The 72089-nt window shown below is 40.6% G+C and overlaps 1 protein-coding gene and 1 long non-coding RNA gene across 2 annotated transcripts; one reads left to right on the top strand and one right to left on the bottom strand.

The window, feature by feature from the left end:
• Positions 1–44434: 44434 nt before the first annotated feature.
• LOC125324092 lies at positions 44435–51346 on the bottom strand. The gene is made up of 2 exons (XR_007202798.1): positions 50455–51346; positions 44435–50204 (listed from the first exon to the last, which is right to left on the bottom strand). It is a non-coding gene; the product is annotated as an uncharacterized LOC125324092 (long non-coding RNA).
• A 15058-nt stretch (positions 51347–66404) lies between these two features.
• LOC125324088 (sal-like protein 1) lies at positions 66405–71583 on the top strand. The gene is made up of 3 exons (XM_048299636.1): positions 66405–66420; positions 68510–69036; positions 71500–71583. Exons 1-3 carry the CDS (start codon positions 66405–66407, stop codon positions 71581–71583), a joined length of 627 nt encoding a protein of 208 aa, XP_048155593.1.
• Positions 71584–72089: the final 506 nt, after the last annotated feature.

Below are 72089 nucleotides of genomic sequence, written 5' to 3'. Positions count from 1 at the left end.
CCATGTGAATTATTGACTGAGAACAAATGACAGCCACTGAAATCTAGGGAAACCTATTAAAAATTCATCAGTCACTGCTAACCTTTCTTTCCTAGTACATGGACTGCAGCAAGACCTTGTGCAAGAATATAATAGAAATGTTATTCCTTAGCTCTCCTATTTTTTTCTGTTGACCTCTAATATGGTCATCATACTTGAATGAAAACCAGAAGGTATTTACAGTAAACAGAAAGATACATCTTTTTGGGCATTTGATGCAGGAAGGTTGGTTCATCATACAAAATTAGAGTTATTACAACATCTTCACCCTCAGTGTTTAGGGGACCATGAAATCCTGCTTTAGTTCCATTATTTAAGGAATGGAAGAGAAAAATTATTTCATGTCTTACTGTAAGGCAGAAAAAACCAATACTGCTTAGTTTGTAAAGAAGGCCTTTCCTCATATTTCTATCTAAATGCAGATTTTCAGTTTTCATCTCTGTACAATCTACGTAAGAAATCCCTCAAGACAAAGATGCTGAAAGAAATGAATATTTAAATTGAAAAGTTTTTTTCTAGAAGGAAGATACATTTCTCAAGTAAGTTCTGCATCACTTTAGCAATGAGTTGAGTTTTCTTTATCTCTGTGTAGCACAGAAAATGTGCAAAAGATGAAATAGGTAAAAAAAGACGAGCCTAGGATTGTGTTTGAAATGTGATTCTTCATTCTTGCTGTGTCTACTTCTGCAAGCACAGAAGCAGGGAACTCATTCCAGCATTTAAACGAGACAGACTTATTTTCCCTGGGGTTAGTATTTCTTTCAGTTATGGGATAGCTAGTATTAGTAACTGTTTAAATTGCTCTCCGTTTGTGTAAGGGTTTGGAAAGTAGTTTTACTCTTCAACAAGAGAAAAAATTAAAGACACTTGTAGGGTGTAGGGAACTCAAGCAGGAAGAAGTTGTTTCCAATATAGTGGACTTGACACAGTGTTCAGGATGTCTGGAATTGTGCTTTATGATTGTGGTGAAAAGAGACTTCCTTCAAGAAAAAGCCAAACCAAACCCATTAGCTAAGTAGAGAATTATTTTGTTTTATTGATTGGTGGGTTGACCCTGGCTGGCCACCGGGTGCCCACTAAAGCCATTCTCTCCCTTTCTTCCTCAGCTGGACAGAGGGAGAGAAAATGTAATGAAAGGCTCCTGGGTCAAGATAAGGACAGGGAGAGATGACTCAGCATCAGTTTCAGTTACATCATTCAGTTACTGTCATGGGCAAAACAGACTTGACTTGGGGAAATTAGTTTTGTTTATTACCAATTAAATCAGACTAGAAAATGAAAAATAAACCCAAATCTTAAAAACAGCTACCACTAACCAATCCCTTCTTCTCGGGCTCAACTTCACTCTCAGTGTCTCTCCCACTACCATGTGAGAGGCAGAGGGGAATGGGGCTGCAGTCACTGCATCACATGTTGCTGCTCCTTCCTCCTCAGAGGCAGAACTCCTCACACTCTTCCTCTGCTCCAGTGTGGGGTCCTTCCCATGGCAGATTGTCCTCCACTAATTTATTCAGTGTGAGTCCTTCCCACAAGCTGCAGTTCTTCACAAACTGCTCCATTGTCCCTTCTGCAAGGCGCTGTCCTTCAAGGACAGGCTGTTCCAGCATGGGTCCCCTGTGGGGCCACAAATTCTACCAAAAAACCTGCTTCAGTGTGGGCTCCCCTCTCCATGAAGCCACAGAGCCTGCCAGGAGCCTGTTCCACCACAGGCTTACCATGTGATCACAGCCTTCTTTGGGCATCCACCTGGTTTGGTGTGGGCTCCTTCAGGGGCTGCAGGTGGATCTCTGTTCCCCCATGGACCTCCATGGGTTGCAGATACACAGCTGCCTCACTGTGGCATCCCCCACAGGCTGTATGGTAATCTTTGCTCCAGTGCCTGGAGCACATCTTCCCTCCCTTTCTTCACTGACCTTGGTGTCTGCAGAACTGTTTCTCCCACTCTTCTCTGGCTGCAATTTGTTTCTGCAAAGTAACATTTTCCCCTTCTTAAATCTGTCATCCCAGAGGTGCTACCACCTTTGCTGATGGGATCTGGACAGCATCTCAGACTGAATCCATTGAAAAAAATGAGGAGCACCTCCACATCCTAGCAGAATATTACCATGGAGGCAGGGACTGTTGTAAAGCAGGTATGGTTATGGGAAGAAGAAAGTGCCACTTAAGTTCTGCTTTGCTTGCAAAGACAGAATGTTTTTCTTGACAAAAACAGCAAATTGCTGAAGGATTAAGCAATTCATTGAGATGTGCAGTACCGAGATGCACAGATGGTGCAAAATGACAGCTGAAGTTATCACTCTTTTGTAATGTTTGCAACTCTAGTTCTTCCTCTCTGTATTTGAGAATCCAGAGAACACAAAGAGTGAATATTACAAGCTTAAGATGAGACACTAGGATATTACTTCCACCAAGATTGATTTCCAAGATAAAACCAGATTTTTTTTTTTTTTAAGTGAAGGTGAGGTACTTAAAATTTTCTATATGAAATCTGCAAGCTATAATCCTAAAGGGTTCATAAGAATTTAGTACTCAGAATAGTTTTTCCTTTTTTACACCCAGCATCAGTTAACCTAAAAGATCGACAGTTCCTCATAGTTTTGCAGCATTTTCTTGTTTGCTCCTGATGTCTTTGCCTTGGGTGCCGGGCTGAGAAGAATGACAAAACCTTCTCCTTTCTATAACACCACTGCTTTTCTCAGTCCTACAGGTACTTGCTTTTTTAGGACTAAGGAAAGTTACAAAGCAAGAAGAGACAAAAATATTCCTCAAGACGGAACAAGATGCATCTCTCTCCTTTAACATGTAGCATCATCTGTATTATTGATTACATGGGCGCTTTCTCTGAGCAGAGCACAGCTTTAAAAATTCGAAGATGCAATATCCTTACCATGGAAATACATATATATTTCTCTGGCTACGGGCATTTCTACCCTGTTATTTTTCAATCAATTAGTAGAAGTAGCATGCACTCAGAACAAGCTGCTGATGAGAGTATCTGTTTAATTATTAAAGAAGGTGAGAGTGAAACTCATGGATTGTCTATCTTGAGGAATTACCAGGCACTACTTTAAAAGAATTAATCTGGAAGTTCCTGGCTTATAGCTATCACATTAATACCTCAGGCTGAATAGTTTATTAAAGTATATGCATGCGAATAAGAATACAATGCAGTCTGCACCCCTGAACATTTGTCATCACAACTCAATGTTTATAGAGGCAGGAGTAGAATGTTTATATACTTATGGTGGGATTACATACCTGAAAAGATTCAACATAAAATGAGCAATATTTGGCACAACTGTGTTTTGGAGATGTCCTTAGCTACTCTAAACCATACAGATTTTTCTCATCTTAATACCCTCACACTGCACATACTTCACTTTGTTAAAATGAATAAACTGAGCTCCAAGCATCTGAAAATTGTCTCTTAAAGGATCTAAGTTGTGCCACTGCTAGCTGACAGATGTTTCCTGGTCTATTTGTATCTGCTCCACTAGGGTTTCTGTGAAGAGATTAAAGCCAATGGTTTAGAAGCCTAAAAAAATGCAGTCTTCAAAAATCTTCTTCTGCTGTTCCTAATTAAGGAGTTTCATGACTTTGTAACTTTCTCAGTATTTGACATTTTAGCACCTGCATGAGCACCAGTTGTTCTAAATTTTAAACAACTTGAAATCAGCCTTTACACTTTATCTGGCTGTGGATCCAAGCGAGTAAGTGCTCTTTCCCTGAAAGCAGTGGACTGGCAGCTTCCTTGTGTCCATCTCCCAGAGCAAGCCTGGCTGCAGTCACCATGGCAGCCTTGCTATCCCATAAAGCAGCCTTCCTGTTACCTTTGTCACTCTGCCATGTGATAGCTCAGTGGGAGAGCTTATGTCTGAACTGCAGGGATTCATAGTCATGCTTGCCGTCTTTCAGGGGCATGCCCTCAACCCACTCCAGTGCTCTCTGCTCCAGACCCCTCCACTCATGCTCTCTCCTTCCTTTCCATCAGTATGTTCTGCCCAGAAGATGGCAATACATCATGTCAGAGAGAAATATGTGGAACAGGGTTTTTTTCCTGAGAATTTTTCCAGGTTGTTTACATTGCAGTACTAAAGTTCACATTTTACATTAGGGCATTCTCAGAATGATATTATCTTGTGCTACTAGAAAGAATAACATAACCTCCCTTGCAAAGGGGTATTTTGATGTAATAATGAATCGTAGGAATTCTTACCTACTACTTGGATGTCTGAAAGTATAGTAAAAAGATCATAGAAATTATCTATAAAAGAAGTACTGATCACTAGCACCATGCAATTTAAATACTGCTTTGTTTTTCCTGTGTTCTCTGTAGGTTCCCTATATCAATAACTTCTAGTGCTGTAACACCAGCATGCAGCTGTCCTAAAATTATTGAATGTGCTGATTCCAGTGTGCCCAAGGTACAGGAGCTGTCTTTTATTTTATGACAGAGCATTTAAACTTTACACCATCTCTGTAGCAAAACAAATAGTTTCTGCATGAGTTTCCTTTTCAAAATTGGGTGTCATGCTGAAATATCAATAGAGCAGTACATATGACCTTTGTCACACATCATTTATTTCATGAAAAAACACACCCAGTAGCAGATGGCATTTGGATATAAACAGATCTTGAAGTAAAGTGCTTTTGCTTAGTCTGATATACTTAATATATGTAAAGCAATTTTCTTGAGGGAGCACAGTATGGTTCAGAATAACTTGATATTTCAGAAATTCCCAAGTGATAAGCCTCAAATAGATCCCTCGTGAATAAGAGGCAGGGTCTTTGCAGAAACCTTGCAGATATCCTGAGGCCCATAATGAAAGGAAGGAGGGACAGCTGGAGGCTTGAACAAGTGCTGGCTGGATAGTCCCAGAATGGGGAAAGATGGAGATTTCTCATTTCTGACTGACGAGCAATGTTCCTTCTGTGCTCTCAAATTTGAACTTGCAGTATTAGTAGAGTTCCCTAACAGACAGTGGAGAGGATCAAGCTCCATCAAGATAAAGTTCAGAAGCCTACTGGGGCTGAACCAAAATTCAGCACCAGAAGTGGTTGGTGAGGATGGGTGCAGGGAGACAACATCACCCTAAGCAGGCCTGTTGTCACTGGAGGTTTGGTGCTTTCACATGATGATTTGCCATGTTGCAGAGACTGCTAAGGCTTGTCCAGCCCCTTATCTCATGTTGCTCAACATGGGCACCAATCACACTGTCCAGGATCATATGGAGCAAATCAAGAGAACTTATAGTGAGCTCTGGGAGAAAAAATGACACACAACTCAGCTGATTTCCTCCTTAATCCTTCAGGCCAAGGAGAAAGGCTCAAATGGGAGTGGATGTACCTTACAAATTTAACAGCCGGGAGCATTGTCAGTGTTTCAGACACTTTCAGTTTCTTTACTTTTATGACCGTGGTGTCTCGTTTTATTCAGAAACAAAACAGCAAACTAGTTGTTAGAGGACTTTCATTACCTGAAGGGGGCTTATAAGAAGACTGGAGAGGGACTTTTTACAAGGGCATGCAGTGATAGGACAGGGGAAAGTCATCAAACATGAACAGGGCAGATTTAGATTAGCTATTGGGAAGATATTCTTTCTGTAAGGGTGGTGAGGCTCTTGAACAGGTTGCCCAGAGTAGCTGGATGCCCCATCCCTGGAAGTGTTCAAGGCCAGGGCTTGGATGGGTCTTTGAGCAACCTGGTCTAGTGGAAGGTAGGGGGGTTGGAACTAGAGGATCTTTAAGGTCCTTTCTAACCCAAAGCATTCTATGATTCCGTGAAAGTAAGAAATGAAAGAGAAGGATAAGGTGTTTGCCATTGATCATTAGACAATAACCAGGGAAATACAATAGGAGCTAACAATAGATATCAAGTTAAGAACACCGACATGTCAAAATTACCTCTTTGTTGACTGTTATATTTGTATGAACTATCACAACAAAAACCAAGCAAGCAATGGCATTACTCCAAAGCTGCCCAACAAAAAACTATCTACCTGAAAACCACATATATGAACAGCACGCTTAAAGCAGCAAAGTCTCCCCCAAAGTGTCAAGAAAAGTCCTACACTCCTCTTTGAGTGCAAAGACACTCTCCATGGTCCAAGCCTTCATCATAGAGAAATATGCCATGGTGTCACAGAGACATTTATTTTTTTCTAACTGTCTCACAATAGCTGAAATAGAAAGCTGGCATCAAATAGTTTTTGCAGAGAAATTACTTTTGTGTATGTTCTTTTTGCACTTCACACATTTTGGAAAACCTTTCTCAGAGAAAAAATGATCTTTCATAGGTGCTTCATGGCTTTTACCTGTTAATCTGTTCTATGCCACATGGGTTATTAGTAATGAAATAACCAATGTTACTGAAACAAAAGAAAAACTATTGATTTTTATATGATATGGAATATAATGTCACTCCCTGCAACAATATCTACTTCAGAGCATTAGAGAAACTGTGAGGTGTGTTTGAGAGTACTGTGACTCGAGGAAAGACTAACAAGACAGAGCTGCATTCTCCGAGTTAATGTTAGTAAGTGTCAGCTTTGTCCTATGTTAGAAATGACATTGTTTATTAGAAACAATTATAAGGAAAACAATATCAATACCATAATTAGGTTAATCAATTCTCCCCTAAAAGTGGCAGGAAAAGAAAAGGCACTTTGCTAGTGTGAATTGCCATGCCCTCAGAATTAGTATGTACAGCTCCATCTTTTGGTTCTAGCATTCGAAGATCACTGCATTTACATCTGGACAGCAAAAGAAGGAAGACTTATAAATCATACATGTTCATGGACTTGAGAACTTCCTCTTGTCAGGAATGGCAAGTTTTGTAAGCTATTTGAAAGGCATGTCGAGTTAACGAAATAACTATCATTTTTAATTAACACTCCTGCAGGCTGTAATGTTCTCTTACCTGAAGCTGAGTGACATCAAAAGATATGAAATTCTTTCTTGCCTTTGATGTTTTTTCCCACCTAGAACACTTCTCCTCTCATCCATGAAATCATTATGCCCATTTCATAAAGCAATCGAAGGACACTGATGGGGACCAATCCTTGGCAATGATGCACCTGAAGAGTCATGAGCTGAATTACTACTAAGAAAAATATTTGAGTACAGTAAATAACAATATTGCCCATGGCTCTGGCCTGGTTAAATCTCAGATGGTCTGTCATGAGGAGAACACATTTTCAACATACTTGTATTCAAAATGCCATGCATTTAAATACAGACAAGGACACAAACACTCACAATTATTTGCTGTAGTTTTTGAGGACACAACCCAAAGAATGTTTTTTGTGTGTCTAAAGGGAGAATGAAATGCAAGTTCATCCAAACATCAATGTGAAGCTACCATAAAAATTTCTGTAACAAAATTTTTCAACACTATGTGGTTTTACAGATGCTTGATGTTGCAATGGGCATGTATTTGAAAAAAAGCCCCTCAAGAATTCTAATTATATTTAGAATTCCTGATATATAGTATAATAGAAAACAATTAACTGAAATGACTTCTTGCCCATTTAAAAATAATAATAAAAAAATTAACACAGCAAGCTTACTGTAGATTGAGTGTCAGAAAAAGAAAAGAGACTCAAGGAGCTTGCTTTTATGTGTCATTTCCAGAAAATTTATTGTGATTATCAAGGAAAAAATCAAAGACTTCAGAATGCAGCATACAGGACTGGTTTTATGTTGATTTGTTTGTTTGGTTGGTTTTAGTTTTGGTTTTGTTGGGTTTTTTTGTAGTCTTATGACCTGTGAACATTTATCTTAAAAGAAGAGAAAAATAATCAGATTGAAGTTCTATCAGTCCTGCCCTGTGCTGAAGGAGTTGGTTCTGTTTTGGAGAGCGGGATGTTAGAAACCATGTTGGTTAAGCTCCTATTTTGCTATGTCTTTGGTTTCTTCTGCTACTATTCTCCTGGTCTTGTTCAAATTAAGTCTCAGTGAGTGAATTCTCATCCCAGGCAGGACCCATCTCATGAGTGTGGAGAGCCACAGGGAAATGCTCTTCTTTTTCCTAGCTCCTCCCAGAGCAAGCCAACCTGTCCCACTTTTCCTCCACAAGGCATTCACCTTGAGTGCGGTGTGTGGGTTTGGGCACCGCAATGTAAGAAAGGCATTATAGAGCGTGTTGAAAGTAGGGCAGTAAAGATGGTGAAGGGCCTTGAGGGGAAGCCATATGAGGAGCAGCTGAGGGCACTTGGTCCAGCCTGGAGAAGAGGAGACTGAGGGGAGACCTCACTGCAGTTACAACTTCCTCATGAGAGGAAGAGGAGGGACAGACACTGATCTCTTCTCTGTGGTGACCAGTGACAGGATCCAAGGGAATGGCCTGAAATTGTGTCAGGGGAGCTTTAGGCTGGATATTGGGAAAAGCTTCTTCACCCAGAGGGTGTTTGGGCACTGGAACAGGCTCCCTATGGAAGTGGGAGCAAGCACCAAGCCTGGCAGAGTTCAAGAAGCATTTGGACAATGCTCTTGGGTGTATGGTGTGACTCTTGGGGATGGTTCTGTGCAAGGCCAGGAGCTGGACTTGATGATCCTAGTTTGTCCCTTCCAACTCAGCATATTCTGTGGTTCTGTGATTTACACAGTGAGTGCTGCTCAGGAGGAGGCTGTGCCAGATTTCTAGGGAAGCAGAGAGCCAGCAGAGACATGGGGGGTGTCGAGGGCTGGAGCCATCCCCCTTTTCATGGGAAGCTTGTGGGAGTTAATCTTTGCAATCTTTAAGGAGTCTTTTAAGCAGCCATTTTGTTTGTCTCTTTCCCTTAAGAGTGGGGAGTAATCCCTATTTAAGGTTCTTTTTTAATAGAGTTTACCATTATCTTACCCATTATCTTACTTCCTTTATGGTCTTATGAAGCTGAAGTCCTTCCTCATCCATTCAGTACAAAATACTAATGAATTTATAATTCCTGGATAAATGCAGGATTTTCTCAAAGAAGCCTAAAAAATGTTTGAGATTATTCCGTATCCAAAATGATATATTAGCTTGCTCTCTTCATGAATGTGTATTGCATAAAAATATAGCATATATATTAATTATGCAAAATTCCTGACAATTCTGAAAAAATATTACCTATGGCTTTCAGTTGTTTTAGAATTACTGGTATAAAGTACCATTAATTCAGGTTCAGATGGGTTAATTATCTAACAACACACTTCTGTGCAAACAAGCTGCCATGCTTTGTTTCTTGAGTATTGCTTGCATTCAAGACAATTTAAAATATTAATCTAATGATAAATGAAAGCCTCTTGGTGTCCAATTATTAATAATCTCCTTTATTATCTAATGGATACTTTACAGCAATTATTTTGAAACTCAGTGGGCTTGACCTTGTTTTCACTGAAATCAATGGCAAATCTCTCACAGAGTTCAATGGAGTATGACTAGCCTTGCTATGTAATGAGCTATTATTAATGCCTGATTTCTCTACCATAATTATGTCCTGGCACTAAGCATATAGTTTCATATTTAAAAAAAAAGAAAAAGAAGAAGAAGGAAGGAGAAAAACCTATCAAAAGGCCCCAGTAAAATATAAAAACAAAATCAAAAATTTTAGCTTTCCCATAAGCATTTTTCCTGGAATATTAATATTAATATTTATATTTATATGGCATATTTAATAAGGTAGAGCACACAGGTTACTAAACAGGTAACAGGATTAATTACTTTCTGTGGATGATCTATATTTATGCAAACCCTTTAATGAACTCCATGAGTTATGGAAACTACACCACAAGGGACAGGAAGACTTAATAAGTTGGCATAAGTTATTTAGGTGTTTTCCCCATGAAGAGAATTAATTCACCGTCTCACTTGGAACTTTTGCATTCTATTGATACCATTTACATTTGTATTTAAGTTGTTAATTCTTATCTTTATGGTTATCTGCAGCTGGTTGAGGAGGAGAATAATAAATAGTGGATTTAAATGAAACTTGTAATTTAAATGTGGGTCTACTTAGAGCTTTGTTTCTTTATACCTGCAATTGCAAACAACAAAACTATATATAACAGTAAAATGCTCACAGATAATATTCACACATAAAAGACTAACTCAGAGCTGATACGAGCTGGACACAACCTTTTCATGGGTGGACCTATTGTTCTTGGGAATCCTCAAGTTCTTTGTTATACTGATTTATTTATTAAAAAGTACTATGGGTCAATCTCATTAAGTTACAAACATCTTGTTTTACAAGTGCTCCTTGGGGAATGTGGACATCTCAGCCAGAATGTTGAGTATTCTTTTAAAAATTTCATCATGTCAAGTAGTCTGTGGTACAGTATCTGGATGGATACCATATATTATTTCCCCTCTTGTTTAATGAAGGTGGGCAGTGTTTTAGTTTCACCTTTATTCCAAGAAATAAGTGGAAAGGGTTACTGTATTTATATAAAACTAACTAATTAACTATCTGACTAAATAAATTCCCTTAAATACTAGTTTACACAAATTCAGTGTGACTCGACATGAAGAAAACACATTCTCACTGCAAAGCTTAGGAAGTTTATGAATTCCATGCTGGCTGGAAAGGTGATGGATTTTTAACTCACTTGTGTGCTCTGCTCTGCCTCAGAAGTACCATAGAGCCTCCTCTCCCCTGACACCACCAATGTGGGTCAGCCTCACCTGATTACTGCCTTTCTTTGGCTAAAATTTTGTGCACTGGTTGCTTTTGAGCATTTACCTGTATTGTAAAAATTCAGTGCAGATTCGAAGCAGACTATTCTATTATTTGTGAAAAACAAAATCTGTCTTTATCTTTCTTGTAAGACCCCGTTAGATACTAGAAGGCTGCAATAAAGTTTCTGTGGAGACATCTCATAAGGCTGAACAACTCCAACTCTGTCTTTCCTTATAGGAGAGATGTTCCATCCCTCTAAGTATCTTCATGGCCCTCCTCTGGACCCACTCCAAAAGGCCCATGTTTTTTCTGTGCTGAAAATAGATTCTTCCCCCAGAGTTCTATTGCTTTCACTATGACTATTGATTAAATCTTAAAAAAAAAAAAACTTTAAATACTTAAATGCTGAAGCCAAACATTAGATATAAAACTGTGGTGTTCTCTATATGCTGTTGCCAGGTAGTTGCATTAGTGAGTAATAGAAAAGCAACTTTATGAGGTAGTGCACTAATTCAACTCCTTGATGATGGATTGGAGCAACACATAATCCAAAAAGAGACATTTTGAAGATCAGTTCCTCAAGAGACGGAAGAGGCTGGAAATAAAAGATCCAAGGTAGTCAATAAATAGTAATTATGAAACTTAATGGAATTTTTGAGGAGTAGTTTGGCTGACCATTAGATGGAAGAAAGAGACTAGAAACAAATGAATTGGTAAATTGTTCATCAGCCATTAACATTCTTCAATGAGATGATCTGTGGAGGTCTAAGCTTCAATAATTTTCATCCTTGTTTTTTCAGAGGTTTTAACAAAGGTCCTTAAAAGTGGTCCCAAGACTAATTGAGTGGATGTGCACTGAAGTATCTTGCTTTGCCCACTTTAACACATTCCTCTTTTATGTTACCAGAGAAGATAAACAACAACCTTCCATTACTTTGCTGTTTCTTTTCCTTGTTTTCCTGCCAATATTTTTGTAGGGACAGCAGCTCTTGGTTTAGAGCCCTTGATTTGTCAATGGCTGGCCTCACAATAACTGGACTACTAACTTCTCCACACTTAGTTTCCTTGTTTTATAAAATTACAGAATCACAGAATAGGTAAGGTTAGAAGGCACCACAGTGGGTCATCTGGCCCAACCTCCCTACTTAATTAGGGTCATCCTAAAGCAAATTGCACAGGATTGTGTCCAGACGGTTCTTTCCCATTGTGGGGGATGAAAATATTTCTGTCCTTTGTCAGGTTGTAACTTCTAGAGTTGTGTATATTGACTTACATAAGTAGTAAATGTTTAGACTAATTTCTACAATAAGGTAGTTCTGTTCAGCAAGGTCTAGAGGCACTTTTAAAATGAGGAGCTGTAAAGAGCACTCTGCTTAGCATTGTATGCAAGAGGAATTGAAGAGAGAACAAATTTTTTACTGTTAAAAGAACATAAGCAAATGATGAATGATGCTGAAATAATACTGGCACCATCTTAACATGCTGGTTTGTTGACTAAAGGTTATTCAATAAGTGGATGTGTGAACCTGGAAGTCATTGTCAAAACAATCTCCTATTCAATCCTCTGTAGCACTCAATCATGGTTATGTCTTAGACATAATGCACAAAAGTAGCGAATTCAATTCCATGTTGGCCTACCCTCTCTACTGTACCCTAAGCTTTCTTCCCACACCTAAAGGAGTGGATTTTGAAGCATGGTTATCTCTTTGTAAATCAGTGTCTGTAGGTAGGTGGTAATAGCTATTTTAGACAGGTTTCTGGTGCCAACCAAACAAACATAAAAACCTCCATGTGAAAAACTTCTGCAAACCTCTGATATGGTGGCTCAGGTGAGTACTTCCCATACTTCTTTCATTTCCTAGTCACAACAGGTTATTTTTAAATTAATAGATCCAGGACTACTGAAAATAAATTAAATTAGTCTACCAGAAAGAGCTTATGGAAAAGTCAGTCTGGCTCCAAGTCTTCACAGAACTTCTCCGAGCACAGACCAAATAGTATGTTTTCCACTCCAATTCTTTGTGCGAAAAGAAAAAGGGGATCTTTTGCCTTCTCTTGCAGCAGCACACACAGGCTGTCTCCTGGACAACAGTTTGGCTATACCCAGGATTAAGGGAAACATAATTTTGAAGAAAGAATATTTTTAAACTGGGACCTAGGCAGAATGTACAAGTCTGAAGCAAACCTGAATAAAGCTTAGATATGAGCTTGGTTCTGGACATATATCACCCCCCTAGCAATAAACCTGGGAATAGCAACCAGTGTCCCAAACTTTCTGCTTTCAACGTGCCCTAATTTCCAGGCTACCACAGCCACACCCTTCAGGCAGCCTCTCCTTGCACATCCCCATCAGGTCAATATTGATTTCAACACACTGGCATCTATTCAATAGGAAAAAAACCAGGCATTCCCCAGTGGCTTAGCCATGGTGGTGAGTGTATATTTCTGGAGAGATATATTTGAACTACTGCAGGTGGAGAGGAGCCACAGACTGTAAATACCTGAGCTTTCACTGTAAATGTACTATATTAAAGGTAACTACTGCTGTTTTAGAGAAAGAAAGCACAGTTTTCAGTCATCTGGAAATTAATGCTAGTGGTCTTTAGTCCTGGGTGAAAAATTCATGTTGCCTGTACTCTTTCCTTCCCATAGGAAAGGGACAGTCCATGCTCAACAGCTTTAACAGAACCCTCCACAACTTGCTGGTGTCTTGAAAGGACTAAGAGCCCTCCCTAGGCCCCACAGGGTGCCACAGGGTGCCATCCTTTCCATGATGTCTGCATGCTTCACTTCTCCAAGCAGTCCTACTTTGGCCAGGGGACCTGTAGTGAAGAAGTGAGATGGAGTTGTAGAACCAGTGTGGCCTCAGCACCTTGCTCCCAGCACAGCTCAACTTGTAGCTGCTTTTGAGCGAAAATCACCACAGCCTTCGGGATCACAGAGCCAGTTTCCACCTGTCCTCCCTCCTCTTGGGACCACAGTATCTCACCACAAGAAGAGAGGAGGGACCACTTGGAGCTTGGGACTTGGAACGAAGGCAGACAGAAAAGGACTGGCCCCAAAGATGCTAACTTGTAGAGAACTGGAGTGCAGACTGCCAATTTTGGGCTCTGTTCGGAAGGGGAAGGGAAATCAACCAGGCTGACATGTCTAATTTGCAGACCTAGTCTGGCTCCATCACTTTCTGAGACTTCTCAGCATGTTACTCTTAGTGAATCTTGGAGATACTCCAGGAGTATTGTTGATAGTGAATGAACTGCACTTTATTGAGCATGCATTCCTTGTTGTTGTTTTCCCAATTAATGATATATTCAGGGACTGCAAGAGGCATGGTCGACTTCAGAGAAGGAAGGTAGAGGTGGTTGAAATGCTGGAGGTAGAAAATTGACTGAGTTGGAAGTGTAACTCTAAATTAGTTTTGGAAAATATTAGGTCATGTGTGTGAATGCTTATGGAACTTCCTATTTACACTGCAAAAGTCTCTGAGAAGTACAGAAATGGCATTAACAAACTGCCAGCCCTTTGAAAATTTTAAGGAAGGGATAACAAGATTTTAGTGCTTCCATTTCTTTGGCAAAGTTTAGGCAAGATGCAAACTATTTTTATAAATATCTCTAGTACGAAAGAACCCAACATACCGTTTAGGTTTCCAGATCAGTGGTGGATAAACACATATTTAACTCCTAAAGAGCAAAATAAACAACATCTTTAAAGTAGTGATGAACTAATAAGCTGCTGACAGTGACAAAATGAGCATGTGACTTCGTTAGTTTGCGAATTCCTAAATAATACTCAATAATTCTGCTTCAAGGTACATGCCCCTCACCAATAATATTATCTATAAAAAATGACATGGTGTAAATTTTTTCCCTCTCACAATGTTGACTGCTTAATTGTCTATCCATTGTGATAAGTGCTGCCCTGTCAGCATGCTAAGTAATTGAAAATTGTTGCGTGGTGGAAGATCAATACAACTTTAACAAGAAGCAAATATCATAGAATACTGAAAGCAAGAAAATAACCAAATTTAGCAATTGTGATTATCTCCTGAAGATGCACAGGCACTGACTGGTGTTTCATGGGTCAACCAATGAGTTTTCAAATGTTCATGTTTTGAAAATACTATTTCTTCTGGCAGGACCAGATTGGAGAGATGGGTGAAGCTGTTGAATTTTTTACTTGAAAGCCATCTATTGTCTATTTTTAATTAAAATAGCTAATGGTCTGTATTGATTCCTTAAATGTGCTATCCTAGATAAATCATTTGTACTTATCCTTAGTTATTTATGTTTAAGTATTTTAGGGCTTCACTAAATGCTTTCACAGAGAATATTTGGTGAAGTGAGATCAGCAGAAGTATAATAAATTACTTACCTGCTCTGAATATTTTAAGTGTACATTCAAGTCCACAGAGATGAGCCTTTCGGTATTTTTACTTGCAAAACAATGAAGGCACCACTGTTCAGTCAACATACTTCTTCTCAGAACTCAGACTTGCATAAGAAAATGTAAACTTAAAATTAAGCTCTTAAGGTAAATTTATGCCACTATGTCCCCTAGGTTTTGAACTTTATTACAGATTCACCATATTATGAGTTTAAAGGAACATTAAGCATCAATTATATATATATATATATTTTTTTTTTCTTTTAATTTGCCAAGGATTTACGCTATCTTATGACAGAAACATCACAACCTTGTGTGATGCACTCACATAGCAGCCAGCAACTACATTTCTTGGTGAGTTAAGGCTGAAGATTTAACAGACATTCTGCCCCTCTGGAATTAAAAATAGGTACTGAAACACATATGCAGGGAAGGCGTGATGGCAAACCAGAGCTCATTTCTGTCACTTTTATGTTACATGCAAATTTCTTGACTTATTTAATTCCAAGATACTTAAAAGTCATGTAAATTGTACTATAGCAAATATATTTAGAGAAAATGTAGAAGCAAGCCCTCCCAAAAATTATTATATATATTATTATATATATTGTTTTCAAAAAGGTTTATTATATTGGTTTAACAGTCCTGTGGAAATCTTTCTGTTTAGTTTTGTTTCCCTTTGAGAACACTCAAACCAGTTAACATATTATATATTATAATGATAATTTTCACAGAGATAGTTAAAATAATTTGGTTTGCCAAAGGCAACACCAGATATCATACCAAATTCAATATGTGATTATTAAAACAGTCCATGGAAAAAAGTCAGATATATAGCTCATATTTTTGCTCCATAGCAATCATTAAATGGCATCTATTTCTTCCTAATCTGATAGGAAAGACTAGCCTCTTCATTTAAATTTCCGGTTCTTACAGTTATTGGTATGTAGAAAATCCATGTTTCTCATGTCAAAACAAGCCATCCATCTTTGCAGTAGCAAAACCAAATGAAAGACAACATATTTACAAAGACCACTGAAAGGATTTATTCTGGCTGAGCTTTTTATTTTAAATTGTCTCCCTGAAGACACAATGGAAAATAAAATTAGGAAAGTTAGCATAAATAGACTTGAAAAACAATTGGTCTATGACTATTCATATCTATTTCAGATTAAATCAATAGAATCAGAGCAGATGTAAATTGCCCATGTCTACCTCTGTCTGGGGCAGATATCACAGAACCTAATCCTGCCTTTATCTGAGTCTAAAACATCTCTTAGACTAGCTTTTATTTTCTAGGCCAAAAAAGAACTAGAGACACCCAAGTGACTGTAAAGAACTGGTTGTTATGGGCAAACACTACAGTATTATGGTGAAGATTTAAAGCAATTGTAGAAGTGTGGCAATTCCTCTTCATTAGTCAGGGAACCATGTTTCCATATTTCACAGAGTAACGGGGCAGCATTATGTAGTACAAAGGAAGAAAAAGCCTGCTCTTATACGTCTTCATTGAAATTGTACTGACATTTATTTAAGTTGTTGTAGAGCCAGAGCCAGATGGAGTCTTCCACCTGCCGCTGAAGCAGGCCTTGGGGTGGGAGAGAGGAGATGAACTCAGAGCTCAGATCTCTGCCTCTTCTACTATGCAGCAAGGATTCCTTGGGGTGGGTGACTTACCATTTGTCCCATGAAATTCCCAGCCACACTGTGCATTAGCCAGCAAGTCCTCACCCATGCTGATCTGTTTTGGTCTTGCTCCAGGATGCACTGTAAGCATGGCAGGCACAGGTCATGGGTTTGCTGCTGTGGCATGACTGCATTTTCAGCTGCCACCAGCAGTACAGTCTAGCACAGAACTTTGTGAAGCTCGAGACTTCATTGGAGGCTTTATCTACAGTGAAGAAACAAGGAGGAAGTACAGTATAAAGGAGGGAAGAAAGAAGAATATGTGTCTGGAAATATGCCTCCATCCACAAGTGTGTTGTACAATTAACATAAAGCAGCAGGAGTTAGCTTCTTGGGAGCCTGTTAGGTTGTACTCCTCACATTTATATACAGTCAGATTTTTGTAATATAGTGGAGTGGTTTGACCTTAGCTGGCTGCCAAGCGCCCATTAAGCCACTCTGTCCCTCCTCTTCCCAGTGGGACAGGGGAGAGAATAAGATGGAAAACAACTAGTAGGTTGAGATAAGGCAGCTTACTAAAGCAAAAGAAAAAAACAAGCAAAAGTTTGCACACACATAAGCAAAGGGAAAAAAATTAATGTCTACTTCCCATCAGTGAGAAATGTTCAGACACATCCCAGGAAGCAAGGCCTCAGCACACGGAGCTGTTGCTCTGGAAGACAAACATTGTAGAATAATGAATGCCCCCCTGTTCCTCCTCTCTCCGTTTTCCTTTATATCTGAGCTGATGTCATACGGTATGGAATATCCCTTTGGTTAATTTGGGTCAGCTGGCCTGATTGTGAGCCCTCTCAGGATCTTGCGCACTCCCAGTCCCTTGATGGGGGTAAGGAAAGTTAGGGGGAGAGCACTGCTCAGCAGCAGCCAAAACACTGGTGTGTTATCAACACCCTTCCAGCTACCAGAGCAAAGCACAGCATTGCGAGGGCTGCTAAGGCAAAAATGAACTCTATCTCAGTCAGACCCAATTCATATATTCACAGAATCACAGAATATGCTGAGTTGGAAGGGACCAACAAAGATCATCGACTCCAACTCCTGGCCCTGAACGGCACCATCCCCAAGAGTCACACCATGTGCCCTAGAGTATTGTCCAAATGCTTCTTGAACTCTGTCAGGCTGGTGCTGTGACCACTTCCCTGGGGAGCCTGTTCTAGTGTCCAAACACCCTCTGGGTGAAGAAGCTTTTCCCAATATCCAACCTAAACCTCCCCTGACACAACTTCAGGCCATTCTCTCAGTCCTGTCACTGGTCATCACAGAGAAGAGATCAGTGTCTGTCCCTCCTCTTCCCCTCATGAGGAAGTTGTAACTGCAGTGAGGTCTCCCCTCAGTCTCCTCCAGGCTGAACAGACCAAGTGCCCTCAGCTGCTCCTCACACGGCTTCCCCTCGAGGCTCTTCACCATCTTTGTTGCCCTCCTTTGGACACTCTCTAACAGTTTAATGTCTTTCTTACATTGTGGCACCCAAAACTGCTGCCAGCACTCGAGGTGAGGCCACCCCAGTGCAGAGCAGAGCAGAGCAGGACAATCCCCTCCCTTGCCCGGCTGATGATGCTGTGCCTGATGCCCCCCAAGACAGGGTTGGCTCTCCTGGTTGCCAGGGCACTGCTGACTCATGTTCAACTTGCCATCCAACAGGACCCCCAGATGTCTGAGGCACTGCTCTCCAGCATCTCATTCTCCAGTCTGTCCATACATGCAGGTTTGTCCCATATCTGCAGACTGTGTGTGTATATGTGGATCTGTTACTCTAAGGAGTGAAAAACAAGAAAACCAACTCTGTTAACAGTAGTGTTGTATCCATCACATATTCCTGTTTCCTCAAGGATGGTGTAAGGGTCTCTAATCAAAAAGAGGTTAGAAACTGCAAGGGACATTTTGCACTTCTGTAAATGCTGTAATACTTGCTGTGACTCCCTCTACTGCAAATCTATACCCTGAACAGCAATGTGTACTCAATATTTCACCAAGGTTTAGGAAAAGAGTTCTTTTTCAAATCTGTATCATGTGGCTAATTTTCAAGTAAGGGCGAAGGAGAACATACAAATAATGATCTACAATATCATATGAGGCAAGCTGCATCTCATTTCACACCTAGTTTTGTTGAATGAAATATTTAATTACTACTTCAAGGACCTCCAAGGAACGGATAGAACTGAAATGTGTTTTGCTTAATGTTCATTAAATCTAATCAACATGAGCTCATGATCTTCTAACTGCAAAAAGGTTTCAATTAAAAATTAAAATTCTAATTAAAATTAAAAATTAAAAATCTAATTAAAATAGAAATCTTGTTATTAATTAATTTTTTTCGAAAGTGAAGTGTCATAATTTTGATTAGGATGATGACCTGTTGTCATATTTTGAACTGAAACATTGACTAAAAATATATGCCATAGTTAATTTGATGACCTCTCTAACTTAGCATGCATCTACTGATTTTTTGCATTTCACTATTTCTAAATCAGTAGGAGTATAAAATATTTTGGTGTTAGTCTTACCCTATCACACTTTGAAATGTTCAGTCAAGCAGTCCGATACAACATTTTAGGAGAAGACTAGAAGTATATATTTCTCCTATTTAAATGATCAGAAGTGATAAACATGACTATTTCTTATCCATTAAAAATTACTTAGTGTCACTGACATTGCATTTTTCTGAGTACAAATTTTCTGGATAAACATCAGGTGGTCTTCTTTCTCTATGCTTTCTTTCCATTCTGCCAGGTTTTATCTGACCATTTTTTCTCTCAGTTTCAGCTGTCTGAAAAGGGGCTCTTTTTCAATGCAGAAGGCTGATACATGTTGTATGAAGAGTTCTTAAAATGTTAGATAATAGCAGCTGGAAGTTTTCAATAAAGGTCTAAAAGGATTTTTAATGGTGACTGGATAAGAAAGGATGCCTTGAGCCTTCTCCTGAAGAGTAATTAATTACTTGGAAAGTATTTAATGAAATATTTTTTACTCCATTTCACTGTAGCTTGAATTATGAAGCTTTGAAACATGAATTCAGTTTTCCAGACTGTATCGATATGAAAGAATCATCACATTTAAGAGGTTGTAGCAATAATAAACATGAATGCAGTGTACAAAGTATTAATCACTATGACAGGCATCTTGTTTAACTAGGTCTGTTACACACAGGAATATGCAGAAAGCAAGCCACTGCTGAACTTCCCCAGTATATAGCACTGACTTTAAGCATGGCCATCAGATTGGCAATTGACACTTGATTCTAGTCATAACATTAAAATACAATTTTTCTTGCAGCTTTCAAGAAGCTTTCCTAGCTAAAACAATGTAATCATTTATTCTTACAACTCAACCATTGTCTTTCTTAGCCTTAACCAAAACTTGTCTCTGTGTTAGCTCCCTTCCAAAAGCATTAGTTTCTCTAAGGATTGCACTTTTCCTTCGTTGCTTATCTGGTATTAAGTAATATCCAGCAAGCCACACCAATCAAGTCAAAATGTGAGCAAGCATCCCATGACTGGATTTAAAAGCTATAGATATTATGGAACAAACCTGGGGCTGACAGGAAAGGAAGAAATTTGTGAAAACCTCCAAGCTTTTCTTCCAGCACACTGTTGAGCAGAGACCAAACACAGTTTGAGAAAGGTGGGAAGAAGCATTGCAAGAGGTGTTCCAGTCCTTCCAGGACCTTTCCTTCCCTGCTTTTGTCTGAAAAGTACAACAAAGTTCCTGATGGTCTGCTGAGAAGTTTATTGCAGTTTTCTCTTCTATACAGACCTTCAGCCAAAAAGCCTCTGTAAAGTACTCCACTAATTAGGGATTCAGGAACTTTTATCAAGGTCTATTGAATTTTCCCAAGCAAAGCATCCTGTATGTGCACTAAATCCATAAACCTCACTGAGATAATATTGTTTGGCAACACTTCAAAAGTTCATTAATTATCTCTATCATTTGAGATTTTCAAACGTGCAACATATTCTTCCTGGTAATTGTCATCTTTATATCTACCTAGAGTTTTAACGGCTGGTATGAAAAACTAGTTTCAAAACATGTACCATTAATAAAAATATATTGACTATGCAAATAGGTAGAAAAAGGACCTAGATGAACTCGTCTAGGTAGCAAATGAAAACAAAAGATCCTAATAATCTCACATTTCATCTTTATTAATGCATTAAAAAATTCAGAGGTCTAGATCAGATGAAATCTCATTCCACTGTGTTATTCCATGAGCTTCATATTTGCACTTAAAAATTGTTTTTCCCTCAGCTTCCAGTGGTTACCATGGTCATTAAGATGATATTCAGTGAAGGTCTTACAAACCCATAAACACACATAAACACTTGTTCCCCATAAACACGTAGATTTGTCTGTCATTGTCATAGTAAAGCAACAGGCAAAGGTGCAGCTCTCAAAATGACTTCCCCATTAATTTCCAGCCTTTTTCAGTGGTGATAAGAAAAGTAATGAAATCTATAACTAAAATTGTTTCCCTAAGCTTTTCACAGATTTTCACAACTTCCTGAGAGATGTTATTGCTTACTTAGGTACTGTTACTTCACTTCAGAGTAAAACTTTTTAGTATAATACGGTTTCCAGCGTTACCCGTCACAAGCCTTTTGCAAGTGTTTAGTTTTAGACACAAGGTAAAGACTGTTCCTTCTGAAAAAAAAAGATGTAGAAGTCAATGGGCAAATGGACAAGACACATTAGCAGTACAAAAGAGATATAATAAAAGTAAATGAACTACAATAAGTTAAATAAAAATATTACTTGAAAGGGACATTTGAGCAGAGAGACCTGTTGCCAAATGTGTTCATATTTTTGGACATGTGCCAGATGAGTCTGGCAAACCATTTTGAGAAACCCTGGTGAGCCCATCTAAAAGCATTAGATTTTTACCTTACAGTCTGATTCAGCTCCCCCAGCATGGCAGCTACATTCAGGAGATGAACTGATCTAAACCCTAAAGTTGATGATGGTTTAAGAAAACTAGCATGCCCCAGAGTAAGGCAGTGCAGTGTCATTTAACAGCTATTAAAAACCACCTACACTCTCAGCTCTGACTATGATTTATATCTTTGTAGCTCAGTCAAACAAAAGCAAGCTTTTTAATCAGAATAGAAATGTACAATCAATCATCTACAAATTTCAGAAAGATAACCTAAACTAATACATTGGGCTAATTCAGAGGAAAAGCTAATTTTAGTGAGTTGATGCTGGTTGAATGTCAGGCACTCATCAAAGCCACTCTCTCACTCTCATCTGCAGCTGGACAGGGGAGAGAAAATATAACAAAGGGTTCATGGATTGAGATAAGGACCTGGAGAGATCACTCATCAAATACTGTCACAAGCAAAACAGGCTCAACTTAGATAATAATTGAGAATACAGCTAAAAAAATCAGAGCAGGATAATAAGTAAAACAAAATCTTCAATACTCCTTCCCCCCACCCCTCCCTCCTTCCCAGCTCTACCTCCTCCCCCAGCAGCACAGGGAGACAAGCAATGGGAGTTAAGGTCTGTTCATCACAGCAAGGTTGTTTCTCTCACTGCTCAGGGAGAGGAGTCTTTCCCCTGCTCCACTGTGGGGTCCCTCCAGTGGGAGACAGTTCTCCATGAACCTCTCCAAAGTGAGTCCATCACACAAGCAACAGTTCTTCCCAAACCGCTGCAATGTGAGCCCATCTCATGAGCAACAGTCCTCTCCAAACTGCTGCAATGTGGGTTGCTTTTCCACAGGCTGCAGTCCTTCAGGGACAGGCTGCTCTAGTGGGGGCTCCTCTCTCCATGTGCATCCCATGGGTTTGCAGCCTCCTCTCAGGCATCCACGTGCTCTGGTGTGGGGCTCCTCCACAGGCTGCAAGTGGATCACTGCATCTCCATGGCCCTCCATGGGCTGCAGGGGCACAGCTGCCTCACCACGGGCTGCACCATGGGCTGCCTGGGGCACCTTCTGCCCCTCCTTCTCCTTGCAGGCCTTGGTGTATGCAGGGCTGTTCCTCTCACATGTTCTCACTCCTTTCTTCTCTGGCTGCGATTACAACTGATCAATAACTTTTTTCTTCTTCTTCAATCCGTTATCACAGAGGCATTACCACCATTTCTAATTGGCCCAGCCTTGACCAGCGGCACTTCCATCTTCAGAGCCACCAGGTATTGGCTTTGTCAGACACGGGGAAAGCTTCTGGCAGCTTCTCACAGAAGCCACCCCTCCCCCCCTACCAAAGATTGGCCATGCAAACCCAATACATTAATGCAGAGAAGAAAGTGCATTTTTCAGTCCCTCTCTTAAAATCCAATCACCTTATTTTAATTCCATTTTCCCCAAATTCACCACTCTGTCTGTGAATGTCAAAGGCAGTGAAAAATTTTCCACTCCTCACTTAATACAGGTCTCTTCGAAGGAAAAATTTAAAGGTGTGTTAGATTTTGAATGAAGGGAATCTAGACCTTGATATGAAGACATAAAACAGAATTCCCGTCCAAAAGATCAAGCACACATCATTTGGCTCGATGTGGGAAATACTCTGTGAAGTTCTGTAGCTTGTGCTCTGCCATAACTCACACTAGATGATCATGAGAGTCCCTTTTATTCCCAAACAAGTATGAATTTATTGTCACTATAATAAGTCCTCTTCACACTACTTAGGCAGTGTAAAGAGCCTTTTAAGTGTGCATAAATTACATTTACTCTCACTTAAAGAACACTTTATTCTGCCACAACTGTGTTAAAGATCTGTGATTTATGTTAAAATCAGCCCTTAAGTATTCTACTTCTAGGTTCATAGATTTAAGATCCAGGAGGTATAGACAATGTTCCCAGTCTCACATCCTGCACAATGTGGACCGTAAAATTTAATTTAAATAATTTCTTATTCAGATTTGATTAGGTGAATCATTTATACTTCAAAGACATGTCTCAAGCTGAGACTTATTGAGACCAAGTTCATCATAGTTCCCATGGAGTTGTTGCAGCAACAGCCTGTCTAGAAACTTGAACCTTAATTTCCAGCTGAATTTATCCAGTGTCCACTCATAACCACAGAATTCTATTATACATTGTCTGCTAAATAAAAGAGCTCCTTACCATCAAAAACCTCTCTGCAACCTCTCTGCACAGATAACTGTCAAATCCCTTCTTACCTGTCTCTTTGGTAAGTTAAATGGATTGTGCAGATTTAAGGTCTAACATAAAGTTCAGTATTCCAAGGCCTCGAACAATTGCTTTAAACACTTCTTGATTTTTAACATCTGTTACTAAGGCAATCACAACAGAAATAACTGCCCACAATAATATTAATCTCTTCTACATAATGTTGCTTTCTACATCCTGAACCTAATCCATCCAACTTCTGTATTCCAGCACTGTTGTAATCAGTATGTAACAAAATTCAAACCTTAATGGACAGGAATGTGAAAAAAAATGCAATACTCTCTGTTCAAAGCACCCTGATTTTTATTGTAATATCCATGCCAGGAACAGAAAAGATCATTCTGCACAACATATTCCAAGTGCTTAATTCCACTTTCGGGAGACTCATCTGGTGCTCTTCCAAGAGAAGATTAAGTAAGAACTCTTTATTTTTCTTTATTTTTTTAATTTATATTTTGGGTGATACAGTTATTACCCCATTTATAGAATTTCTGTCATAGAAACATCAAAAGGCAATCTATGTTTAACATACTGAGCACAGACAAAATGCTTAGTAAGGACGTGTGGTTCTATGTTCTGTGCAAGTGATTGATTCTGACACCTCAGATCACATTTCAGAAATGTTGGAAAAATTATTCTGCTCTGTACCACTGGGAGTGTTAGAAAAGTCCTTGAAGGATTCATTTTTACTTAGACTAAGTGAAAAAGACAAGGTGGTACCAGGTAGGGCAAATGAAACAGCCAAGGTGAAAGAAACAATTAAGCAAGTTAAATTTCTTAAATCCCTCAGCAAGGCAACAAAATTCTGCTGGCACAGCTGTTTTCTTAAATAAATTTGTTCTCTGTTTCCATGTCCTGCACATATCTGCAAGAACAATCCCAGTATCACTTATCTGCAGTCTGTGCTGGAAACGTCAGCCACTCCAACACATCAATGAAAGAAGAAATTCGATGAAGTACATCTCACAAAGACCAACTGCATTATTACAGCATAAATCTACATGTTTTTACCGGAGTGCTGGTGGCAAATCAGGCAGTAACGATCCTCAATTATAAAATGTTTTTGGGAAACACTGATTTCACATTGTTCATCGCCATCTGTCAGAGTTGCAATGGATATCATCAAAAGCAGCTGCTGTCTTTTCCATTTCAGGCTCAGAGTATATTAAGGAGTCTAAGGACGTGCATTGTCTTGGCACTGAAAACGAATAATTTAACTTGTGTGTTTGATACTTAAGTTTTCAAACCATTCCATACACAGTGTTAATGCACAAGCGCTGTCTCCTCCAAGTTACACCACCAATGAAAATTTATGATTACATACAGAGACGCTCAGAAAAAAGAGAACATTTTCAAATGAAAACATATGCCTTTATTTGCTGACACACTCTGATGATTTGAAATATTCTGAGTGTTGGTAATAGTTTTCTGTATTGTTCCTTACTGCCATTTAAAGCTATAAATCACCATCTAGATAAGGTTATACTCCTTCTACCTCTTGGTCCTCATTTTCATTACACCATTAATGTTTGACGGAATGCTCTATATTCCTTTAGGAATGTCTTTGCAGCCAGGAGTAATTGTATTTTATAGTTCTGATAGGAGAATTACAATGTGATTTTCCTCTTTTGCTAGAGGAAAACAAGATGGAAAGAAGAGAGTTAGTGTTCATTAAGAACTGCAAAGGGATGTTGAAGTTGCAATTTTCCATCTAAGATTAACTCCATCCCCACAGTGTTTTTGAACAATGTAACTTGGGACACTGCTCCAAACTGATCTGATTCAAGTTTTGAAGCAACTTTGCACAAAAAAATTAATAAATGTTCTGCACTTCTTTCAGGCAGACTTTAGTTTAGTGTCTGGGTTTTCCTGTGAGTACTTCAAGCACCTTTGTGTGAGAAAACCTTCCTTAGATACCACTGTGATGCTATCTAAGCCTAAGACTTTTCTAGATACTGAGAAAAATTGGCAAAAAATAAGGCCAAGGCCCAGGAACAATGTCTATATTTAGGCCAAAATAAAAACACTAAGAAAAAAAATAGAAAAAGCTACTGAGGAAAACTAAAAATTTTATGTAGATTGTTATGAAGCCTGAATTGCCCAAGCTTTCTCTGTTATTTACTCTTCATTATTTATTTGCAGAAATATTTTAACTGAACAATTTTTAGCAGTAGGCTAGACCTCTCTAGAGCACAAACCCTGCTGAGACATATTGCTCACTGGCTACAGATGTTCTGCTGCACACCGGGCACAGCAATATCCTGCATGATTTCATTGCTGGAAGATTGTGCTTTGACCAGGCAATGTTAATTAAAAGATGGTCTTTGAACACCATAAGGATATTGGAAAGTCACAGACAAAGTGGGGAACATAAAAAAAGATTTTTTCATTTCTTTCTCCAGGAAAATTGAATTTGTAGGAGAAAGTCTGTGGGGGAATCCTGTTACAGACCATTATTTTTAAATATTGCAGTTTCTCCAGTTTGTACAACCCAGTGACTATACACAGTACAGTCTAATTGAAATTTATGCTTAAGGAACAGAATAATTTTCTTCTCTTTGATGGTTTGTGCTAGTCACAGAGAATTCTACAACAACCCAGGTAAGACTGGTATAGGCATTTGGAAGCTAGGAAAACAACCTGATCCACAGATACAGGTGGCTGTTTCTTTTTTAGTCTAAGTTTTACACTGAAGAAAAAAGCATTGCTATGCACAGAAGAGGCAAATAAATCTCCCTGTCTCTGGTGCAACTCGACATTCATATTGCTGGATACACTAAAGTGACCACTGACCTGGAGAACAAGGTAGAATGAAGATGAAAAAAAGTGATGCAAACATGTCTGTAGTTATTATTACTTTCCACTATGTAGGGCTATATTCTTGCAGCTATGAAAGGCTGTAAGAATATAGCCCTACAAAGTGAAAACAGGCTAATGATTTGCAAATCTGATTAGAAATGGAAGATAACTTATCTATCTTTAAATCACTGCACAGAAAAAGTAGTTTAATGTTATTTGTGTCTTCTAAACAAATTGGTAATCCTAATACAGCAATACAGTCTCTGACTTTGCAGTGATTGCAATGACCGTTTATTCTGTGGGCGTGAATGCATCTAGCTTTCTCTCACTGACTTCTCACATTACACTAGAGAAGCACTGACAGCCATGTCTAAGATGCTTTTAATGAGACAAGAGCACAGAAAAAAACCAAGGAGAAACATTCAAGGAATGCAAGTCCCAAATATTAGCTCTCAAAAGAAAATCACAGAAATTTACACCATCATGCATTTGAAACATTCTATTAAACTATTTTCTCTTTCTATTCATCTAGTTAGTTGATTTTTTCAGAGTTCCTGTGACAAAAATAGCCTCAAAAAAATTTTACATTCCAGAGTTGGATAAATGGAGACAAAAATGTGTAGGCAGCATGTAGAGTCAAGGGAGATGGACATTAGAACTGAATACAGAGAATACAGCTTTCTGTAGTATGTCCTTTTCCCCAGCTTCATGATGGTATCGACAATATACAGAAAGAAAAGATTCAAGTTGTGCAGAGAATACAGGGGAGTCAATTGCAGAGTATCTGCAAAGACAGCAGGAAACACAAAGCAAATTGTTTTATCCTTTCACTCCCAAATTGCTGAGCAGGCATGCTATCAATCTCTTTTTTACTAGTTTCAGGTTATACAGTAAGAGGTGTGATTTCTACGGATGAGGATGGTCATGACAGTGGTAGTAATAATAACAATAATAATGATAGTGACAGTAATAATAATAATAGTGACATAACAGTAGAAGAAAAAACAAATGAGAAAAGTACAAGTTAGAATTTTAGCTCAGCTCATCACTTGCCTGAAGGCCCTTTTCTACCCACTGCAACTGTAAGCCCCCATAATTGATAGTCCTATATTAATAGAACAGCACGTGCATAAGAATGTAAATATCCTTTCAAATTTTTAAGTATTTTGATAAAAAAAAAATCTGAAGTGAAATGACAATGACAGTTCTGTTAGAATCCTAATGTCTTTTCTGTGGGTATAAACACATGTTAAAATACAGACAAGAGCCCAGTGTTTTTCATTAACACCTCCAAAGCATAAGGATTGGTTTCTCTTTAGCCAATTTTCCCCAAACCTTTTCAGTTATTCAAAGATCTGAAGAATTATGTTGTTTTTCTTTCAGAACCTGCCTATCCCTATCAACACATATCCAGTTAAGTCTCTAAACTGATTTATTGCAGTGACAACACTGGGTGTGTTGTATAAAACTGAGAAGGCCAAACAGGAAATAAAGTGCCACCAACACTTCTAATAAAGCTGAACATTAAGTTAAAAATGTTCATGCCCTAACAGAAGGTGCTGAGGGCTGAGCATGTATTCGGAAGGTTCTGGGAACATTCGTTATAGGGAGTGCCACTCAGCTCTCTGTCAAGTCGTTGATATGTCCCACTTTCACTTTCCAAAGAAAAACCACTTTTGGAGGATGGCTTCTAAATCTTCCTTCATCACTTTGCTCTCTGTGTTCTTGCTGTCCTCAAAAACAATTATCCACCAAGCAGCAGGTGTTGAGGTCTGTAAGACTTAATAGTGGTGGCCATACATTTAAATGAAGAGATGGCCCCCAAAGTTGTGTTCACTGAGAGTGGAATAACAACACATGCTCTTCATATGGGATTCACACATTCACAAATATTTTGCCTGATGCTGTCCATCCCACAGACAATGAAATTTCCACCTTCCACCACTTCTGAGCTCATCTGCTGCCTCCAGAACTTCATGTGAATGAGGATAAAAGCGGCTGTAGCAGGGAAGACTACCAGAATCTCATGGCCCTTGTCCTCTTCCCTAAGGAAGGGACAGTCAGGAGGTGCAGCATCTGTTCCTCCAGAGTGCCTCTATGGAGCACTAGCCCGGCTGCAGAAGTAAGGTTGCAGTTCCTTCCAACTCTGAGTACCATGAGCATGCTTGGGACAGCAAACCTGGCTAACTAGCATAAATTAAAGCATTACAGAGGACATAGAGTAGATGAAGGATCCTCCTCACAAAATGCCTTGTATTCTGGTTAACTCCTGTTATGCTGTACCACTTGCTAGGGTAGACATAGATTAACTTCAGGAACTAGTCACTTCCCCCCAGAGGTGAGAGACCAGGCACTGGAAAATTAAGCCTGTCTAAGCTTCAGATTGTCCTCTGTGGAGGCCATGGCAGCAACTGAGCTCCTAAAACAGGTATTACAGTCTGGTCTTCATTAGGTGCTACAAAACTAGGGTTTGCTGGGAAAATTCACACAGGGGGTTGAGAGTGAATTGAAAGAATATTGAGGTGCTCATCTTGGAGAGTTAGGGGGTACTCCAAGATATTTTTAATTTATTTTTTTAAGACAAGAATCTGCCCTTCTTGAGTTGCAATGAAGATGTGTTTGCCAGGTCAGAAGTCCCAAGGTGGTAAAACCAGATTAATTCTCCTTACAACAGTAATGGACATTTTAAGAGCTCCCCTGCAGTCCATTTTCTGATTAACAGCACAACCAACACAAGGGATATAGATCACACCTAATATGACTTTGAAGTCACACGTGGTTGCAGCTGAGTCTTCGCTATAGGCATTGGAAATGAAAAATGCTGCTAACTTCGTAAAAAAAAATAAAAAAAAATCATTATGTATCTGAGACAGGAATAGGACTTTCTGGATCCTGTGTGGCTTAAACCCCAATGTGAGTTTTGCATCTCACCGCTCTTATCCAGAAGCTGTGTAACCCCTGCCAAGGAACCTCCATCTCTGTCACTGTTCCTGCTCCTTTACTCTGCCCCCAAATCTGGCAGTGCGTTCCCCAAATAAAGCAATATAGGAAAAAACATACCTTTTTTTTGTTTTTTTTTTTTTTTTTGTTTTTTTTGTTGTTGTTGTTGTTGTTGTTGTTGTTGTTGTTGTTGTTGTTGTTGTTGTTGTTGTTGTAAGAGAAGCTTCCTGTGTATTTGTAGTACTACCCGATCTTCCTTCTGCTGGAGCTGGGATACTGCTGATGGTGAGGAAGTTTTATTTACCTCAGATCACAAATCTTAGCAATAACCAATTTATTCCTGCATGTGCTTGGAGACCACTGGATCTCTGAACCACAAGTCAGTATGGAATTGAGTGCAACTGTCAAGAAACTCTCAAGGGTTTCCAAATTGTTGCATGGAAGATTAGGTGGTTTCAATTCTCTGCTCCTGGCAGCTGAGTTGGTAAAATCCTCTCTAAACCCCAGACTTTGAAGCAAGACTGTAAGTATTGGTTTTGTGCCAGATAACGTGATCTTACCTTGTAAGTAAGAATCTGGCAGATGGAGCAGTTCCTTTGGAAAATAGAACTCCATAGTCTAGCAATTAGGTAGGCTCAAAGATTAATAAATGACAATATTATGCAACATACAGAGCAGAGTGCACAGATAAGGACATATCATAGCATTAGAGAGGCTAACAAATTCATCTCTTCCATCCCAAACTAACCATACCTTAGCTAATACTGGTGGAAGATGTTTACTCAGCTTACTCTTTAAGAACTCGATTGGTGGATTCAAGAACTGCCAACAAATCCAGTTGTGGAGAAAAGTATGTATTTGCACTGATACCCATATCTCATCTAGGCAAAAAGTACACATACACATCCCTTCCTTGAACAGTGTAAATTAGTTATTGAATTAACAGAAGGTATCAGCAAGGAAACTAAAATATTTTAAAGATTAGTGTGAGTACATATTTTAGAGAGGTCTATCCAGCACAAATCACTGCTTTCTCCAGCAGGCTGTCTTTCAGGGGAAAGAGGCGCAACAGAGAAATTTCTCCCCCCTTGTCCAATGTGACTGATGAACATTCCTACCTTACAACTGTCTCATGCAGGAAAGATTTTGCAAATATAAAAGTTGCCTTCATATTCTTAAGTAGCCCATATTCCCATGCATTGGCATTGAAGTTTTGAAAACTGGGGTTTTGAGAATTTTTCTAATCCTCTGGAGAGACTTTTTAGCTGCTTTTAACTTTTATGGATATTGTTATTGTTCTAATCATTCCCTCATAAATGCTTAGAAGAGGAGAGAATCTTCTTTTGAGAACACTCTAATAGTTCGAGATTCAATATATTTTTTAATTAGGACCGTGGGCACTAGGGCAGCTTAAACAAACTTTAGAGTCAGAATAAAGTCCAGAGGACTTTGCTAAAATATCCTGGAAAATCTTAAACATTAAAAATCATCACCCATGGTTAAAAGTTGTTCCACATGAAAATATCTGTGACAATAAACAATAAGAAAGACTGAAACTCAGGAATAAATCAAAAGTTCTGCAATCAGAAAGGAACATATGATGTTACTGAAAGAGCAAAGAGTTAATTTATGCACTATTTATGCTAATTAGAATATTTCTTACTTTGTTTACTGGGTGTTATAAAGACACCTGAACAAATACAAATTACTATCAGTGATTCATAAAGACATAGAAATTATCATATAAAATAAAACCTGGTGTCTTCTGAAACCAGTAGAACACCTGGGATAAGTACCAGAGGCATATAGCTGGTGTAGATCTAACTAGAACATTTATGATTCAAAAATGTGCATAAAGGTGTTTCATTTCTTCAGATTGCATTTAGTTATCAAAATGCCACCATCAGTTTCACCTGTTTCTATATAGGTTAACTATTGGCATAACAGATTTATACAGGTGGAATTGAATTCTATTATTTATATAACTGAGAGCAGAACATGACTTGTCAATATTCATAAATCAAAACCCCTTTAATATAAAAGCTGCTCAGCACAAATAAAGAGAAAAGTCTATGTGGAAACCAATCTATTACCTAAGTAGAAATCACTTACTGACCTCAATAAGTAACAATAAAACCAATGTGATTTACTGTATCAGGCTGATTCCACATTGTCAGCACCCTGCTTTCTAAATGCTGCCAGGCTGAGCTGTTCCGTTCCTCTCCCCCAGGTTTGAATTTGCAATCAGTCTTTCCTTAAGTTTTGTCTCAGAAATTCACAACAGATTTCTGTGTTGGCAGTGCTGAAGTTGAGAACGGACAAGGTTTGACCTGCACACCAAGAATCACAGACATGTTTTCTTTCTCTTCTCTCATTATAAACAGTCAGTTAATTTAATCAGTTTAATTGTTTGAGTTTTAATGACACCAGGATTGTTTCTCTCTGTGCTGCAGAAGAATTCCCTTAGCAGCTTTTTGCCTCTTGCAAAGTGCTAAAGTTTGGGAGTAGAGCTGTCTTCTCCTATATGTTGGTTTTCTTGCTCTGACATAGCTTATTCCAGGAGAAGAAAGAACCCAAGCTGTGTCCTGTTCAGCTTAGACCTTTAGATTTAGCCTTGATTTTTTCAAAGGTTTATTAAAATTCAAAGAAAAACATTTAGCTTTTCAAAAATAATATTTTACTAGAATATGGTCCTTCCTGTGGCATCCAGAGGAAATTTCAAGCTGCAGAAATGTGCTGAAAAATATTGTTTCTCATTGCTTATTTAAATCCTGGATTTTGTTAGATTACCATTCTTTTAAAATACGTAGAGTAAATGCCTAGGGTAACACAATACGTTCAGCTTTTGATTCACCTAAATCTCTATCTTCAGTTGAAAAATATGCAGAACAGCAGGTAGAAAAACTTTTATTCATCACAGAAGCTTTTCTAATGCCTTTTGTGCAGTACAACAAAATGCTCCAGTTTTCCTCAGTGTTATCTTGCAGCCAACTAATGAAAAAAATCTATGAATGTTCTTGGTCAATTCAAGCATTTAAATCAATTACAATGATTATTAACACATTGCATCAAATGTGCTTTTCTGAAATGTAGTTTCTAGTATCTGTAATGAAAAGCAGGATGATGACACCCCCTTTACTGTGCAAAGGAGAGGAAAAAACCCAAGCAAAACACTCACGTGTGACAATTGATTAGTTCCATTGCATTTCTCTTATTATGAAGTGTTTTGACCAACATATAATTCAATTGAATTGTTTGTACTGAGGTCTACTGCCTGAAAGCCACAAAGATATGTAAATGCTTTTGAAGTTTAATTAAAATGGGATTTAATATAGTATTTTCACAGTTTCCTCTTAAGAAGTGTGGGAAACCACACAAACAGATGAACTGGAAAAAAAAATTATGGTAAATTATTTTGGTAGTCACACTAAAATATCTAGCATTCAAGATCTACCTAGAAATAAATTGTGCCTATATTGCTTTTCAAATGGTACCATCAACTTTGCATATAGATTAAAATATATATGCTATGAAAGTATTGATCTAAGGGGGAAATCAATCTGTTTCAAATTAGTATTCTGTGACTGAAACATACAACCATATTACTCCTTCAGACTGCTGTGAATATAGATATCAATTGAACTATAACAGTAAGTTATCTTTATAAACCTCCATTTGCCACAGAAAATATTTTAGACCAGAAGTAGATCTAAAGTTATTTGAGAAGAGGGGAATGTAATGGAATATTTTTAGTGTGTCCTACAGTTAGATCATTCTAGAAGAAGTTAGAACTCATCCCAACATGTATTATGGATAGAAAGCGCTATCGTTGTAGAGGGTTTTACCAAAGGAACTTAGGAGAAAGTAATTTTTTTTTAATCTGCCCACTGAAGAACTCCCTCAGAAAAAGAATAATAATTGACCAAAGGAGTTGAACTTGATGATCCTCATGGGTCCCTTGCAACTCAGCATATTCTGTGATTCTGTAATGTTTGGAAATGAAAAGAACAAACTCATGAATGTGTTTGACAGAACACTGTAGACTAGAAAGTGTGGGGAGAAAAAAGCACATATTTTTTTAACAGACAGTAGGGATATGTTTAGAACATTACAGTTGGTCTGCTAGGAAGTTTATGTCTAACTCACTTCAGAAATGACATATTCTATTTTATTTTTGTAAGTAATACACTGGAGCTTCTTGGTACTCCTGTGGTTTCTGACACCCATCTTTGTTATTTACAGCAGATAAGTAGGTAAGACTCAAGCCCTCTGGAACTCAAACTATGCATATGTTTGGTTCTGTAACTTATTTTCCAGAATTTGATCTGTTTTCTGTTGTATTTTGAATGTTAAAAAGAACAAAAATCCCCCCACAGGAATGGATGGTAATCAATCTAAGATTTTCTTCTTAGGAGTTAAAATATATGCACAAAAGGATAAGAGCAAATCCGAGTGAAAAAAATCTTTCTCTCAAAATTGTTTGCACTTGTTTAAATTATGTTTTGCAAGAAAGCATCTTATTGCAAGAGTCTATTCCAGTGTACTTTCCAATGTGCCATAGCACTGAAATGAAACAGGGGTATGGAGTGTGGTTTCCTCAGACAAGTCTTAGCTATGTGGTGCTGGATTCAGATGTTGTTGCAAGACCGTTTTATAAATGAGCATCCCACTTTTCTGGACCTAAAATTGCTGATAAGCAGCCCACTGCTCTCATACTGCTATAAAAATTATACCAAAAATCAGAGTCCATTTTGAAACAAGGAAAACTCTGAAAATATATGTGCATCCCTTGATAATAGCCAGCCATGGCTATCTCCTCCTTGCCCTACTTGGAGCTCAAATCCATGGAAGCCAATAGCAGAGGTTAGTTAGGCTAGATCTGATACGTGAATGGAAGTCACCTACAAAGGTAACTTTTATTTCTCTCTTTGAGCTTCCAGAGTCTAAAGGCAGTCTAACACTGCTTTGTAGAGGAAGGAACTCACATTTGCAAGTGCTGGGATCAGATGTTGTTGGAGTTTTAGGAGTTCTCCTGGGGTTTTTTTCTGTTAAAGGAATATCCCCCATACGTGTTGCTAGGGGGACAAATTGCTGGGTATTTAAGAAAAACAAAAGAGCTGGCTATTGCAGTGGGGTGCATCTGGCTACTCTTTTGTTTCACCTGGGTGTGTGGACAGTCCGTCCCCGGCGTTTGGACGGAGAGGGAGGCTGCTTCTTGGGCTGCTTTTCCTTCTGCCAGAGAAACCCCGAGATCCCAAGCCTGCCTTCCCTGCCCCGCTGGGAGCTGGGCCGTGGCCATCCTGCCCCCCCGCATTGCTTTGAGCCTTGGCTACGTTTTAGCCATGCTCGCCCTGCCTGCCCAGACCTCCGGGGGGTTCCCCATTTGGATACACCTCGTCTGCCACCCGGGATTTGTGCTTGTCCCTGCAGTTCCAGCCTGCCGTTCCAGCCTGCCATTACAGCCTGCTGTTCCAGACGGTCCGGCCGGACACCAGGATCGGCTGCCCAGCGGTTTGTGAAGCCTTTGTTCCATCCTTCCCGGGATCCCAGGGCACCGGTGCCGCGTGCTCCCCGAGCTCGCTCCGGAGCGCCCCCTGCAGCCGCGGGGGAACCATCGCACCTGCCCTGCTCACCGGGAGCCGCCAGCGCCCCTGCCGGCTGCGAGCGGAACTGCACCCGAGGGGAAAGGGCCCGACAGCCGAGAAGGCTGGCACTGGGTTTGTGATTGTTTGTTGTTACTGCCAGAGTTACTGCTGTTTTGTTTGACTGGTTATACACATATAGATATATAATAGTAAAGAACTGTTATTCCTATTTCCCACATCTTTGCCTAAGAGCCCCTTGATTTCAAAATTATAATAACTCGGAGGGAAGGGGGTCGCATCTGCCATTCCAAGGGAGGCTCCTGCCTTCCTTGGCAGACACCTGTCTTTCAAACCAAGACAGATGTGCAGAAAAAGGACCTCAACTTTCAGTTAAGTACTTTCTTAGAAGTGATTTATAATGTTAAAATAGAGGATTTTTTTTTTTGCCAGAGGTGTAATATGAACAGTACAAAGCATTCCCAATGAAGACTGATGAAAGGAGGAGGAGGAGGAAAAGGAGGGGGTGTCACTCTCTATGCCAGTGACCAGCATGGAGCTTCACCTGGAGTTGGACGAGGAGCCAATCAAGAGTTTACAAGTCAGGATTAATGAGAAGGAGGGCAGGGACAGGTGACATTGTAGTGAGGGTAATGGCATCCCTGTCCATGGCAAGTGGATTGAAATAAGAAGATCTTTAAGGTCCCTTCCAACAAAAACATTCTATGATTCTCTGACCTAATTCAAAGAAGGAAACCAGTATTATTCTTGAAGCCTCTCTTGGTTCATGGATCAACTTTAGTCCAGAGTCATGGCTAGACTTCTAATGCTCAGATTTCTGCTCTGAAACAGACTGTGCTCATATTCCTTTTCAGTAAGAATAAAACTCAGCTGTCAGCTTGGAACAAAAAGATAAGGACTTTCCAGTTTTCTCAGCATTTTGACAAAACATTGATGTAGTTTTATGCTGACCATTTGGCATTTCTGATATACAGCTTAAGGAGGCTCTTTCTCAGACTTTTGAACAGTGCTAGCAAATACCAATAGCTAAGGCATACTTAAAAGTGGCTTAGAGACATTCAGGAACTTTAGGGGATTTACTTCTAATACCAAGAGAAGAATGAAGTTTTATTTCTGGCATAAAAGAACTCAAAAGAGTCTCTACTCCATTCACCTCCTAATTGTCAAAATGTTGGGTTTTGTTTGTATCATAATTGCATCCAAGGACCACAATCAGGCCTGCATTCTTGCTGTGTCAAGAACAACGTTAACAGGTAAGAATAAACAGCCTGGGAATAATTATTTCAGTCTAAGTTACAACACAGCTCCGTGCTGTAGTTTACACGGTAGGTGCAGCACAGGTAGAATTTTCTGTCTGTCCAAACACCTTGAGTGAATACTCTGGACTGCAGCCACACAGTTGAGTCCTGTACACTAGAAGGACCTAAATACAGCAGGGTCTTTCTTTGGAGAACTGGAGTAATTTCTCTCCCTGCGCATTTAAGACATCTGTTTTAGAAGAGCCTTATTTAGGTCTTTAGAGCTAGGAAAAGCAATGATCTTAAATCAGGTGAAGTGACTGCCAGTGTATATTCCTGATATATCTTACTTGTAAGTGATACATTCATGTGTCTTAATGAACCACAGCTTATCCCATCTTTACACTGAAGTAGAATTCACTGTCCACTTGGTGTTAATACATCACAAATGGTGCACTGTGAATCCACATTGCTGTGGCCAAATACTCATTACTGTCCAAGAAAGCAAATCCTTATGGAAACAAAGAACAAGAATGAGGGAAGGGAAAAAACAATTAGGTTTACTGTCAACATGAGCAGGATAGCACAGCCTAGAAGAGTAAGATTCAGTTCAAAATTAACACATCCAATTCCACATCTTGGTGTTTACAAGCACATTAGGGAGCTGAACTCCCACTTTAGTGAATGGAGATCCACCCAGTAGAAAAGTGCTTCTGCTAGAACCAAAGCAAATGGCCGGCCAGTTGAACCTTTCCCTAGACTGACCAAATTCCCACTGACTGTCAGAGCAGCTTGTAGACACAGCATCTGATCATCTCAGTTCTGATGCTATAGTCCTGAATTAAATCCCACCTGGAGCATCATCATGTTACAGATAAAACATTCAGGCAAAACCTGCAAACCAGGTCTGCCATTCTGATCAAAAGAAATAAATCAGTAAGGTACTTGTCAATACTTGAACCTTTTTTCCTGCTTCTTCCTTATGCTGCTGGAAGTGGAGAGGTTGATTTTCTCTTTTCTGTAAGAACCACCCCTGCCCTGCTTTCCAGTTTTCTTTCTAGGGACATGTTTGTGTAACCATAATAGATGCACAAAAATTGAGAAACTGGTAAGTCTCCTTTCCATCACGAGTGAACCTTAGAGGAGTAACTTTCCTACTATTAGAAGAACTGAGTAAAACAGAAGCAGTTTCCTAGTCTGGAGATGGAGAGTACATGGGTCCTTTCATATTATTTCCATATACTTACGACATGAAATAAAAGTGCTTTGTGAATGTGAGAAGAAATTTCCCAGTGGGAACAGCTGGGGTTCTTTTCCCCCCACCACTGATATGGGAAAACCATTACAAGAACAGCAAAACAAAGGATCCTAACAATGGTCCCCTCCTTTGCCCTGGAGTACTTGGAGAGAAACCCAGAATTATGGCCATATTCAGTGCCCCAACCATATAATGTGATGGATGACCACATATTTGCTTATTTAAATGGAATGTCTAGCTGGATAAACAGCCTGCTTCCAGTTCTAACTTCCAAAGCCTTTTTTTCATCAGACATTCAGACATTCTTCAGCTGGCAAGTTTTATAGTTGGAGAAAGAAAGAGGGAAAGGAAAAGGGCAAAACAGTGCTCTCACTATAAAGACAAAATTGTTTAAATGTGTGACATTAAAAGTAATTTTCAGTTTCAAAATGTGTCTTTTCTGAAGCCACATTTTTGTATAGTCTTATCTGTTCATTCTGTTTCAAATAAAATAAATCACTGTGTTGTCTGTGTGTAGGTACTGCTGTACTGGCATGCTGCTGAATGTCTGAAATACCCCATTTGATGCAGTCAGGATAAGTTGCACACTGTCATTTGGATCTAGAAATTAAGCACTGGACTGTTTTCTTATTTACTGCTTTACTAGCAGCTTTTTCAGTATTAGGACACATTGAACAATTTTCAAAAACATATATGTTTGAGAGAAAGACCATCACTCTGAAGGTAGAACAACCCAAGAAGGACCTCAGAAAGGGAAAAGGATTTTTTAAACGATAATAATTCCAAAAGTCGGATCTTTACTATTTCCCCTTTAATTGATTTCTAACTTTTGAATTAGTATATTGGACTCATCCAAATTTTGTTTTCACTTTCCTAGGGACCTCAGCCTTCCTGACAAAATATTTGATTTTTTAGGTTACTTTTAAGCATTTTGTATCAATTTTCCTTACATTCATTTTACATTCACACTCCTAACACATACTATTTAGAGAACTGGCGTTTATAACCAACTTGAAAAATCCCTAAATATACTCAGAACCCAGTGGTGAGCTTCATAGAGTAAACACAGGTAAATTATAGAACCAAGGAATATCCTGGGCTGGAAGGGACCCTCAAGGATCATTGAGTCCAACTTCTGACTCTGCACATGACAACCCCAAAAATCACACCATGTATTTGAACACATTATCCAAACACTTGAACTTCAAATTCAGGCAATATGGAACTCACCTCTTTATAATTGCCTGGTCTGGGAATATCAAACCAGCATATTTCCCAAACAATTTACCTGCCTCTGTCAGAAACTTATCCTAATGGAAGTAATAAAATAGCATTCATTTTATTTAGCTGACAACAGCTTACTTTTTCATTTTGTAAATAACTTCTTCAAAATCTCCAGCTCTGAGGCATCTTTTTCCATACCAGTTTCATCATGTATTTACCATCCATTTCTGATGCCATTTTTATTAATTTTTTTCCCCACATCTTTTGTGCTCTTTAATCTTTACTTTATTTGACTTCCCGTACCATTCTTCTCCTAAAAATCCCTTTCTATTTGTTTCTGTAATCACTGCCTCTCACACATACCCTCTTACATGTCCCAAAATAGTTTTCATTGCTCATGCCTTTCCCAAGGGCCTTTTTCTCCTCCTGCACATCCCTCATTTATGCAGGGAAACAGTGCTCAGACTAACATCCAGGAGATCTCATCCTCCAGCAGTTCGGTGGGTCGGGTACCCTCTTCCCTGAAGCGAGAATCATATAAGAAGCTTTCCTCCCGAGAGACTGCTTAAGTAGTGAACAATACCAGCAGAAATGAATTTACAGTACATTTTCTACTTTGACTAACACCCACCTGTGTCAGATACTTATCTTTGGAGAGGATGAATCATCCCCGGGAGAGTCTCTGCTCTCTGCTGTCTGTAGGTGGGAAACCAGATGATTAGCTTAGAACAGCTGTCTCACAGAAGAAAAGGGAGAAAATCAGCAGGCAAAGCCCAATCAATGCCAGAGGTCAGAAGTTCCTTGCCCCAGTTGAAGCTCTTCACTCCCAGCTTTGCTCTTAGGGAGAACAGGCAACTCCAGTGAAAGTTTGTCTCACCTATCATAACCACCATCTGAGGATGAGTGGATTTGCCTTCTGAAGCAGGTTTGTATTTGGCTACAGAGGGAGGGTAAGGTGCTATGCTTAGGTCCCTAAGGCTAACTTTTAAACAGGATATAAATGTTAAAGCAGGTGTGCTACCACACAGTTTATGTGAGGGTGAAAATATAAATAAGTAACAATTCTGCATTTATTGCATACCAGATGCCCTAGTAAATTTGGGTACTGGAAGTTCTCCTAAGGGTAACAGCACAGTGACTACATTTCGGGACTAGCATCTGGCCAGTCTTTGTCAAAGACAGCTCCAGAGAAAAGATGATCTCCCTAGAGCTCTCAATCCATTTGCTACTGCTTGCATTACTTATGCTCAAGATTCAGGAGTTATTAAAATTCTGACAATGATGACAAACATATAACCCATTAATGAAGTTTATTATTTTTTTCTAACGCATTATGTTAAGGATAAGAATTATTTATGACCAGCATGCATGCAAATCAGTAAGGAAGCATTTGTTTTCCTCATGAGTGACTCAAGTGACAAAGATGCACTTTGAAATATGTTTGAAATGTTATATGCTGTTACTGCATGTTTCACCACACTCAAATAAGAGGTTAATTGCAGGCAGGATGGAAAATAATGAGATAGCATCACCATTTACAAACAGTGACAGCTGTAACATGGTAAATAAGAATGACAACTGAATGAGTAATATGCTATTTCTCTCTGAACCCTGTACAAGGTCTTTCTCTTACGTCTTAAGATCATTTTTCCCTTTCTTTAAGAGAATATGGTATCTTCATCCAAAGGAAGCATTATAATAGATGACAAAACCAGATATCAATAATAGAACATCAAAAAGAAGATGCCTGCTTTCTTTGAACAAGAAGATATGTTTGGGACTCAGGGCAAAAAACTGCATGTGTAAATACCACCACTATCTCAAAAGAAATTACTTATTTTACTACGCACGATACAGAGGAGGCTATAGATCCAGCTTCGAGCATCAAAACTTCTCCTGATACTAGTGTTTGAATTTTCCATATTTTTACCCTTATTTCTGAATGATGCACAACTTTTTTATTGTCCAGCAGTTCATAGACAGAGTTTTCCCATCATTTTTATCAGAGACAGTCTCCTCAAATATGCTAATCTGTGCTTTTAATTCACTGTGACAGACAGCTAAACCCCAAGAATTTTCTATTTTCACTGGGGAGGAAAGACACAAAACAGTTGGTTACAGTTAATTTATCGTGTGTAATGTGAATGCTTACATCATCCTAGCAATTGCATGAAAAACCAAAGTGTGTCTGATTTAAAACTTAGTTCCAGATGGTTTTCAAATTGAACATATTATGAAGAAAATTAAAAGTGAAAAAAAAGCATTGTTCTTATGTCTATCATGCATTTGAATAAGGAAAATCTCTCAGAGGATCTGTTATCAGTTTTTACTATCTGCATAAGCATGACCTTGACTAATGAGCATAGAATGATATGTATCATATGAGTTGTCAAAACAGGAGGCGGATATCTAGTAAGTGTTTAATGTTGCTAAAATTTTGGCAAAGACAATCACTTTGAAACTGTTCAGAGGATCAGACAGTGAAAGAAATCCTAACAGCAAAAAAAGGCAAAATATTTCTCCTTTACTCAAGCATATAAAGAGCTTGGCTTGCACATGACCCATAATAAACACAGCACAACTCTTCGACGAATATCTATTGGCACTCCAATAGCACTGAGCTTTCTTAACGACCATTGTGGCCTTTCAAAACCAAAAATGCTTGGTAGCAGTATAGTCATTGGCATATAAATGGATAAAAGCCCCCAGAAGGGATTGAAGGCATATTTTCTCTTATTCTGCATAGGATGGGTGAGGCAAAGAGGAATTAAATTACTGAAGCAAGGCAATGAGTGTTGCAAATAAAACCCATGAATGGAAGCTTCATCTTTTCATAACTCTGACCAGAACCAGGAGAATAAATATCCCCCTGGAGGACTTCAGAACAGTTAGCCACATTTCACTGACAGATAAGGAAGCAGCATTCAGCTGAAGCAAGAGTGCTTCCCCAGAAAACCAAACCTACAGCTCCGAGGTAGGTATCTCAGCAGACTAAATCTACCCCATGGTATCTTAATGAAAAGACTGATGAAATCCTGTGTTGCTAGATGTGATCAGGAGGGATTGTCTTGATTGATAGGAAGAGGATCTAGGCCATCCTCTCAAGTTATCCTTTCTCGTGGCAGGACATGCTGTAGCACACAAATCCTCCCTTTACCTCCTGCAGAGAAGTGTGCCTGTGTCCTGTACCACTGGGGACATCTGTTCCTGACTCAGGGCTTTTTGCCCTCACCGGATAGCTGCTCTGGGCACCTTGCCTCATATTCTGCAGAATAATATATCCTGCAGTATGGCTTAGAATACTTCCTGAATTATGGATATGACTTTCACACCTATTGTAATATACACAAAAATATTCAAGCAAATTTCTGAAGTTTGGGCTTCCAGTAATGGATCTATGCCAATTAGCTTTTATTAAATTCTATATTTTTGAGCTCTCCTGTCTAAAAGAAGACTGAAATCAGACTGTTAGTATGATATTCAGTGACAGTTTGGGGTGTCGTTATTCTTTTCTTCTCGTCTTACACTTCGGAACCTTCATTTGCAGTCTTCTTTCCCGTTGTATTGTCCTTCATGCTTAATGTGTTATCAAAATCTTCCTCAATGGTACTTAAATTCCCTCAGTGCTTCTTTCTATGTAGCCATTGATATACTCAGCCTTGCAAAAATGTATTATTCTCTGATTGTGATGTCTTTGGACTTCAGCATTTATTCAATATTAAATGACAGCACTATGTTTTGCTACAAATTAGAGAATCCAAATTTACGTTGCAGTAGAGTAGCTCCTTTGTGTTTTGTTATTCTCACTTACTAAGCAAGGGAGCAGAACAGTATTCCCAACTTAGGAAACTGAGTCATGAATTACAAAACAAACTGCAAGAAAACCCATTTCACTGTATGAACAGGCTGAGCCTGTGGGATTTGCTTTCCTTTGACAACTTTATGTCTGCCCTACTTCTGGTTGCTAGAAATGCTATTCATGTCATGGTGCCCCATGCTCCTTCCTCTCTTTTGACTGTCAAAAAATAAGCATAACAAGATTAACTTGAAAAAATCACTGTGGGGGACATACGTTAATCTGAAATGTGACCTCTGCCATCTCTATCAGACTGGAGGGAGTAGAAAGACAAGAGCGCCAGAAATTAAACAGGTAACTGAGCTCCAGACACGGGTGCTGAGGCATTGCATGTGGAGATTTACTGAGCACCAATTTGATTTCCGTGCCTGTGGATATTTTACCCCAATACCCACTCCCCCAGAGCCTATTGGCAGGGCTGTGCTAACCCTGCTCTGGGACAAAGCTCATCCCATGGCATCAGAAGAGTTCAAGCCATGACAGCTCAAACCAGGGAGGTCTCAGTGGATGTAAAAAAGGTGTTTACTTTTAATTTGTAAGGATGTGGTACTAATTCTAAGATCAGTTTCTCTTTAAAGTAGCTAAGCAAACTAGTACCTCTTATCTCAAGGACTCTCTGGAGGTAAAAATGATTTATAAGTTTTACATAGCAATTTTTTTTTTTCTTCTCTTTGCTATAGTTTTCTTCTATTTTCTGTCATCTATCTTTTTATTCAACTAAATGGCATGTAATTATTTGCACTTACTACCTGGACAAAGAACGAGTTCTCTGTACAAAGAAAAAGCTTATAATGTTTCCTTTGAACAGCGCTAGCTTTTTATCATGCCAAAGTGGATACAAAAAGTTTCTCTGGTCAATTACTCACTCACCATCAGCAACCACCACAATTGTGCTCTTTCAGAAACACATGAAGCTAACATCTTCTGGGTAATAGAAAATGGATTTCCTTGTTCTGAAAAATGACCATAATGAATTTGAAACCTTAGTAGAATGGATAGCCTGTGGACAGCACTTTCAACTAACCACTGGAAGAGGTGTTATAAAAACAATAATAATCAGAATAATTTCTACAGGAACTAACCAAACCTGTCACTTAAGGGCATATGTGCCAGGCTACCAAATGCACATGATAATAAATTGCTTTTCCAGATTGTGCCTTTATACACCACTGAAAGTCTTTTAACGATCTCTCTAGTGAACCACCTTTTTTCAGTATTTATTTCCAATATTTTTTTCTGATATTGCATTTGTTATGATGCCTTGGAGGACACAGTGTATCACAGTGATTCTAGGGGTCCACCATCTCACAGCAACATACTGCTCAGAGTTCCCAGCTGCTGACAATTATTAGTGAGTGCCAAAGACAGCGCTTCATTAGGATACATCAGTGGTATCCTTTGCCTCTGCTCCCTGTTTCTTGAATTTTCCCTAAAGAATGCAAAAAACCCCTATTTTTCTTTGCATATGTGTGAGTAGCAAGACATTGAGCTATTTGTGAAACCACAATCAACAAAGGGGGTGTAAGGACATCTGCTTTAGTGCACTGACAGTGACCTCTTTTAATACTTTGATTGCTCATGCCTATGTGAAATTAGCATCTGCAAATTAATATATGCCACTACGTCAAAATAGAGATAGAAAGTTTATTTATTCTGTGAAATTGTTACTATCTGTTTCATGAAAAGAGTAAAAGGGAGTTTGAGAAGTTTGAACTAGGATAATAAGTTAGGAAATATATGTGTGATCTAACTCAGAAATACCTGCACAAGGTTAACTTCTAAAAGGAGTTCCTTTTTTAAGGTATTAGAGTTTTTTTAAACTTGCTTTCACTGAAACAATTGTCAGTCATGTTCGTATAGCAAAGTGTCATTCTTCAAGCATGGCAGAGTGTAGGAATGCTGAAAAGAATATGATAATGATTCAGGAAGCCTAACAATTTGAAAAAAAAGAAGTCAGACATTTGAACGGATGTGAATCACTCGAGTGAACTGCTGATAAGACATTAGACAAGCTAGCTGCTTACAAGGATTTACAAGCTAATATGCTTCATAGCAAGTACAATATATACAATCATAAACAATGTTTGTATCAAAACTTGAATTACCATATTCTAGAGAAGCAAGTGAAAAGTGTTGTAAATCAGAAAGTTAAGTCCTTTCATGTTAATGTATAACGTCAGTCAAATTCTCAGATATGTAAACACTCTGGATTTATTAACAAAATAAAAATAAATCTTAAGACTCAGTGGAGAAAAAGAGGTGTCAACATTCCACCCCAAAATAGTACACTCTAACTTCCCATTTTGATAGAGGTACAGCTGGGAAAAAAATGGTTTTGCTCTTGGCAAATAAAGAAAGATGTTAAGGGAGAAAATATAAAGGGAGAATGAAAATAGATGGACTTATAAAGAGCTCAAAAAGAGGTTTTGAAAGGCATCTCTGCTTGGTGGATGATGACAAACAAAGGGATTTTGCAGGCTGGTCAGTTTGCTGGGCTGGTCAGTCTGCCAAGAGCTGGCACAACATATTAGTCATTGCTGTTCTCTCATTCAGCAGAAATTACTTTCCAGAATAAATAATCAGATACATTATTTTGTAGCTTCCTCTGTGTGCTTAGTATCATAAAGGACACGTGCAGTACCCCGAGGGCTGTGCCAAATGGTTTATAAAGCAATGATCATGCTGGCCATGCTGGTTATATTTACAGCAAGGCACACAGCAGCTCTCACAGAAGGAAGAGCTATCTGGCAGGCAGACCAGCTGCAGGCTTTGTACATGGAAAGGTAAGGGCTCAAGTGGAGAGATGAACAAAAACATGTGTTCTTTCCTAGGAAATGACTGCAGCAAAAATGCGGAGACCAGCTCAAAGAAATCAAAGTGGCAGAAAATACTGTAATCCCAGTTAAGCTTTAAGACTCTTAAATAGGTGTGAAACTCAGCAGTTAACAGGCCTTCTTTGTGCCATGACTAAGTGCACCAAAAAGGAGAAAGTAATAATTTGGTTTTACTTAGAGTGTAAGTGATGAATCCCTTCATGGCACAGTGTGGGCTGACCTCCCAGCACATCTCCTAAAGGAAAATGTGCTTTTAGATGGATGACCTTATACAGATGAAGGAGAGTCCTTTGGCTTATCTGTTTAATTGAGTAATACTAATTATTGTTTGCCTAGGTCTATGATAAAGCACACTAAGACATTAAACACACACACACACAAAAGCCTTTTCCTTGCCATACATGATAACATTTTACTGGAAACTAATTAAAAGAAGCATGAGATGGGTATGAAAAACAATAAAAGCAATTTCTAAGAGCAAGTCTTAGAAACATGAAACACCATCTTATAACCACGCTGATGCAATTTACAAATATTTGTCATTCACATGACCTACTTATTTTATTCCCAGAACAGCTGGGAACCCAGCTGATGAGCAATGACAAATGACACCAAGGGACTGGGTACTGGTGCTGTCATTGAGTAGAAGGGAGGATGAGAGAAAATGATGAGAGTTCAGTTGTTACTAAACCATTATTTTGTTATGATTATCTGGCTTGATCATGTCCACTCATCAGAGACAAAAATCAGTCTAACCTTGAACTTCAGAGGAAAAAGGGAGTGATAAAATCAATACAGAGTACTAGAATCATGTACACTGCAGAGACCTCTATGGTGATCTAGTCCCAACCCCTTTCAAAACAGGGCCAGCTTCAACATTTTCCCAGGTTATCGAGATAGAAACTCCACAACCTCACTGAGAAACCTGTTCAAGTCCTTGCGGGAACTCTTGCTGTGAATTTTTTTCCTTATGTCTAAGGACCTGTTGTCTCTTGTCTTTTCCTTGCACACCTCTGATTCTACCTAAGGTATAGACTTCAAAATTGACTAAGACTGATGAGCCTCATTGTAAAGCATTTAGAGAACTGACCAAAACAATCTCAAACAAAAACCACCAACGATTTTCAGAGTTCATGGAGAACAGATGTGGTCCAAAAGACTGCAAACTGGCAAACATATTGCAAATTTTAAAGAAAGAATAAAGGAAATGCTGGGAGTTAGACACTAGCAAGGATGAAGTTTCAGGAAAAAAATACAGTAATAAATACTCAAATGTTAATTTACAGACACCTGGATGATGATAAGGGCAGCCAGTTTAGAGTTTGTAAATTTGATTTAAGTGTTCCATGAGAGAAAAGAAGCAGGAGCAGTATAGGTCATATCCTCATTTTAGAAAGGTTTGACACTTTTATATGATATTCTTGAAAACAAGTTAGGAGAAAAAACTGTCAGACAGAGATTTTTATGAAAGAGTATAAATCTTGAGCATTTGGTAACCACTAAAAGTATTTATTAATGGTTGGTGTCAAAATGGAAGAGGTGCCAGTCGAATTTTGAAGAGGCCTCTCTTGAGATGGCTACTACTCAATGTTTCTGTTAAGGACTTTTACAGCAGAATATACCTATGAATTTTTCAGATGGCATCTAACTGGAGGTGGGGGATGAAAGATCAGGGAAAAACAGGGTTAGAATTTAGGATGATTGTGTGAACTTAAGAAATAGCACACAGTCAATAAAGACACGTGAAAGATGTTATAGCGTAGATAGGTAGGCTGGATGTGCAGAGGGCTGGTTAGTAGTTCTGAAGAAAAGTATTTAAGTCTGAAAGGAAGGTTTGATTCTAAGTTGAATATTAATGAATCTAGTCATGCTGTTAGGAAAAAAGACAAGCGCTCTGCTAGAATATGCACACACACACACACGTACTGATCCATATATGTACACACAAGAATATAATCTACCAAATACAGCAGGCTGTTCTCTGGGTGTTTTTCTTGCCTCAGCCTCTAATGAGTAGTGTCTCCAGCAATAATAAATATGCTCAAAAGAAAAAAAAGTGGATCAAGTGTAGAGAGTTCAAAGTAATAAAATGGATCTTGTAGAGAAAGACCAGATAATTTCCAGTTGCTTAGTCTAGAGCAAAAGAACTTAGAGACCATATGTCAAATCATAACAACCAAAATAGTGATCAGTTCCTCATGCCTTTGAGTGGATATGGTATGAAGTAAGGAGCTTAAATTGAAGCATTATGAGGAAAATCTCATAGGATAGAAAATAAAGCATAGGAGTAGGCTTGGAGGGGTAATGAGATAGACAGTTCTGAAAGTTTTTAAGAATAATAGGTTAGAAAAACACCAGTCAAGAATAATAAAGGCATGAGAAACCCTGGGGAAGGAGAAGGACAAGATAACATCCAAAGGTATCATGCCACCTAGTTTTGCCTTAAACGACTGAGGAAACCAAAAATTAATGAGACATCTCTCATGTTCTAATTGTTTCAGACTAATAAATATTAAAATTCTGAAGTTTATTATGGTGTTACTCCTCAGTGTTTACTACACTGAAGTAGCAGAATAAGGTATTAGTAAATAGGGACTTAAGTCTGGTTTCACGTGTTCAGACAGAGTACAGACAGGCAGGAACCTGGTATCTGAGCAATTTACTTTAAAAGATCTATCCATTTCATGAATAGAGTAGCTAGTCCATAGTATTTGGGCTTATTTTCTCCTGTCTGGCCTGTACTTCTTTCATGCATAAAGCACAGCTGTGGATCCGAGACCAGCCCCACACCCCAGGATGTGCTATTGGCTGGTAGCATCGAACTAATCTGAGAACATACAGTTGTAGTTCCTGCTCCAACTAACAATTTTTTAGGCGTAGGAGTTGAATGTCCAGTCCACAGAGGAGCTGGATAGGGAGGGAAGGGTCTAGAACTTCTCTCTCTGTCATGAGTAACAGTTCTTGGCAAAATAGACTCCTGGGCAAAAGGGGACTGTAAGGCATCTTGTGTTTTCCCAGTGTGTCTCCCTTTGTGGTGTCTTTGGGTAGATAGGAAACACCAGCCAGAGCTAAACACATGGCTCGGGGAAGTAGCTGGTTTCCACAGCCCTTTAAGGGTGTGCATAAGCTGGATGTCAAGCCACAGCCAACACCAGCTGAACAGTAGTGCTTCTGTGTGCGTTGAGACAGACCTGAGGCAATTATGTTTTCACCTGAGATTTCAGGCACATTCAGAGCCCAAAAGAACAGCTTAGTAGCAGTACTGACAACTCAGATTTTTCACTTAGAATTATATTTCATTAAATACTTAGAATACTCTAGCCTTTGGTTGATTTTTTCCAACTCCAGTTGTACCATGATATATTTTATTCTCCTTTGAGTAGCTATCCTGCAAGGATATTTCACTATCACTAATTCAGTGCAGGTTCTGAGAAATACCATGAATAACAGATGATAAATAAAAAGGAGTATTTAATATTCTGCACAGTTTTATTAGTGTATATTAGTTGACCTTTAGGTACAACCTAATTCTTTAGCTCAACAAGCTTCTTTTATTATTAAGTTAAAAGAAAAAAATATTCTTAAAAGAATGTTATAAAGGCTGAGAAGTGTTCAATGGATAGAAAATATCAAGATAGCTATGTATTCTGATATAGACAATAAATTCAAGGTTACATTTTCTTCACGGGGGACCCCTTCCCACTTCAGCACAAGACATGATTTGTTTTTACTTCATACACAGAATTTCCATATTTTGCAGTGTCTTCTTACTATGTATTACTACAGTATTCAAACCTTTCTCTCAAGGCAGTTATTATATTCCTCATGAGCTTTTCTATGTTGCTTGTTTCATTGTCTGAGGGTTTCAAAAACTGTAGTCAGGCTTCTTAGCAATCTCTGGCATGAGCACAACCCAGCAGAAAGATCAGAAAGAAACAAGGCACAAATAATTTTAAAAATAACAATATATCTTCTAGCTGTGGGTATTATTGCAATAAGCTGGGCTCATTTTAATATCATTTTTTGGAAACCTCAATAAATAAAATCTCCTTTGTTCAAAGTAAGTCACCTGATTTCAGCTGTTTCAAGGAGTTACCAAAACTTCCGCAAATGAGACCACAATGACTTAAGACCATAAGATTGTTAAATGGGCTATGTTCTTGAGTCCTGGTACTCTTGGGAACTGTGTTTACAGGAATGGACAGTAAATACTCCAGAAAAAAACCACTTTAACCATGACACCACGGGAAAATGTAACTTCTCTCTATTCAGCCTTTGTGAAGACACACCTGGAATATTGTATCCCCACTTGGGCCCTCCAGAACAAGAGGGAAACTGGCAAACAGGGTGAGGCCAGTAAAAGGCTACTAAAATTATTAGGGACTGGGGAGCATGATATGTTAAGAGAGGCTGAGGTAACTGCATTTGATTAGTCTGGAGAAGAGAAAGCTAAAGGGAAGGTATGTCCAATCACTATCTTCATTCAGGAAGATTCCGTCTTGCATTAGGAAGAGTGTCCCCAGCAGGTCACAGGAGGTCTTCCTTCCCTCTGTCCTAGGCAGGAACCTAGAAGAGAAAATTTCAATCCAAGTATTTGTCACGAGTAAGAAGTAGCTGTAAACTGATGATTCTAATCAAAATGTCAGGTAAAGAGGAAATTTTTTCCAAATTATGCAAAGAAACCCAATGCAGAGTCTTTCTGCAAGTGTTTTGCTCTCCCCCTGCATTGTCTGTGGTCTTTACATGTTCTTGCATGCAAGGGTGAAGTCACTAATCACAGGTTACTACAAGGACTGAGGCAACCTGTGGTGCTTACATTTGTTTCCCAGGCAACTTCCAAAAGGCAGAGTCGTGAATGGCGTGGATCTTTGTCCTGACACAATCTATACCTGTTATTGTGATCACACTTTGTGCCAGCTTCCTGTAATGTCTAAAGCAATGAAAGAGAAAAGATAAAGAAAAAGCCCTGAATTTCCTGCAAACAAGGAAATGACATCTGCATTTCTGAGGCTAGAAATTCCTTAGCCCAAGTCACAAGCATTGGCAGGGAAAAGCTGCAGAATGCATAAAGCCCTTCTGAATTTCAAACTTCCAATCTCACTGAGCACTTAGGCATTCTTTTATTCTCAGTGAGGGATTTTTTAAAACACAAGTAATTTTTCCTGTAATTACGGAAAAAAAAGTGTTCAGTCCTTGGGAACTGGGAAAACCCTGAGTGTCCCACATGCACTGGTATAGAAACCTCTAAACTGCATGTGCAGAAAGTTTTGATACTACCTGTGTCTTCTGCCTATGAACAAATCAAAACATTGTAGACTATTCTTTCTGTCCAAAAATTCCTTTCATTGATGCACAAGGGAACTTAAGACAGTACTGTCATTGAGAGAACATGAATTTCATGCCATCTCTTCCAAAATTTCTGCTCCATCCACCATCCTAAATGATCCTATTGTAACCAGGAGTACTTTTCCTCTTAGAGCCTGGTACTGTATAATTGTGTAGTAAATCTTGTGCAGGATATTTGTAGCTGTGCCTCAGGCAAAATTCCTGGAGTACTGAGATGACTTCACCTGGATTGCTAAATACAGCAGTCTCTCAATGACAATATTGCAGCAGTTGATGGGATTAATGAGCTCCAGGTTTATTTACACTCCTCAGAGTGTTGTTTTGGGTTGTTTATGGACAGCATTAGCACTGTTCGATCCAATTCTGAAAGACAGTTCTCACAATCCATGGACTAGAAAACAACAGAGGTTTTGCAAACCTCATTGTCACATAAATCAAATAAATACTGCAGTGAGCAGGGTCTAGGGCTGTACACACAATTTCTTCATAGAAACTAAAAACTGATGCTTCAGCACTCTGAAATTTCTATCCAAGCAGGAGTATTTATGATGAAAAAAGGGTAAAGCCTTTGCAAAATTGATACCTCCTAAAAGTACAAGGTACAATCCCATCAGGGACTGAAAAATGGAACCTACAATGCAGACTCTGAGCCACTAGCAAGTATAATGTTATATATTCTCTGTCGTCTCTTTAGAGCTAGGATCCTAAATCTAGCATAGCCTAGGGTTTCCAAGGACCATTATACTCAAACCACAGGGAGGTGATCAAAAATATAGTTACAACACTTCATGGAAATGGTCTTTGCTTGACTCTTGTCAGATGGAAGTCAATATTCCTTGCCTTATTTCTCCCCTTGTGCATTGTTCCTCTCAGGATGGCTCGTACTGCAGTGACAGTGTACAGCTGTTGCTATTTTGGTTCATAGGAATTTGCAAGACAGGTGATGGGTCTCCTGGTAAAACTTACACAGAGAGCTAGAGTCAATAGAAAACGCAGAAATATCTAGAGGTAGCCTGTGTAAGTGGATATCTTAATTATTTTGTCTCTAACTTGCTATTCTGAATTGAATATATTGTGAAAATAACAATAGCTTGAAAATCAATGAACAAATCAGCAATTACAGTGCCTAGTAATGTGTCTCAAATAAAGGCTAACAAAATATTTTCCATAGGAAAATAGTGTCAGCAGAAAAAAACCCTTTAATATTTAAGCAGATTGTGCAGTGTTTGAACAACACAGTTAACAATGTGGTTATTAAACTTATTTTCAGAAGAATGAAAAATTCACTGTGCCTTATTTCAGCCATTCAATTTCTCTTCGACAATATGGAATTTGGTTCATGATGTAAACACTCTAATTAAGTAAAGTTTATAAATGGCAAGTATAAATATAGGGTGCAAAAATATCAATGCAAAGTGAATTTATGGAAAATAATCATATCACAAGATCATAAAATAAAAATTAAAATTGAAAGATATGTCTTAGTTACCCACAGACACAGAGAAGTAACAATATGAAAATATTATTTCTGATCTTTTTAATCTGTCAGGGTTCTTCTTCAGAATTCTAACCATGGGATTTTTCTTATTCTTTGAAGATGTGAAATCTCAGACTTAATTCTTACTGGGAATTTTTTCCCACTGGCTCCTTCCTACTTTTTCTTTTTTTCAACTTTGTGGGCAGAACTTCTGACTTCTTCCTGAAACATGACCAGCATAAGACAGAAGGGTCATATTGCTCAGGGAAACAGAGGTTTTTAGGAAGCCATGTCAATATACACCAGATTCTCCTCACCACCTGCACTTCCCAGCATTTCTGTGTATATACCTCAAACTCTCTTCTTCTACACATTTAATATCCCTCTTTTTATAGACACAAGTACAGATAATCTACATGTCCCAGCCTCAGACTGTCTCCTAATTCCTGTGAATAAGTCTTACAAATAGTTTTCATTTTTTTTTTTTAATAGATTTTTCCTAAAGCTTGTGAAATGTGTCTGTACTGAGGAAAGCCAAGTGAAGGGCTTATACCTTGTCCTCTACACACCTTTAATTGAGGAAAAACATGTGGCTCTAGAGAAAGGGAACTGGGACCTGAGTAAGAAACCGCTTAGGGAAACACAAGAGACAGATTCAGATCAGTTTAGGTCTATCAGAACATCTATGTCTCTGTCTCTACAACTACCATCCAGGACAGGGTAGTTTTACACATTTGCAGTAAAAACAGAACAGTAGGTGCAAGTAAATGCAGGTAACTAGAGTTTGGTTTTGTTGGTTTATTTGTTGTTTTTGTAAGGAGAGGGGAGTGTAAACGGCAGATAAACCACAAAAATGACAAAAGGAGGAAAGGAAAAAAAGGAAAAAAGGAAAAAAGGAAAAAAAGGAAAAAAAGGAAAAAAAGGAGGTGGATTTTGATCTGAACAACCCTGTTCTTTCATTTTGGGTGCATTTGCAGTAAACAGCAAGCAAATGGAGACACAGAAAACTGTCTGTAGCGCCCTTTTCTTCCCCAACACACAGGCGTGGTTCCTAGGGCCAGGTACATACCCCAGTCAGAGGGCAGAGACTGAACCTCTGCTGATTCAGACAGACTGCACTGAAACCAGTGGGCAGTTCCCAGCTCTGTCCTCAAGGACATGGAATCTGTCTCTCCATTTTTTCCTCATTCAGTCACAGTTTCATTTAGTAAAACCAGAGGTGTTGACACCTCCTCCCAGTCCTTAACACTCGGCAGGTAGCACTGCTCTCTCTGTACCAAGCCACGTGCATTTCCAAGCATGAAAAGAATCTGAAAAGGATCACATAAAAGGAAAGGAGTGGTGGTTTATGACCCTTGAGACCCTGGTTTGGGTGCAGGGAATTGATATTTACAGGCTAGGATAACCTAGACCTCCATATCCTTGAGCTTTTTCATAAGTGAGAACACTGTGACTTCTCATAAAGCGAAAAGCTTTAAAAGGAAAATCTGAAGGCTTAAGCAATTTTAATCTATGATTTCACCTTAAAGTGTTTGCTAAATTCAGGATACATTTGAAAATGATTTTAACATTTACAAAATTAGGGAATGGGAGCAAAATATCCCCCAAAACATACTATGTCAAGAGGCTCCACCTTCTCTTCAGCATTGTGAGACTCACAGGCTGTGAGACAGAGCTGTTGGGGAGCATAAATGGGCTAAAATCTAAAAATCTATTCTAGAAGTGTGATAAATTCTCACATGGGACTTAACAATGGCTCTGCCTCCTGAAAAAAAAGAGGCACTGGAGGAAAAAATATGTCAGAGACACATATTTTTCTGGGAGTAAAGAGTCTGGGGCAAGGTCTTCAGAAGCGGAAAGAGGAAAATCACTCATCCAAACAAGGGTTTTCATATTAAACAGCTGGGGGATCTGTGCATCTAAACAGGTACTACTATGCATTTAATTTCATCCAGAAAACAGGAATTCGTTAACTTCTACTCCTTGTTCAAAAGGAAAATGTGTATTTACTCTCATTATAAAATAAGTTTTAAACTCAAGCAATTTTCTGAGGTGGTCTAGATATTTTAAAGAACTTGAAGGCAGTTTTCTCTTATCCAGGAGTACCTGTAAGTGCATTAAAGTATTGTAAAAATTATTTTTAACAAAAAAAGAAAGTGGGTATTTAAATCGTGTGAAATGGAATATCATTGTTCTTTACAAGTTCACAGAAAAAAATTATCTGAGACTGACTGGTGTGAAATAAATAGGCTTTTCATTACATTTTCACTTATATTGGCACTGCTGAGATGTTTACATACACAATAGTTTCTCTTTATAGGAGGCCTCAATTATCCACTACCTATGGTTCATACACATTATTTTTCTTCCTGAAACTCTGACAAAGATAACCACCTGGAAAGCTGAAAATAAATTTCAACTACAAGATGATTTGTTTAAAGAGGAAGCAATTTTTAAAATTTTTTGCCTCTAGTCAAGTAACTGCAATTTTGAATGCAATTATTTTTCCCTGAGATCATACTTGCAGATATGAGCTACGTAGAGCCTCTTTTAAAAGTCTTGCTTTGAATATGGATGAGTGAGAACCATTTATGCAACATGTATCTGAAGGTCATTTAATTTTTTCAGAATTAACCCATAACTCCTGGGAAATGACACTGCATTCTAAATTAACATCAAACATCCCGGAGTGCTGTCAAGAGAAGATTCAGCTCTGTATGGTATCTGAGGCTGTATGGTATTACATTTCAGAAGCCATTTTCTGTTACAGCACAGGAACATGGCAGGAAGAAATACTATCAGAGTAGCTATAAGTATGTAAATGTGTATGAGAATGACACCAGTTTAAACTAAAACGCTCCATCTGAGTATTTTTTTACTAACAAGATTTTACTATTGCTAAGATAGTGAGTCTACTTGATTTGTTTAACTGATGGACCCTTGAAAGTTTGGGCTGATTTTCCTTTTCATGTTAACATTATATTTGCAAAAAATCCCTAATGAGCCATGCTGCAGCTTCTGGTCTTTGAGTTCTGTTTGAATAGCTAAACATGCCTAGCAGTTCTGGCTGAAAACAAAAAAAACTTAGTGAAAACTACATTATTCTCTGCTTCAAAATTAACAATGGCAAGAGGAAACAGCTCTAAACCCCATATTCATCTGCTTGGGCAAAAATAATAATGGAAAATATCAAACCAAAGCTATTTTGCAGAATCACTATAAGATGTAACAGAAGTTGCAAATGAGCTAGTTAATTGAACCCAGATATTTTCTTCTTCCTCTCACTACATATATTCATTGAAGCTTAATGTTTTTCCTGAGGTATTCTTCATTTGAAATTGTTAACAACTTGAACTGTTTTGCAAAGGCAGATACTGAATAATATACTCTGGATTATTAGGAATTGCGAGGACATGTAAGATTTGATCTGTGCCTTCATTTCACTTCATAGAAATGCACTTCATAGTAGTAGTGAGAACAAGGGTCACTGAAGAGCTTTGTTGGGTATTTTAGAGAACTGTAGCAGAAATACTAAGATTGGCATGATCTGTTCATGTTCCTCTGTGTGGCTGCAGGTGCACCCAAAGGAACAGAAGGGCCGTAAGACTGGTGCATCTGGTGGCACTCAGATGAATAGGTCACAGACATCCTAGTACAGCACAGCTACTTGCAATCAGGACAACTAGAAAGCCAGGAACAGCCTACACCCAAACTAAAATACACAAACAGTAATGGCTCCCATCAAAGTGGGAAGATAAAGAACAGACTGGAGTCCTAGGCTGCCCATAGAAGGGGAAAAAGGATGGTGAGAAAAATCTGTGGACTCACAAAGGTGGCATGGGATGGAATAGGATGGAGAGGCAAAAATCATCAGCAGCTCCTAAAGGGCACAAAGAAAGTGAAAGGTCAGTCACCCTCCCCAACCCAGGCAGCATGGCAAGGTCTTGGATTTGGTGTCCACCTGGAGGCACCTGTCCTGGGGGTTATGAGAAGTACATCAGGAAAAGGTGAGTGAAGTAAGATTTCTTTTAAAATAAAATGTTTTCCTCCCATAAGGGTCCATATGGAGCTTGTAGCAACAGTGTAACAGCATTATTTTCTACAGCATAGACAAAGTGATCCTCCAGGTCCCCAGAGCAGTAAAATGAACTCCCTCATGGAAACAGCAATGAACACTGTCACTGAACCGCTCAAGTTTACAGGGGGAAAAGACAGGTGAAGATATCAAGTGGTTATCTCCCCAAGAGCAATACACAGCTTTTAAAATGCTGTGCTCTCCTAGGAAAAAAGGTGCATAATCAGTGTCCAGCTATGCATAGCCCAGCTAACATTATGGACTTGGCTGGGAGAACAGCTGATGAAGAGTGTTCTTCTCCATTACCTGCAGGACGTAAGGTCCCTGGAGCACTACAGCACTGCACATGAGCTGAAGAACTGCCTGCAACCTTGTCACATTTTGCCTTGCCCTTGCTTCGCACTTAACAACTTTGTGTGCACTAATTAACTTAGTTTTGGGTGATAAAGAAATAACTACTTCTGTTTAGAGCATTTATTTGACAGTTATCATTATAATATTCAGGCTGATTCATCAGAAAGGACTTTCTTGTGCTATTTGTCTATGGAGTGCTTCACAAAATTTGTATCAGTAAGTAGAAATAGTCTTTAGTCGGGTTGGGGTTGAGACTTAAGCCAAGCTGGAAGATACCTAGTGCAGTAGCAGCAAAAGAAAGATTTTTTTGCCAGGCAGCCTTGGACCTACTACAATTCCAAGGCTGCTGTGCTTAGAAATGGCTTCTCTTCCCTGCTGCTGCTTGCTGCTGCTGGTGTGCTTGTCACAGCAGCAACAAGCAGTGATGCCATCGGTGACTTTGGAGCTTGAGGTGAAACCCCTTCCTTGCAGCCTTTCCCCTGCCACCCCCATGGCCCCTTCCCTCCAGTCAACCACTCCATCCACCTCCTTCCTCCACGCGAGTGGCGCTGCCTGCTGGGGGAGCATGGGCTGGTGCAAAGCACGCTGTGAGGCAATCTGTGGGCAAACTGGTTGTTAATGGGCTTAGCTGCACTGTGTGAAGGCCCCATTCCTTTTCAATCAAAACATTCGATTCCTTCAGGGGGTTTGCACTTAACGTGATAGGGAGTTCAGTTGCTCTGCAGTTAATAAATGTATCCTACTGGTCACTGTTGCACTGCAGAAATATACTTTGGTTGTTTTACATTTCGAGGCACATGATTTGCTTAAATTCACCAGCATTTATTTCCTCAAGCCTGTTCTATATTCATTACATGCTTATGTTTCCCCTACTTCTATGCATTATAGGGATGCTTGCCATGAAATATATTTCCTTGGATTCTGGTATCTTCAAAACACCTCAGGTATTTTCGCAGAAATCATTTTATTCTCTTCCAAGTGAAGTTTATTAAAATATCCATTGCTACAGGCTGTAGTACGTGGAATGGAGCCATAACTCATACTTAACAACCTTTTTCCAGTCTTGCTACTGCTAGCTGAATAAATTTAAACTCTCTTTTTGACTGTACTGATTTTTGGATGTGGCATTTCCCTTACTAACCGGGGTCATTTTTTTTAATGGCCATCAGTGTTCTTACAGGACATGTGATTAAGGATAATTTCTGGCCTCTCACAAGCATAGAATTCTTAGTGCCTGTTAGGTAGCAGCAACTGTGCTTCTGAAATACACACTATTTTTCTATTAAATTCCCCAGCTCTTTATCTTAATTATTTCCATTTTGTCTATTCTATTTTCCCGTTACTTGCCAACACAGCAAACGATGCCCTGAGGTACTTGGAGACTGCCTTAAGTGCTGCCCTAAGTGCTGCCATCTGAGGTTAATTAATTTGTACCTCTGGACATCACCTCCAAGGCACATTTCTTTCCTCTTCTGCAGTGAAAGAGCTGTAAACCAAGCACTGTATGTGTGCTTCATAGGGAAAAGACTCAGTTGATTTCCTGTTTTTAAAAGCCCTTGATTGACCAGTCCGGGTTGTGTGACCTGTTCCCTCCACGCCCTGCATGGCACCAAAGCACCACGTGGCTGTCACTCTATGTCCACTTGACTTCTTAGTGCAGAACACCTCTGTGTCAGCTTCATGCTCTGCATTTCACCCCTACGGCTGTGTTTCAGTCTGTGCAGTCTGTAACAGAGAAGGATGAGATAACCACCACAGATATAAAGCAATATTATATTAAAGATTGTAATCTCTGAGGAGAAGAGCATACAAAGCAGTACCAAAACTAGACAGATTTCAACTGAAATTCTCTGTGCATTCTGGAACAGAAAAGGTAGCTCACAGAATAAGTGGTATCTCCATCTCTAGATGCCTCCACATCAGCATGGGATGCCTCCTGGAAGACTGTTTTAAATGGGGCTAAAACTGTGTGGATCAGCATGAGGCAAAATGCCTGGATTGCGCTGACTTCTGCAGTGAGGAAGCTAAACCAGACTAACAGTTGCTTCTTTCCTTAACATCTTGAACTTATGTTAATTTTCTACACTTGTAGCCTTTTTCAAATTTCTGGTTATTATGAGCCCTCCAACCTGCACATTTCTTGGCCAAAAAAAAAAAAAATTATTTAAGAGAAATAGGTAGAGACCACAGCCAAGAAACAAAATTGCCAGTTTCTTACATGACTGCTGATTGTGACAACCTGGCAAGAGGAACCTGATGAACTTCCATGACAGCAAAGGCTGAAAAATGCTTTTCCCTTGCTATATTTGAAAATACTTTTCAGCATGATTTTGAGGACAGCATTAAAATCAAGAAGAAATAGAAGGGAAATGAAGGACAGAGTTTAAGCACTGCAAATTGTGCTTTTTCTTTGTTTCTATTTTCCGTTATTTGTATTAACTACAATATTAATGTGAGACAGCAGTAGCTAGGGCACTTCTTGAAGACTGTTCAGGGGATCTTTTTATTTTTTCTTCCAAGGACAGAAAATTGAAGCAAATGAAATATGACTTGTATGAGAGTCTGAATGGTAATAAACATATATTGTATTCCCAGTACCTATGTGACTAGGTAATACCACAAGATGCAGAGAAAGAAGATCTATAATGCAAGAAAATAAGCAACAGAAGCCAAAGGAAGAAAAGAAATTAAAAACCCTCAAAATCTGATACTGTTCCATGCCTACACCAGTCTATTTAGCTTTGCAAATTACAATTTGGACCTGATTGTTAACTTTGCTGGACAATTTGCAATGTGTGTAATCTTTTTTCTGTGCTTGTATAAGCTGCCAATGAATCAAGACACTGTGTCAAGGCAAATTACTGTATTTGTATTAGGTATTTCACTTGCTTTAGTCCAAATAACTTTAGCGTATACTGACATCCAATATTCAAATATGCAATATAAATTTAATTTGCAGTCTCTTGCATTTCTAATGTATGGGAAATTTTAAACAGAGTGCAACCATTTTAAATATTTATAAAAACTCAGAGGACTGCAAAGTTATTGGGTATTATAATTTGCTTCATACATAAACATGACAGCAAAAAGGAAAAAAATAAGAAAGTTCTACCGCATGGCTTTATTTTTAAAGGTTGTTTGAAAAAAGTTTCAATATTAAACAAAAAAGAGTTTATCAGAAAGACACCTGAAACTTCACAGAAGGCAGGATGCACAAGCAATAAAGGGGAAGAAGGGAGCTCTGGGAATCCTCTTCAGAGAGCAGCGATTTGGGACATGAAGTTGCACCTCAAGGGCTGCTCATTCCCTAAAGCATGGCAACTAAACTGAATGAGGCTTTTTTCATGCCCTTGTTGTGGTTCATCCCAGCCAGCAGCCAAGCCCCACACAGCCACTCACCCACTCACTCACTCCCCCAGCCAATAAGACTGGGAAGAAAATCAAAAGGGCAAAAGTGAAAAAACTCGTGCGTTGAGATAAAGACAGTTTAATAGGGAAAGCATAAGTGTAGGTTGCGGGGGTTCTGGGGTCCAGTCGGGACGGCCGGACGTAGACGGTGACGGATGGAGACGAGAGATCTCTATAGGCAGGTCTTGGGACACAGTCGGTTTATTGTAAAGGGCGTGGGTATTGAGGCACTGCTCAGAGCTGGTAGACTCAGCTCTGAGCAGGCCCAAGAGAGCAAGAGAGTAAATGGGTGAGAGAGAGAGAGTGTAAGAGCAAGAGTAAGAGCAAGAATAGAAGTGGAAGTGAGGAATGTCTGAAGTCCTGGTTACAATACAATAAATCATCTTCTGTACTGAATATTCTAATTGTCACTAACCAATCTAATACAAGATACAAATCCTATAGCATTTACATACAGCCTATAAGAGTTCTTATATTACCATAGAGTGTTACATCTTAACTTCTAAAAACTACTCTTTGGACCCCTTCTGCTGAGCTAGTAGGGTCTGCTCTGACCCTTGGACCTGTTTGCAAGCAGAGGGTATTGTTCCATCAAGAGGGGATTACTTCAGTCGGCCATACCATTGTTTTCTAGTTGTTCAGTAACTAAGACCTGGTATTTCAAAAGTGGCTTTCATTTCGATGTTGCCTGTAGTTTTCATATTCCCAAAATCTTTTGTCAGGCAATCATATTTCCAAGGCTTTCCTGTTTCATCTTCCCCAACATCTCCCCCTTTTCGACGGACAATTAAGATATTAGACATAGTCTTACTTGTCATTTTTTGCACACACTGAAGTATACAAGGTACTGCTACTAAAACTATAATTATTACTACTAGAATAATCAAGCCTATTTTACAGAGTTCCCTTAGCCAGGGTGCAAAGCTCCAACCATCAAACAAACTGTCTAGCCAAGACGAGTTATCTGTTGTAATTTGGTTAGCTAGGTCCCTTAGGTTTTGTCTTTGGTTGATTTACAGGTAAAGCTTCATTATAAAAACAAAAACAAAAGGTTAAAAGCAACATGCATCTACACAAATAATGCTAAAACTCCATTCTTTTCTCAAGCTGTTTCTGGCAGACAATCTTCTCTCAGTGGTTCTGCCGAGTTCACATTTCAGTGCCGGCTTCTCGGCTTCCACTCGTGGGGTCACTGGCTGAAGTGGAACAGACAGTGGGCTTTGATGCGTGGTACAGCTTCACGTTCTTTGCTGGAATCCACTTGGTTCCTTCACCTGTGGAGAGACATGCAAATCCCTTTCCCCACATTATAAGATCATAAGGTCTTTCTATTTTTCCTGATGCTAAATTCTTAATTAAAACTGGAGGGTGCTCTTTCAGTTTTGCTTTTTTGTTGTTTAAGAAATGTCTGAAGATGGGGGGATCAGGCTCTTCTGCAGAGCTATTCAAAAAATTATAAACATACAAAGCCTTATTCAACCTCCTTTGAGGTGTATCCTGGGCTTCTCCCCCTTTCTGTTGATTTAAAATGCGTTTTAAAGTTTGATGTGTTCCTTTTAGGGTACTTTTTGGCAGTTGTTTAAGATACGGTGAGCAAATGCCACTGTATCTTACAGCACTTTTTAGTTCTTTAATTTGGAGAGTGGAGATGGGAGCCCACATTTTAGGACTGTCAGGCTGTTGGCTAGTTATCACAGGCTTAGTTAATAGACTAAGACTTTCATCTTTATAGATTTGGGGTCTTATTTCATGGCAATCTGTTAATTTAGAATAATCTGAGCACTTTGGAGGATTTTTTGATTCAGAAGGTAGCGCTGACAAACTTTCAGAACTCGTTTTCTCTTTCTGGGTTGCAAGATCCCCGCCGCTTGCCGGCGGGACTCTGGGGCTTATTGCAAACAAATCTGGCTGCTTTTCAGAGTTTACTTGTGTTAGATTTAAAGCATCAGCTCCGGCAGAGGGGCTCTCCGTCTCCCCTGCCACTGGAGCTGCATTATTGCTCTCGGTTCCCCCCTTGCTCGCGTCTTCTGAGGCAAGGCTGCGCTGCGCGGAGGGATACGGCTGTACGGTGTCGGGGGACCCCGGCGGGGGCGGCTGCAGCGCGGGGATGGGACCCGGCAGGGCTGATGATGGCATGGCAGAGTTCGGGAGTGGTGCAGCCGATCTCGGTGGCGGCGGGCGAGGAGGCGGGGTGGAGCTGCGCGGCGGAGTCGCGGGAGGATGCGCGGCTGGTCCCGGGAGCGGTGCTGAGGTTGGAGAAGTCTGAGCGGACGGATACCACTGGTCCGGGAGTTGCAGCAATGGCGCATGCGCGTGTTGCGTCATCAGGTCCGCGCGGTAGGCTGTAAGGGCAGCAGTCCGTGTGGCGGGCGGTTCGGGCGGAGCGAGAGATGGCAGGACTGCAGAACCAGGGGCTGGGGCTGCGGTCGCGGGAGGCAGGAGGGCTGGTGGCTGGATCGCGGCGTGCTGCTGCTGGAAGCTTGTAGGCTGGGCTGGGGTGGGTGGTGGTGCCGCGGGAGACGGGGCTGCAGTGCCGGGAGACGTAGCTGGAGCAGGGGCAGGTACGGGGGAGACTGCAGACATCCGTGCAGGCAGCGCGGGCACCGGCATCAAGTGGCTCGCGGAGCTGGGGCGCTCCCAGCGCAAGCGATGGTGTGCCGGGATTGGGGAACCGCACAGAAACGGCAGGAGGAGCGGAAGTAGACACAGGCGGCTGCTGTGGCGAGGGGCCGGGGGACCGCTCGGGGCGTGCTGTGTGCGCTTGAACGGCAGGGTGGGGGGGTAGGGTTCCTGCAGTAACGTGCACAGGGGGTGCCGGAGACAGCAGGACAGCCGTGGCCGGCGCTCTGGGCACCAGTGTTTCGGGAGCGGCAGGGGACTGTGAAGACGCAGCAGCGGCGGACGCAGATGGAACAATGGCTATCATCGGCGCCGTGTGGGGGGGGGGGACCTGGGGGGCTGGAAGAAGGGTCGCCGCTTGGCTTTGGGGGGGGCCGGCTATAATGGCAGCCATGGCCATAACCGGCGCGGCTGGGGGAGGGGTAACACCCGTAGGTAGCAGGGGGGTAGGCGCTGGCCCCGCCGGGGGTACCGCCGGGGGGCGGGGCCACCATGATGTCAGCAGCGGGGGGTGGGGTAGCAATGACGGCAGCAGGGGGGGGTGGAGCCGCGGTGACGGAACCGGGGGGGGGGGCACGGGGGGGGCAGGGGCAAGGGGCGGGGCCGCGGAGACGCTGGCACTGAAGGCGGGGGCCGCGGGGGATGGGGCAGCGGGGGCCGCGGGGGATGGGGCAGCGGGGGCCGCGGGGGATGGGGCAGCGGGGGCCGCGGGGGATGGGGCAGCGGGGGCCGCGGGGGATGGGGCAGCGGGGGCTGCGGGGGATGGGGCAGCGGAGAGGAACGGGATGGCGGGAGGGGCCGTAGGGTCCGGTGGGGTGGCTGGGGCCGGGGGTAACGGGCGCGGGGGGCCGCGAGCGCGGGGGGGCGGGGCGGCGCGCGTCAGCCGGACCGCGGGTATCGGAGCCACGGGGTCCGGCGGAGGGGCGGGGGCCGTGCTCCGCTGCGGGCTCGCCACGGCAAGGGGCGGACTCGCAGCTGGAACCAGGCTCGGCGGGGGTGACTGCTGCGGGCGGCGCCACCGCAGCAAACAGCTCTACCAGCGCTCTGCAAGCTGGGAGCAGCTGTGCAGCTGCCATATCCCGGTAGGAGATATTATTAAAGAGCTTAACTCCAACTGTGTCCCAAAAGTCTCTTGTAAAGACGGCTGAACGGTCAGCATTTGGGAAATTAAGTCGGGTCCATTCTAAAAGATTTTTTAGCTCGTGTTTAGGCAACTGACTAGGACCAGAGCTTATAAGTAAATGCTTAAGTTGCTTATAGAGATCTCTGTCATGGGCAGAGTGGGTTTGTCCCATTTTTTTAGACCAGTATGATACTCACTTAGGTGATGTCGCAGGAGCAGCGTCCTTACTCAGATGTCTGTCGTGGGGGGCTGGCCAGGCACTCCACTCAGCACTCAGGACGCCGCTTTTCGGTCCTTTCCCAGAGCTCCGGTTTCAGGCGTCGCTTGGCAACGGCTTTCCGTGCTCAGGACCTCACGGGTGGGTCCGCACTGAGCTCCAGCGCGGGCGGTGCTCAGCACTACTCGCCTGTGCTCGGGGGCGTGCGGCAGATTTCCCTCCGCAGAGCTCCGGTCAGTACTGCTTAGCAGCGTGTCCGTGCTCGAGGGGTGATACGGCAGACCTCCTCAAAGAGCTCCAGGGGGCCGCTGCGCAGCAGTGGCGGCCCGTGCTCGAGGACTGCCAGGCAATTCCCTCCAAGAGCTCCAGGTAAACCCTGTGCTCGAAGGCTGCCTCAGCAGAATTACAGAGCTCCAGCTATTACGATGCGCAGCATCGGTATGCCGTGCTCACGACACGTTCTAGGTGGCTATAACTGGTCTTTTAGTTACCGTCCATGGAGAAAAGTCCTACAGATGGAGAAAGCTGAACCGGGCGTTCAATCACGTTGTGTGCCAGGCTGCAGGTGCTGGGTGTGGGTTCGGCAATCACGGTGGGCGCCAGACTGTAGGTTGCGGGGGTTCTGGGGTCCAGTCGGGACGGCCGGACGTAGACGGTGACGGATGGAGACGAGAGATCTCTATAGGCAGGTCTTGGGACACAGTCGGTTTATTGTAAAGGGCGTGGGTATTGAGGCACTGCTCAGAGCTGGTAGACTCAGCTCTGAGCAGGCCCAAGAGAGCAAGAGAGTAAACGGGTGAGAGAGAGAGAGTGTAAGAGCAAGAGTAAGAGCAAGAATAGAAGTGGAAGTGAGGAATGTCTGAAGTCCTGGTTACAATACAATAAATCATCTTCTGTACTGAATATTCTAATTGTCACTAACCAATCTAATACAAGATACAAATCCTATAGCATTTACATACAGCCTATAAGAGTTCTTATATTACCATAGAGTGTTACATCTTAACTTCTAAAAACTACTCTTTGGACCCCTTCTGCTGAGCTAGTAGGGTCTGCTCTGACCCTTGGACCTGTTTGCAAGCAGAGGGTATTGTTCCATCAAGAGGGGATTACTTCAGTCGGCCATACCATTGTTTTCTAGTTGTTCAGTAACTAAGACCTGGTATTTCAAAAGTGGCTTTCATTTCGATGTTGCCTGTAGTTTTCATATTCCCAAAATCTTTTGTCAGGCAATCATATTTCCAAGGCTTTCCTGTTTCATCTTCCCCAACACATAAGCCATGCACACAAGCAAAGTAAAGCAAAGCAAAGCAAAGCAAAGAATTAATTCCCTGTTTCCCATGGGCAGGCAGGTGTTCAGCCATCCCCAGAGATGATGCAGGGCTCTATCACCTGTCCTGGTGACTTGGAAAGACAAATGCCATTACAAATGTCCCCCCACTTCCTCCTTCATTCCCTCACTTTATATACTGAGCATGATGTCACATGGTCTGGAGTATTGCTCTGGTCAGTTGGGGTCACCTGTCCAAGCTCCTCCCAAACTTCCAAGCACCCCCAGGCTACGAAAAGCAGAAAAGGCCTGGGCTCTGTGTAAGCCCTGCTCAGGAATAACAAAAACATCTCCACCTTATCATCACTTTGGATTTGTGTTCAGCACAAATCCAAAACACAGCCCCATGCCAGCCAGTGTGAAGAAAATTAACTCTAGCCCAGCCAAAGCCAGCACAGCCCAACAAATCAAACCACTCCTGTTTGCCCACCTGGCACCATGCACCCTCCCAGACAGAGGGAGTCAGAATGATGGATGGATGACCATGGGTACCCTCCTTGGCTCCAACTAACTTCTCTTTGAGCTTTGCCAAGTATCATTAAAGAATTCAGCCTTCAGGCTGATCTAGTATATATTGGATAATTTTAAATCAGCTGAGCTATATGCGGTTTCTAATTGTAATCACAGCCCAGCAGCAGGTATAATGCCACTGGCTTTTTTTCCTGACTTGAGTTATTTATACATGGAAAGCAGTTCTCATTTCCTTAAATCTTTTGGAAGAACTAAATGGCAATCCCGATGGCTCCCTTCTTTAAGACAATAGAGGTAGATTGGGGCACTAAGTGGTAAAAAGACATCTTCATGCAGCCTAACAGAAATGGAAGAGGAACAGGGTATGTTTGGATTCTTTTTCAGCATCTAAAGAACATGCTAACAAATAAGAGACTCAGGGAACCCAACCAAGTTCCTTCAATTTGCCTGGTTCCTATGCTCAGTCTAACGCTTTGTGATTTCAGGACATCATGAAAAACAACAACAACAACAACAACAACAAAAGTGTTGCATCAGGGATTACTGCAACAAGCATATTTCAAACCAGGAGTCCCGTGGAAAACGAAGTATATATGGACAGATTCGTGGTAGATGTTTCAGAGATGTTTATTTCTCCAGCCGCATGGCCGGGGCTCTGCTCAGGAACTCCGCAGTCACGGGACCCCAGGGTCCTTGGCCACACCGGGGAACACAAACCAACCAATGGGAAATGAGACTGACCAGGGGCAGGGAAACCCCGTGTCTCCCCCCCAGGGCCCATCTCCCAGGGCTCCATGGCAGGGGGAGGGACCCCAACATCTCACCCGTTTTATTTTAATAAAAGGAGAATGAAAATGACTGGATAACAAGAACAGTTTCAAGACAAAACAAGCCACCCTCCTGAGTCTTTAAATGTCCAATCAGATTCTGTGGAACGTCTTAGGGCTGACACAAGGGAGACAGAACTCTCCGGGCATGCTTTGTGGGGAAACTGAGGCAGGAGAGGGTTTAATTTCTTCCCTCCCTCTTTTCATCCCCCCCTCGGCATCGGAGAGGAATTGTAGGGAAATGGAATTGTATAGAGAAGCCATGGGGTGAAAAATGGATTAGGAATAAACTGGGGATAGGGTAAACTTAGGAAGGGGTTTATATTGGGTATAGGGTAAAAGGGGGAAGTAGGCTGTGAGTAGGGAAATTGCTGGGATGGATATTGTTTATAATTTTGTGCATAACGGCTGCCTTTGACGGGAATATCTCCAGGCCCAGTAACATTTGCTGCTTGTAAACCCTTCTTTCCTTGCACTATATCAAATTGTACAACTTCCCCATCTCCTACACTTTGCAGGTAATTTTTAGGGTTATTCCTTTTAATGGCAGTTCTATGGATGAATAGATCTTCCCCTGTATCATCTCGTGTTATAAATCCATAGTTGTTTTTGACATTGTACCATTTCACAGTTCCTGTGACTTTCGTGGCTACAACTCCTCCTATCACGTGCTTGCGTGTTCGTCGTGGCTGCTGGTCCCGCGTGGCCGCCGCCTCACCGACTCCGACGTCTTGGCCAGGCCCCCGCGTTGCGGCTGCTCCGCGCTCTCTGAGCGGCACTGCTCCGGCGCGTGTCTGGGCTCTGCGCGGCCCCGCATTGCCATCGCCGCTGGCTCCGTGCCCTGTGAGCGGTTCCGCTCCGCAAACTCCATGCTGCTTTGAGTGCGGCCCTGTTTCGGCTCGGTGCTGTGCGGCTTCTCGTGTCGCTGTGGAAACCGCCGCTTCCCCCTCCGCAGGGCTCTCCGAGCCGTGTGCCCAGAGCGGCCTGCCACGCCGATGCCTGGTTCCTGGCTGCTCGTGGCCCACGGCACCCGCGGCGCCTGCGATATCGATCCCTCACTCGCGGCCGCGTGGCCGGGGACCCCGAGACAGGGATGGGGTCCGCGATAAGGTGCGCGCTCCCGAGGGGCCAAGCACATCCAGCACAGGCACCTCCGCCGGCACGGCTGCAGTCATGTGCTCCCGGGATGGCGGCCGTGCGGTCTCGGCCACGGGATAAGTATGAGCCTCTGCTTTAGGGGTAATGGGGCCATACAAATGCTCCTCAAGAGCTTCCCTGATTATAAGGTATGCACGGCAAGCTTCTCTTTGATCCCATACTTTATCCCATATCTCGTCCCAGAAACACCCCTCACAAGATACAGGAGGTTCGATATCAAAAAGTAAGTCTCGAGAAATATAGGAGAACCTTTTGAAAAGCCAGATGAAGAAATGTTCTAGATCTCCCAGTTGCATTACTTTTTTGTTTTGTTGTTCAAGGATTCCTTTTACTTCTAGATACATTTTTTTCTGTGGCTCAGAGAGCCCCATTTCCCACGATTCTTCCATCGTCCAGAGAGAATATCCTAACCAAGATGAGAAGAGAGAGGTCTAGAGTGGTTATTTTACTCACGAATCTTCCTCAGGGATCGGTATCTTGCCCGCATTCATCCATGAAAGGACACACACTGGTGAGAAACCTTTTGCCTGCACTATATGTGGAAGAGCATTCACAACAAAAGGCAATCTGAAGGTTCACATGGGCACTCACATGTGGAACAGTACTCCTGCAAGACGAGGCAGACGACTTTCTGTAGATGGCCCCATGACATTTCTAGGAGGCAATCCTGTAAAGTTCCCAGAAATGTTTCAGAAGGATTTGGCTACGCAGTCAGGGAATGGAGACCCGTCCAGCTTCTGGAACCAGTATGCAGCTGCACTCTCCAACGGCTTAGCCATGAAGACCAACGAGATCTCCGTCATCCAGAATGGGGGCATCCCTCCAGCACCGGGGGGCCTGGGCAACGGTGGCAGCTCTCCCATCAGTGGCTTGACAGGAAGCCTGGAGAAGCTCCAGAATTCAGAACCCAACGCACCTCTAGCTGGTCTGGAGAAAATGGCAAGCAATGAAAACGGGACTAACTTCCGTTTTACGCGTTTCGTGGAAAACGAAGTATATATGGACAGATTCGTGGTAGATGTTTCAGAGATGTTTATTTCTCCAGCCGCATGGCCGGGGCTCTGCTCAGGAATTCCCCAGTCACGGGACCCCAGGGTCCTTGGCCACACCGGGGAATACAAACCAACCAAGGGGGAATGAAGCTGACCAGGGGCAGGGAAACCCCGTGTCTCCCCCCAGGGCCCCTCTCCCAGGGCTCCATGGCAGGGGGAGGGACCCCAACAAAGAAGAATTGTGTTCACACATTTACCCTTAGAAACAGTAGCACAGGAGTGACTGTGCTGAGTCAGAACAATGGTGCATCTACTCTAACCCAACAGTAAACGCCACTTTAAGTAAGACCAGAGCAAGAATACAACTGTTTACTTACCAGCTCTTTACGTACCAGGGTACTACAATGTAATTTAGCAAAATGAGTGGCTAATGATCCAATATTCAGTTCTGCATATCACTTCAAAGTACAATGTTGGTAATGTGCAAGTGCAGTGAGGCCACAGTCAAAAAAACCCAAGTCACAGAAACTGATTGAAACAGGCATAAGATATAGGCCGTTAACCAGGGGTAAAATGCAAATCAGTGCTTCCCCCCTCAAAAACCCCAACAAGTCAACAAACAGAAAAGGTCATAATAAATCAGAGGATAATTGGAATTTCTTAAGAGCAGAATTCTCATCATTATTATAATGCTAGAATATGAGTTCCCTACTGTTCTTGCTATAATGAGCTGCAAGAAAAGAAGTGTTAAGAACTTTTCTCGTCCATTAGACAATTATAAATTGTTTTATTCAGCTGTTAAATTACTTGATGCAGTGAAACATAATATAAGAATACACAAGATATATTGCACTACCCAGGAATGAGTCTCTGGAGGACAAGAAAAGGGGGGAGGCACTTGGAACTACCTGGGTTCTTTTCTAGCAGACCTTGTTGTGGCTCAATTACAATTGGGAATGCTGTTTTATGTTACTTGTGGGCTAAGATGAAAAGTAAAAGGTGAGGTTGTGTTTACTACTACTCCATTAGTGAGCTGTAGCATCAGTTACACACTGCCTGACTGGACCCAGGGCAACAGGAAAATATTGAACCATTTTGTTCAGAACCAGGAGATGGATGATGCAGGATGGGGCCAGGTGTCTGCAGAGGGTAGGGATGAAACACTCAAAATCATTCCAGAGAAGCCCTAGATCCAGAGTTTCCATCTCAGCCAAGCAGGCTTTGGGGAATTTGTTAAGGCTTTGATAACTTTAAATACAATTCCTAGGAAAATAAAGGCAACCCTATTTTTCATTTTGGCCTGGCAGTTGGCAAGTGACCCAGCAATTCATAAAAAGTCAGTTAAATAAACTGGAATGCTTCTAAATACTCCAGTCTAACATGTTTAGAGGTTTTGACTGCAAGTGAAAAAACACAATATGGTTACCTGAGCAGTGGAGTTTGGCTGACAGAAATAAGAGGAAAACTTATCACCTGGCATCACAATCAAAGGAGAACATACATAAAAAAGTGTCTTCCTTCATCTCCTTTACCACAACATTATTGATCTCTTCCAAAAATACAGAACAATATGAATCTTTTACAATATCATCACTGTGGCTTCTTGCTCAGTGGTAATTCAACTAGAAGTTTGTGAAGAAAAGCCAATATACGAACTGAAGCAGTCCTGTACTTTGCCATTTTTATCAGTCTTCAGAAACAGACCTTTTCAACTTCAACAATGGAAAGTATCACTCAGATACCAAATTTATCACACAACAAGTATAAATGATACAGAAGAACATAATGCAGTACTCTAAAAGTGGAATCAATATAGTCCTCAGCAATAAAAAATTCTTCTGTAATGAACAAAATAAAGAGAAAAATTAACTATATCTGAAAAGCAGGGGCAGAGTCTGTACCATCCCACATTCCACCTCAGCAGGAAAATGATAGATTATATTTGTCATGATATGATTTAAGACTTATGCAAGAAATTCAGAAATACTTCCACAGACTTATGCAAGAAGTTCAGAAATACTTCATTAGACTGATCTTTTTTTGTCACAATCCTCTTACATTTAGTTAAAAAATATATAATGTTTAGTGAAAAAAATACATTATAAAGAAGTAAGAAATGCAAGTATACATTCCACTGTATTACTAATTTTACAAACCACAGCCTTATAAGAGCTATCATATATAAGAGAAAGACACTTCACTGAGTACAAAATCAAGAACCTAAAATCATAAGCAAGCCTTCAGTTAAAGAATTTTGTTTGCATTTATAATAATTTCTCCTTCCTTTGCTCCATCTGTCTGTGGGACAGGATTTTTGGCTTGTCCAGATGGAATATAACAATACTGAGATACTTGTGAAAAAATAATTGGGAGAAATCAAGTTTGGGATAATAAAATAAATACTTTGAATTTACAAAGTTCACTTCTTGTTAAATGAAAACTGCCTACTACATTGTCTCTGCAGGTGCAGCAAGGCCCATTTCTGGCAGCATTACGGCAGCTCAGCCCAATTAAAACAAATGCAGTGAGCACAGCAGCCCTCGGGTGACCTCGCTGAGGACCTCGGGGTATTCCTGCCAAAAAAAGCCTCACTTGCAAGGGCCATGTGGTTTGGCAGTGTACACACTGGAGTAGCTGCTGATGGGAGCAGGAGGAAGCAAGTAGCACGTTTGCCTCAGGAAAGCAGTGTCTTTCCTGGGACACTCAGAGAACTCAGAGAACACAACAGTGAGGAGCCCTGGCTTTTGTCACTTGCGGGTGAGCAGCATCTCATCACTGCAGCTCCACCAAGCCAAGGGGAACATCACTTATAAGCAGGTTGGTTTACAGTTTGTACGGTGTTTGGGTAATGCTGCAAGACCTGGTCAGAGATTTCTTGCAATCTGAGCAGATCCATTTGGCTCCAAAGTGACTGAGATTGCTTCCTCTACACATTGATCCATTCCCTTTTTAAAACATGATGACTTGGGAGATGTGCAAGCTCCTATTTGCAGTCTTTTCCATACTTCCTACAGCAGAATGGATTATTTTCAGTTCCTTTTTGCATTTTTAATT

Source organism: Corvus hawaiiensis, chromosome 3 (genome assembly GCF_020740725.1).
Source record: "Corvus hawaiiensis isolate bCorHaw1 chromosome 3, bCorHaw1.pri.cur, whole genome shotgun sequence".
Lineage (NCBI taxonomy): Eukaryota > Metazoa > Chordata > Aves > Passeriformes > Corvidae > Corvus > Corvus hawaiiensis.
This window is presented reverse-complemented; position numbering and strand designations above follow the sequence as displayed.

Bases quoted from the DNA above. Each gene is read 5' to 3' on its own strand.
- LOC125324088 (XM_048299636.1), top strand. The intron at 69,037-71,499 runs GTATATATGGAC...TTGTCTCTGCAG, and splicing joins CGCGTTTCGTGGAAAACGAA to GTGCAGCAAGGCCCATTTCT.